Source organism: Salvia splendens, chromosome 14 (genome assembly GCF_004379255.2).
Source record: "Salvia splendens isolate huo1 chromosome 14, SspV2, whole genome shotgun sequence".
Lineage (NCBI taxonomy): Eukaryota > Viridiplantae > Streptophyta > Magnoliopsida > Lamiales > Lamiaceae > Salvia > Salvia splendens.
In genome coordinates, this window is record NC_056045.1 from 23,824,877 (window position 1) to 23,884,937 (window position 60,061).

Consider the following 60,061-nt stretch of genomic DNA (forward strand, 5'->3'; position numbering starts at 1 on the left):
GAAGTTTGCATCACTAGATGATGCATTTGCATTCTACTATCAGTATGCACGTGAAGCAAGTTTTAGTGCAAAGATTAAGCAATAGTAAAAAGAATAAGGGAACAAATGAGGTTGTCTGGAAACAATTTGTTTGCTTTAAAGCAGGTCAAACTGATGAAGTTCGTTCATTTAAAAGAGCACTGAGTGGTGGCCCGATTAAGACGAGAGCTCGTGGTAAAGTTAGAACTGGTTGTCAGGCAAAGATTTCTATTGTCAAACAACAAACTGGATCTGATTGGAGTGTTAGTGTCTTCACAAAAGGTCATAATCATGGACTTTCTACACCTTCAAAGGTGCATTTGCTTCGATCACATCGTAGTGTTTCTGCTGTGAAGAGAGTACTGACTCAACAATTTTCAGAAGCTAATATACCTATGTGTCACCTAATGCAACTACTAGAGATAGAGAATGGAGGCCAGAAAATGTAGGTTGCACAGAAAAAAATATTAGAAATTTTGAGAGGGACCTAAGGGATGAACAAAAGGGTATTGATACAGAAACTGTGATAGAATTCTTTACATCCGAGAAAGAGAAGGATTCAACATATTTCTTTGACTATGAGACATATTCAGACAATAGATTCAAACGATATTTTTGGGCAGATACTAAATCAAGGATGCCCTATACTGCGTTTGGTGATATTGCTGTGTTTGATTCCACTTATAACACCAACAAGTATGGTATGATTTTCACACCTTTCGTAGGGGTTAATCATCATCATCAAACAATTGTTTTTGGCTGTGGATTATTAGGTGATGAGAAGACCGAATCATATATTTGGTTGCTTAATAAGTTTATGGAAGCGATGCTGTTAAGGGATAATTTCCCTTAACAAGATTCCGGCGTCGCGATTGCGATCGTAGGAGGGATAAAATGTTGTCGCGGGAGCTTTGCCCGTCGATCAAACCAAGAACAATACGGAATTGAAATAAAAGCGTGAAAATAAAATAGAAGGATAATTGATATTTCTTGATTGAATGAGAAGAATACAATGCCTCCTATTTATAAGACTACCCTAACTTAGAGAACAAGAAAATAAAGATCCTAATAATATGTGAGAAATATATGCTAAATCAATACTAAACTAAATAATAGAGATATGAGGATATTCGTAGAGATATTCTCGTATCAGATGCCAACAGATGCACCAACAGCAATCATCACCTATGACGAAAGCAATTGCACAAGTTTTTCCAAAAGCAGTGTATCGCTATTGCTTGTGGCATATATTGAACAAATTTCCAGACAAGATTTCTCCAATGACTTTCCGAGATCATTATCAAGTTCAGCTGCGAGGAAGCATAATTTTACCCATAATAGAACTCCTATCAGCTTGTTTTCTTGAAAATTGATGTTGGAAAAAAATTCAAAGAGAGAAGCAAGTTGTTGGAATAAATAAAATGATAGTAAATGACAAAAAGATACAAACCAAAAAGAAATAACTTTATTGTACAAAGAATAGCTGATGTTGTATTGGAGATCCGCAGATAAAGATGTAGAACATATTGATAATCAAATGCAAAATCGTGGGGATTTGAAGATATAAATAAAATAAAATAAAATAAAATAAAATAAAATAAAATAAAATAAAATAAAATAAAATAAAATAAAATAAAATAAAATATAAAACACTAATATGGAATAAATAGATAAAGGAAAAAAAAGAACAGTTGTCAATTTACTAAAATGTAAAATAATACTTATAATTAATTCAAACTTCGAGGAATCATTAATAACTATTACTCCACCTACTATTGGATTATATTGATCATAAAAAATAGAAATATGAAAAAAAAGGAAGAGCAAAAAGCTAAGAACATTACACACAGATCTTATTTATCATTCACTCATTTTAAAAAATATTGCAAACTTGTTTGTTTTATTTAAATACTAAAATAAACATAAAATGAATTAAATTTCTAAATAAAAATTTTCTAAAAAGATTAAAATAGGAATATCTCTATATTAAGCAAAAAAAATTTAATTTTTTTGCAAATTAAAAATCTCCATATTCATCCTTATCAAATAGGAACATCTCCAAGTCAAATTAAAAATCATGCGAGAATCAACATTTAAGAATTAAGTAAATATTTAAAAATAAAATATACAAATATTTATTCCATCATGTTTACAATTTATAACTTATAAGCCTTCTCTAGTATAATCTAATAGTAAGTCGAGTAATAGTTATTAATGATTCCTTGGAGTATTATTTTACATTAACATATACCAACAGATTTGGTTAAGGAAGAGTTCTAATTAAGAAATCTTATGCATATTGGCTCCAACAGTTGACGGAAAGAATTTTTTTTTGAAAAAATCAACTAAAACGGCACCGTTTGTTACCACAGCATGCTGTGCTATGATTATGCCACAACAGAGGATCCAGGTCGACGAATGGAGTGTTTGTTTCAAAATCAAAATGACTACATAGATTCTAATCACGTCCATTAAAACGTAGTAGTAATTTGTAAGTCATTTAATGATATAAATTATATAAAAAACATAACAACCAAATGTTTCGAAATATCAATATTCACCATTAAAAAACATGCACCACTTCTTATTCCATCCGGTATATCTTTGAATTAGATGATGAATACTGTGATTATGCCACAACAGAGGATCCAGGTCGACGAATGGAGTAGTTTGTTTCAAAATCAACTAAAACGGCACCGTTTGTTACCACAGCATGCTGTGCTATGATTATGCCACAGCAGAGGATCCAGGTCGACGAATGGAGTGTTTGTTTCAAAATCAAAATGACTACATATATTCTAATCACGTCCATTAAAACGTAGTAGTAATTTGTAAGTCATTTAATGATATAAATTATATAAAAAACATAATAACCAAATGTTTCGAAATATCAATATTCACCATTAAAAAACATACACCACTTCTTATTCCATCCGGTATATCTTTGAATTAGATGATGAATACTGTGATTATGCCACAACAGAGGATCCAGGTCGACGAATGGAGTAGTTTGTTTCAAAATCAAAATGACTACATAGATTCTAATCACATCCATTAAAACGTAGTAGTAATTTATAAGTCATTTAACGATATAAATTATATAAAAACATAACACCCAAATGTTTCGAAATATCAATATTCACCATTAAAAAACATACACCACTTCTTATTCCATACGGTATATCTTTGAATTAGATGATGAATACTGTGATTATGCCACAATAGAGGATCCAAGTCGACGAATGGAGTAGTTTGTTTCAAAATCAAAATGACTATATAGATTCTAATCACATCCATTAAAACGTAGTAGTAATTTGTAAGTCATTTAACGATATAAATTATATAAAAAACATAACAACCAAATGTTTCGAAATATCAATATTCACCATTAAAAAACATACACCTCTTCTTATTCCATACGGTATACCTTTGAATTAGATGATGAATATTGGTGCTTTGTTAGTTTTTACTATTTGACTTATGTTTATTACTTTTAGATATTAAGTTCATGAATTTTTATATTTTTAGATGTTGGATTATTAATTTTTTTGGGTATAATTATTTAAATTTTTATTCGAGTAATATTTTGAATTAAAATTAGATGACAAACCGGTTCTTCGGTTCCAAGCCGGAACCAGCCAGTTCTTAACCGATCGGTTCCAAACCGGAACCGGTCAGTTCCGATTCCGGTTCCAGTTCTTGAATTTAGAAAATTTTGTAACAGGTTAACCGGTCAACCGGTCCGGTTCTAACCGGAACCGGTCGAATAAGCACCCCTAATTAATACCTTTCTATCACTTTCCATCTTCAAATGTTTCATAATATCAATATTCACAATTAAATTCCTATTTTATTTTTATAAGAGAATATTGTTAATAAATCATAATTTTTGGTTAACTTCTTGTCATTAACTCATTGTCCCACATGTTTAATATTTTTTATAAAATTTATTATTGAACGAAAAGTACAAAAGTCCTGATAAATTTCATGAAAATTATTTGTATGAGACTAACTAAGATAATGTACAAAAGTTACGAATTCGTAATTCACCAAGTAAACACTTTCTTCTTCATCAATTACAATATCTTATCAATAATAGTAATACTTGTAGCGAACATTGTGGAAAACAATTTCATGTATGGAACTATGGAAGCATAGTTAGAAGTATATTTGATCAGTTAACATTTGTAGAACAAACATATATCGAATTAATTAATATATGTGACTCTGCTAATTTTTTTGAAGTAAATTGTGAATTGGCTATATCATTCATAAAATATTCATTCAGTAATAAAAAGAAGAATAAAATTATTCTTATCCATGTTAAAGCATGATAAGTCCCGCCGACATATGACCGAGCTTCAAACTTCCAAAATCACTTATCTTGTTGAATACGAAAGAGCATAACAGATGGCAAACCCCATGCACAAATCTTTAAGGCTACGTGTCACACCCCATGCAACCTGCTGGCACACGTGTCATCGCACGAAGCAACCCAATCACTCCATATATTATCTCCCTCCCTCTCACAAAAATTCCACAGCAAACACCAAATCAGAAGCAATTCTCATTCATTCCTCAAATTTTAAACTCAGAAATTGTTCAAAAACTTTTCCGAGATAATGGAGTCGAAGCAAGCAGCGCGCGAAGAGAGGGCTGAGGCGGCTGCCAGAACCGCCGCCGACGAACTCAGCCAGGTTAACAAGGAGAGGAGGGAGCTGGAGAGTGAAACCGTCATGGTGGATCGGCCGGATTATTACCGGAAAACAGAAGTCCGGCAAGAAGAAAAGTCTCCTGGCGTGATTGGCAGCATTATCAAGACGGTGCAGGGGACCGTCGGCCACGCTAAAGATGCTGTCATGGGGAAGTCCTTCGAAGCACGTGACACTGCAGAGGAGACTGCCGACACTGCTGCCCGCAACGCCGCAGATGCGAAGGATGCGGCGGCGGGGAAGCTCGGCGAGTATAAAGGCTATGCGTCGGAGAAGGCCAAAGATACGACGGTCGAGTACAAAGACTCTGCGGCGGAGAAGGCTAAAAACGCCAAGGATGCGACGCTCGACAAGGCGAACCAGGCCACGAATGTGACGGCGGACAAGGCGAAGAACGTCAAGGACGCGACGGTCGACAAGGCCACACAGGCGAAGAATGCAACCGCAGAAACGGCGAAGGACGCGAAGGACGCGACGGTGGACAAGGCGGCGGAGTACAGAGATTACACCGCTGAGAAAGCGAACCAGGCCAAGAATGCAACGGCGGAAACGGCGAAGAATGCTAAGGACGCGACGGTGAACAAGGCAGCGGAGTACAGGGATTATGCGGCGGACAAGGCGAGTCAGGCGAAGAATGCGACGGTGGAGACGGCTAAGAACGCGAAGGATGCGACGGTCGATAAGGCAAATCAAGCGAAGAATGCGACCATGGAGACGGCTAAGAATGCGAAGGATACGACGGTGGAAAAGGCAGCGGAGTACAGAGACTACGCTGCTGAGAAGGCAAGCCAGGTGAAGGATGATACGGTGGAGACGGCTAAGAACGAGAAGGATACAACAGTGGAGAAGGCGGTGGAGTATAAGGATTATGGCGCTGAGAAGGCTAAAGAAGGGAAGGATACCACAGTGGGGAAGATCACCGAATTGAAGGACTCGGCGGCTGGGGCTGCGAGAAGGGCGGTTGGTTACTTGACGGGGAAGAAAGACGAGACTACGCAGGCAGCTGTGGAAACCGGGGAGGCTGCGAAACAGAAGGCTGGAGAGGCAAAGGAGGCAGCCAAGGTGAGCAGTATAAGACAGCTTGGTTCTTAATTATATTGAAATTGTAATTATGTTAATTGTTGTTCAATGTGTAGGGGAAATATGAGGAGACAAAGGAAGAAGCGACGAGGAAAATGGAGGATATTAAAATTGAAAGCCAGCGAGACACTGGTGACATTAACAGAGGCAGTGGAGGTGGAGGAGGAGGAGTTTTTGGTGCGCTAGGAAGCATGAAGGATGCCATAAAGGATAAGCTAACACCGCATCCAGGAGATAAGGTAGATGAGAAGGGGACGCCGGTGGCCGTGAGGGTGGATGTGGAGACCACAACGGCTGGGCCTCCCGCCTCCCGCCTCAGGGAGGCTGACCAGACGTTCAACGACGTCGGGCCATTGGATGACGAGGGCACCACGGCGCGTTGATCGTCCCGGGAAAATGTGATTCCGAGGATGCTTGGGCTGCTCTGCCGTATTTTGTTTTGTTTTGTTTTGTTTTGTTCTGTTCTGGCTGATTCTGGGTTATCTACGTTTTTCTTTTTGTTGTTTACAAAAATTTGGTCTGCTATGTGCGTAACATCTGTATTTTGGATGCATTACAATGCCAACATAAATTACTGATCCTGATCTTCTGTGTCGCAAGTTCTTTTTATTTATTAGAAAATACATATTGTTTTAACTAAATTTTGCAAAGTTAAAAAGAAAGAATAGATCAATTAGTACTAAATTAATATTTCCTCTGTCACTCAAATTTTATTATAGTTTGATTGGGCACGATTTTTAGGAAATGTAATGGAAAGTGGGTTGAAAAAGAAATTTTGTCAAATTTTGTCATAGTTTGATTGGGCACGATTTTAGGAAATGTAATGGAAAGTGGGTTGAAAATTTTTTTTGTCATAGTTTGATCGGATATGAGTTTTAAGAACTGTAATGGAAGTGGGTTGAAAAAGTTGATATGGCGTGAGTTTATTTTTAAATTAATATTTTTATAATAAAATATGAGTGGGAATAAGTTAGTGGAACGTGAGGTTCACTATAAAAAATAATAAAAAGTGAAATGTGATAAATTTTGTGGGACGGATGGAAATGGAAAGATGTGACAAAATTTCATGGACATGGGGAGTAGCTCTGTATTGGTTTTATAATAAAATGTGAGTGAGAATAAGTTAGTGGGGTGTGGGTTCACTCCTAAAAAAATAATAAGAACTTAAATGTGACAAATTTTGTGGGATGAATGAAAATGGATGGAAATGGGAAAATGTGACAAAATTTCAGGGACGGAGGGAATAATTTTGAAGATTGAGATCAAATACTAAAATTAACTGTAAATAATTCGGATGAATTGGCTTCAGCCTTCAAGCCGTAGTAGTAAGTAACAAATTTCAGGGATGGAGTCAAATAGTTTTGAAGATGAGATCAAATACTAAAATTAATTGTAAATCATTCGGATGAATTGGCTTCAGCCTTCCAGCCGTAGTACGTAACAATTACTCCCTCCGTCCGTTCGTAAAATGTTGTCTATGTTTAACTCGGCTCCGTCTGTAAAATGTTGTCTATGTTTAACTCGGCACGAGTTTTAAGAAATGTAAATAAAAGTGAGTGGAAAAAGTTAGTGGAAGGTAAGTCCCACATTTATATATTAATTTCATAATAGAATGTGAGTGTAATGAGTTAGTGGAATATGAGGACCATTTACCAAAGATGGAAAAAAAGTAAAGTGAACAACGTTTCGCGGACGGGCTAAAATAGAAAAAGTAGACAATATTCCAGTGACGCGACGGAGGGAGTATATAAAATTAGATAGTACTACATCACTTAAAAATGGGTTTAACCGTTGATGATGTAAGCCATATATGAATCAACAGGGGAGCCGAACCTCACAATAAGATTCTGCATCTAAGATTCTAAAGTGTACCTAGCTACAAATCTTTGCAATAAGTGTATCACGATAAATTTTAAAAGAAAGAGCCATACGGATATATGTGCAATAATCAAAGTCCCCTCTCTGAGCAATAAACGATGACAACTAAACGCAAAGCTTCCAAAACTCTAGGGATGGTCTCAAACATGCTTCTTGTTAGTTTCTTATTGTGCAAGTGTCTCTTTTCTCTTGGCTTTACTCAATCCAAGGCAGATCACTCATTCTTTTTTCTTACTAAGATATAAATAATCTATGTGAATAATGTAGTATGCTAATGCATATGGTAAATTTTATTTCTAGAATTCAGAAAATTATTTACTAGCTTCATCTGAAATTCTCTCTAATAAATTTTTGAAAAGTGAAGCACCGGTATTGACATATCTAGATTACTTTCTTCGTCTGCGAATAGAAATCTCATTTCTTTCTGGCACGAAATTTGAAAAATGTTAAGAAAAGTGGGTTGAAAAAAGTTAAGAGCATCCACAACCGTGCTCTTGCCAGCGACACGGTTGTGGGCCCGGCCCCACTTTTTCTGTCCGCTCTCTGGCAAGAGCACAACACCCACAGCTGTGCTCTTCCGCAAGGACAAGCACAATTAATTTAAAATTCAATTAAACAATAACATTTCCATAATAATAAAATTCATTAAAAAAACCTAAATAAAATCACAAATGACAAATAAAATAAAAACGACATAATTAAAAGCCTAAAAATTAAAAATTACATAATTAAAATACTAAAAATTAAAAAAATCACTACTCGTTGCCGAATTTCATCCACATGTGGTTGATTAGGTCTTCTTGTAACTGAATGTGGGTTCGGGTATCGCGCATTGTGTGCCTTGTCTCGATCCTCTGGCCAACCGTCGTATGCTCACCTCGGTGTGGGGGAGACCTCGCTGTTGAGCTTCCGGCTTCATCCTCGTCGTAGAAGCTAGCCGCCCTCGGCCCTTCGTCGGCTATAATCATGTTGTGTAAGATAATACACGTGAACATGATGTCTGCGATATTATTCACGTACCACAGCCGAGCCGGGGCCTTCACAATGTTGAATCGGGCTTGAAGGACCCCGAAGGCTCTTTCGACGTCTTTCCGCGCGGATTCTTGACGCTGCGCAAAAAGAACTCGTCTCGGGTCGTGCGGGTTGTGGAGCGTCTTCACGAACGTCGACCACCTTGGGTAGATACCATCGGAGAGATAGTAACTCATGTGGTATGTATTTTCGTTGATGGTGAAGTCGATCGCCGGTGCTACAACATTCATCACATCATTGAAGAGTGGTGAAGAATAGAGCACGTTCAAGTCGTTGTTGGCTCCGGCAATGCCGAAATATGCATGCCAAATCCATAGGCGGTAGTCGGCGACCGCCTCAAGGATAAGTGTTGGGCCGCCGCCTTTGTGACCGCTTAAGTGTTGCCCCCTCCAAGCATTCGGGCAATTCTTCCACCTCCAATGCATGCAGTCAATGCTGCCAAGCATTCTGGGAAAGCCATGGACTGATTCGTGAAGACGAAGCAACCGTTGGCAATCATCAGTGCTGGGTGCCCGAAGGAATTCATCCCCGAAAGCTGAACGAACGCCCTCGCAAAAATTCTTTAGACAAAGGATTCCAGTGGACTCACCGATATGCAAATACTCGTCGAAGATGTCGGCCGTTTGCCCAGTAGCGAGTTGTCGGATGGCACACGTACACTTCTGCAACGGCGTGATACTTTGCCGGTCGGCTGCATCTGGACCTGTTTGGAAGAATTCAACACGTGCGGACAATGTGTTGACAATTCGCATGAACAAGCGCTTTGACATGCGAAAACGGCGCCTGAAGTAATCTGCCGGAAACCGCGGCTGGTCGGCAAAGTAGTCGGCAACGAGCCTTTCGTGGGATCCCTCCCGGTCACGATGGATGTAGCGGCGATTTGATCTAGTTCGTTGAGGAGGAGAAGCGGGGGTATTCGCCGCGACATATGCTTCGTAAGCGGCACGCTGTTGTTCGTAGTATTCTTGTTCTTCGCGCTCCACTTCCGCCATAATATGGGTGAAATCCATTTGAGGTTTTGAGTGAGGGATGAATGTGTTGATAGTTTGTATGAGAATTATGAATGAGAGATGAATGAGAGATGATTTGATGTGATAAATGGATGATGAATGTGTGTATTTATAGATGATTTTGGGGAAAAAATAAAAAAAATCAAAAAAATTCAGAAAAACAGGCAAAAAAATGGCCATATTTTTTGGGTTTTGGAAAATAATTTTTTTTTTTTTTTATCATTATTTAAAAGTAATTAACGAATTTTAAAAAAAAATTATTCAAAGGCAACGGCTATGCCGTTGCCCAATCGTGTGTCGCCACGTCGACTGCTCGCTGGCACGGCGCTGCTAAATGCATCGAGCAGCGCCGTGCCAGCGCCGCGAGCGCAGCGGCGGCGAGCCTCGTCCTCGCCGCTGGCACGGACGGCGGCCTTCTTCCCCACCACCGTTGCGGATGCTCTAATGGTTAATTAAAAGGTGAGTGGAATAAGTTAGTAGAATGTGGAACCTATTATCATTTATAGTAAAAAAGAACTGCGACTCGTTCGCAGACGGACCGAAATGGAAAAACATGACTCCTATTCACGGTCAGAGAGAGTAACCCCTATGATTTCTAATCTCAATGTCTATATCTATACTATCCAAACATTTTGAAATACAGTTTTCATCGTATTGCAAGAAAGAGATGGAAGAAATGACTAAGAAAGTCTATTCATGTTAAATAATTTGCTTAACTTTATTTTTGGTGGCTTACTGGTATAGTGGTATTGATGCTTCTTCTTATATGATCTTTATGCAACATCCTACATTAGAAAGATTTGCAAATCTTTATATGCTAACTAGTATTATAATGGAAGAAATTGTGTTCACTTCAAATTAAAATTTAATTTTTTAAAAATATTTATATAAATATCGAGTATATCGGGACTAACGGGTATACCCGATACCTGCAAAATCCAAAATAAGAATACCCAATCCCGTCCCGTTTCCCGATTCCGTCGAGTAGCAGGTACCCGATACCATATGGATATTGGGTCCGGTTGGGAATTATCTGTTTCGACATCCTTACTCAAGGCCAAGAGTGAAGTCACTATTGATGGAAAGCTATTTCATTGTCTAATTAGAGCTCTTCAATATACAATTATAACGAGACCCTAACTTAGTTTCTCGTAAATAAAGTAAATCAGAAGCAAAATTTTGTATTAGGATTATATCAGGTGATTCAGGTCAAGTCCAATATTGAAGTTGTGTATAGAGATATAGTTCATGTTGTATCAGAAGTTACTTGGATCTAGTCCCTTCTTCATTAGTGAGCATTTCTAGGTACCCCTTATTATATGGGTTGACAATTCAAGTAATATTGCTCAAATCTGCGTGCACTCTCGAGCAAACATATTCAGTTACGTAGACATATCATCTAACAAAGTGTAACTAAAGAATCAGATTGTGGTATGTGCCCTTGTTTGATTAAGTTGATGATGTTTTCATTAATATACTCCCTCATTCCCGAGATTGATGTCACACTTGGGTAATAATACGAGATTTAGGAGATATTGCTTATGTGTTAAGTGGAGAAAAGAAAATATATTTATATAATGATGTTGAGAGAACTTTGTCCAAAAAAATATAACATCCTACAAATAAAAATTAATTGTAGCTTTAACCCTAGAACGGCGGGATAAGGGATATACGTGAGAATTAATGTAGTGCGGCCTATGAAATAGGATTTTGGAGATTTTGTGACTTTGAAACACAACCCTATATAGTCTATAGACATTCTTTTTATATTCTAGAATTTTTTATTCTATGTAATTCGATATCTATATAATTTTACTGCAAACTATCTAGATATTCACGTAGATAATTCTACTATAAATTATTTAGATAATTTTAGTAAGAATAATCTACAAAAACCTCTATAAATTATGTAGATTATTCTTACTAAAATTATCTAAATAATTCTATGATATGTTTATTACAAAAATTAGTTTTTTATTTTCTTTTATACCGACAGTATTGACCAAACCTCTATGCCTGCAATTCGGCGCAAGGCTGTGGAATAAATTGGGAGTTTGCTCACTCGCCTCGCTTGAATTGGGAGAAATTCTTAACCTTTGTCGAATCATTGTGAGTGCTTTTTCTTAGAAAGGATCATATATGAAGAACTAAAGAGTGAAAGGCCTGCACATGCACACACTACGTTTGATCAACAATTGAAGAATGTTGAGCGAGAGAATCTAGCTGCACTACAGAAAAAGCGCCCATTTGCTATCAATTTTTTTCTAGCACACCATGGTGCTCGCAAATCTACTAGTAGAAATCAAGCAAAAATGCAAACAACGGCCCATTTCTGGAGGGGGAATAAATCGAGGGGCTTTGCGAGCACAGATTTAATGATCACAAATTTTCGAGTAAACAGTGCTAGCAAACGGTGCAAAATATTCATGTGCTAGCAATTTAGCGAGCAGGAATAGGTACTAGCAAATTAACGAGCAGAAATAGGTGCTAGCAAAACTTTAATTCTTATTCAGGTCTACTTTCTTCTTTCTCATTTGTAACCTTTTCCCCATATTTGTAAATTGTAATCACCGTATAATTCCATCCCTTCCCCATATTTTAAAAATGATAACTATAGTTAATTAATGTTAATCAAATTATTAAATGTAAAATATAGACTTAATTTTATTGGGAGAAGCAATTGTGAAGCCCAATTGTATTGAAAAATGAATTAGACTTAAATTCCTTGAAGCCGTCCAATTGTATTCTCCGTCCAATTGTATTCTCATGAATTAGAGCTGTAGTGTTCTCCCCTCAATTTTAGACTGGCTTTTGAGTGTTTGATTTTGATTAGGAAATGAATATTTTTAGGAATGAAATCAGATTCAGGTGATTACTTGTATATAATGTTGATTATAGCGTTGATTGAATTAGTAATAAGAGAAAATGAGAGTTTTGCAGATTCGATTTTGCCCTAATTCAATTAAAAATTATGAACAGATGTAGAACACATTCGTGGCATCTTCCATGTGTTAGTTAAAATGTTCAAACAGATCTTCTATGATTAGGATTCAATAATGGCCAAACTTAATTAACAGTGTTTGATTACCAGAATGTTATTAATCAAACAATTTCTGGACAAATGTACTTATCTATAGATCATCATTATTTTAGTATTGGAGTATAATTGAAAAGAAATACTCATTTCTATGGTACAATAGAAATATTGTAATGACTAACCTCATCTTCCTCTTCTTTGTCTTTTGCTATTTTATCTGGTTAATTTGCATCTTGTGCTGGTATGGGCAAAGGTCTTGGAAGAGATTTCTCAGTATCCAGATACTGTGGCTGCTAATTAAAGGGAACTGCAGGAGGTATAATATTTCTTTCAAATTGATGAATCAATTTGCCTGATTTTGTATTTATTCTAGGCAAATAGTGTTAGTGATTATCTTCTGATAGGATTTGAAAGGTGGTTGTGAGTTTGGTTATTTTGAATTTTGTATAGTAGAATGGAGAAGTGACATGGGAAGACGCACAAAAGTGATACATTGGTTTCTGAATTCTAATGGATTGCGTATATGCTATCTAGTTACTGATATCTAGTAGAGTGGAGTCATTCTTGTTGTTTAATTTCAATGTACTTTGATCCTCAGTATAGTCTTATTAGATTAATTTCTGGCTTTAGTCTTCCAGAAGATTGGAATTTCGAATGGAGTCTTGAAAACAAACCTCTCTTGAATGACCTCTCCAAGCATTAAGCTAATTAGTACTTGAGAGGATTAAATTCGTGCATGGATTGTATACAAGAACTTTCAAGTAAAGATGAGATTCATGACTAAATCATGTTCTAGGGTGAAACGTACAGTGTCTAACTAATCATGTTGATTAAATGAAGGTTGAACTAAATGAAGGGTGAACTAAATGAAGGTTAACTAAATGAGATTACCATGCTAAGTTACTAACAAACATATATTCCTCTAGAGTGAAACGTATAGTGTCTGATGCTCTAGCTTGATGTTTTGCGCCCATCTTCTTAGTTTTCTAGCTATGATTTTGATGAGTCATTTAATCAAGTTGATTATGGTTCTTATGTCATATATATTACTGTTTCCTTTTTTATGTCCTGGCTTTTCAATATTTCACCCCAGATGGCCCTTGTCTGTGGGGGCTTTTCCGCCAACTCATAAAGGAGGAAATAATATCTAATTTTTATACAAGGCAAAACACGCTGTAAATCTTGAAAACTGAACATCCGTTTTAAATTTTATTTTTGTGGGGTCCACGGCCACATATCAACCATGTTTCATTTCTCATCTTCCCACGTCAAACAAAGTGAACAAGCCCTTAGTAAATTCAAATGGGGGGACATCAGAATTTGATAACATGGTTTTTCTGTCAGTACCTAATTAATTAACCTCATTTAGTGGATGTGTGAAATGAAGGTTAAAATAAACTTCCTGGCATTATATTATATATCTACATCTTCTTCATATATTGTACTCATATTTTTGAATAATTTGCACTTGACTTGTGAACTATTTATGCTGAAGAATGCACATTTGAAGCTCTAACTAATCTGGTTATTCTTCTGTAGTTTATGTTGATCTGCTGCTACTGGCCCTAGATTGAAAGGCCTATCTGAAGCTTCATCATCTTATTGGTGAGTTAGAGCTTGGTTTATATTAATCTATCATGATGTTACTGACAAGTTGATAGAATATTGTTTAAAATTGTATGCATTAACATATAGCTTATGTACTTAAATCTTTCTATTTTTGGTCACATGTGGGTCTTTAGAGTTCGTTCAAGGTGTTCTGCTACCGAACAGTTTCAGAGGTAAATAATTTAATCTGCTACCTATATATCTGATGTAGTTATGCTGAAATAGAGAGGTGTTTTGTGGCTCTATTTTAAATTTGTTGATACTGAACAGTTTCATTCACAGCACATTTTGACTGTACCCATAGTTTCTGAAAACCAAAAATTTGCTCATTCAATCTGCTCTTATAGTATTGCCTGGTTACAATATTCTATAGTATAATACTCTGAATGGAAATCTGAGGAAATTGCATTTTTAGGCTTGACACGGCAGCAATAAGCTCGCAAATTGGATAATAGTTATTATTATTCTCGATGCGTCAGTAGTTAAATGCAATGCGAGATTGGCTCTTATCGTCAGTAGTAGGTTGGATAGAAAAATGCGAGGAGGATTTACAAGATGAGGACGCAGATTGGCTCTTCTCGATGTTGATGAAGAAAATGCTCTTGAGGAAGAAAATAATGTCGAAGAGGAAGAAGTTAAATGCAATGCGAGAGTAAATCACTATTGAGGTGCGCGAGGAGTTGGAGCAGCAAAATGAGGCGTTGCGCTCGGAGTTGGAGAGGCAAAATGCAGCGTTGCCCGCAGAGCTGGAGAGGCAAAATGCAGCGTCACACGCAGATTTAGTGAGGCAAAGTGTGGAGTTACGCGCGGAATTTGCGAAAGAAAATGAGAGGGTATTAGAACAATTTTTTACCCTTAGTGAAAAGGTTGGTTAATTGTTTACCCTTAGTAATCAAGTGTAAAACAATCTTATTTTATGTAAGTTTTGAATTTTGGTAACTTTTCATTATTATTTTTATTTAATAAATTATCCAGATAATAATTTGAAAAAAATAATATTAGAATTTGCAAACAAAAAATTTATTCTGAATACTAATTGACCATTGTGCTCGCAAAAAGAGCTGAAATTAAATAGTCTAAAATTTGCGAGTACAAGGGAGGTGCTAGAAAACTTACTAGCACAATGGAGGTGCTAGAAAATTTACGAGCAAAATGGAGGTGCTAGCAATTTTGCGAGCACATATATAGCTTGGTCGACATCGCTCATTTGCAAGCGAAAAGGTTGTCGGAAAAGAACTTCTAGCAAAACTGCTATCAAATTTGCTACAGGCGCTATAGCTAGCAGAGTTAGTTTGCGAGCACTTTAATACAATTTTGCTAGCACCATTGTGCTAGCAAATGACCGCTTTTTTTGTAGTAGCTGGATTAATTGTGCATAATATTCAAGTTTAACCGAAGTGATACAATCTTTTTTTCCATTTATGTCTTTCGATGCAAATCCTTAATTACTTGCAATTGATCTATAAAATTCTCCCCTTTCGGAAAAAAGTGAGATTCAATAATGGACTTGTAACTGGTAGTTTTAATTAAATCCATTGACGGCTCAATTTCTTATTTTAACGAATGAGTTATTATTTGAAACAGAAATGATTGTATACTCGTCTGTCATGTTTCATGTATTATGATATACCCACATTGATTACCAGTTGCAAATAATAAAAGCAAACCAAAATTAAAATGAAGTTATATACTGTTTGAAATTAACAACATTAAGTTCCCATGATATGAAATAGATTAATTTGTTCACAACAATTAAAAGCACCATGTGTGATAGTGAATGCCCTTGACAGTGTTTAATTATTTCGACAGTAAATTATTTTATGCAGTTTTCACATTTATGTGTTTCGTGAAAAATACTCCAGTTTTGTAGAAAAGAGTCATAATTGCATAGAAGAAAAGTAATGATCTTGAAGATGATTCTCGAGCACGGAGCACATATATATCTTCTAACCCTAAATTATAAGTAAGAAAGTTAACTCAAGCCATTAGCCAGATCAGAAAAAAAAAACAAAACAAAACACTAACACTGCATCATATATAGTTGAAGCTAACAAATTAATACTTAAAATCCCCCTAAATTATTCAATATTACCGCTTGTATTATTTCATTTCAACGATACACAGTAATGAAATTAAATACGAGAAGTAATACCAAATATGAAATACCACACGAGAATAAATCTGAAGAGCCTCAACTACCAACTAAACAGATAAACAAACTAGTTAACTCTGCTAGTGGAGCTAAACCTCACCCTAAAAAGCACCTAGGTCGACCTAGTCTTAGCATTAGCATAACATGTTAAGTTTGAAAAGGGAGAATTAAATTAAGATATACAAACAACAAGTCATTAAGGTGCAGCAGTAATTGAGTTTATTCAAGGACAAGAGGGCATAGAGGTAGCCCAGTAGGGAGGTATCATCACTGTATTATTGTACTCCTCCATGTAGTTGCACTCTGCCATCTGGTGGAGGCTAGTCCCCGCCGTCATCCCCTCCCCCTCCACCACCACCGGATTTTGCTTCTCTAAGCTTGGAATTGACGTGCTTTCCACCGTTTCTTCTCCAGAAACGTCTGTGTAGCCGGTTGATACTTGTTTTTTTGCCACTTGTTCCTTGAGAATGGCCCTTAGTGCCATAACCTAATTTATTGAATGCCATAAATCAATTTGTAACTTTTTTAGAAATCTGTAAAGTGTCAATTGAACTACTAATATAAACCTCAGTAGTTGATTGGAATTTATACAAGGAATGATACATCACATAAAACAACTAGAAATCAACTTAGACCATTTGTTTTTGTGCTGTTATGATTGTCAAAATACTAAAAATCATTAATAATCATATGGAAACATTATTGTCTATATAAAGAAGCATGGCTAATAATTTCTTTGGAGCATAATGTTTTTACATATATACATATATCTAGACAGCTGCCAGAGTACATGGTTTAATGTTTGATTTGTTTTATATAAAAAGAAAAAAATAAAATCAGACATGCAGTGAGTAAGTTCTACCACTCCTTAAATAAGAAACATGAAAAATCAGATAATGAGTTATGCTCATTATCCACAGTTCCACACACAATAAATACTGAAGGTGAAAAAAGCAATAATAGAACAAACATGCAGAAGCGGTTGAATAACTTAATGCAATTATAGGTAAGAATGAAGAAGAATATGTGAGTAAGTACCTCCTGTTGCAGCTTGTGCTTATCCCTAGAAACAGCGTCGTACTCCTGTTTAAGCGCGTCGTACAAGCGCTCGAGCTGCTTGCCCTTCCAGCGAGCCCTGCGGTTCTGGAACCAGACCGCGATCTGGCGCGGCTGCAGCCCTAGCTCCTTGGCGAGCTTCATCTTCCGGTCCGGATCCAGCTTAATCTCCTCTTGGAAGCTGTTTTCCAGCAACTCCAGCTGCTCGTTGCTCAACCGCTTCTTCTTCGGATCCACCATCAACTGATTCATGTTCTTCTCCATCATCGCATGTTGCTTCATTTCTACCCCCACTATACAATAAATATGTTGGAGAATGAATTAGATAACACTACAATTAAGGCTCATAATATTATAATTAAGCTTATCAAGTAATCCTTATTTAGGGTTTTTCAATCATAGATTGCAGAAGTGTGGAGTTGGATTTTGATTAGAAACATTAGCTACTACTTAATTTGTGATAATTAATAAATGAAAAGTATACCAGGGAAGTGGTCGAAGGTGCAATTGTAGAGAAAGTTGAAGTTGGAGGTATCTGGAGGTCGAGGAACAAAAGGCATTCGAAGGTTACCATTCCAATCCATGCTATGGTGTATCTTCTTTTCTATAGATTCAACACACAAAAATTAAGGAGGTATTTTATCTCACTTGATTTGTGGGAGCACAAATTTATAGTATGCTACTACAAGGCAAGCACCGCCAACAGTGTGTAGTCCAGCAATGCGTGTGCTGTGTGTGAAGGAGACACAGAGAGTTAAGAAGATCGGTTTGGTGAGAGGGATTCATATAGAAATATAATAGTAATGGCTCGGCCGTATTGGTCAACCCTCTCTAATTAAATTACTACAACTTTGGAAGGAATACATTCATTGATACTATGTTAATAAGGCCTTGTTTTATAAAGTACTTACTAATATTGTATTGAATACGTAATCATATGAATTATAGTATAGTAATATGCACCAAAACAATATACAGCTCCTAACAAAAAAAGATATGGGGTATATATATATATCTAAACATTTCACTCTTGGAGATGTTATAGTAGTGGACTTGAAATAATACAAAATTCAGCAAGATTACAAATTTCAAAAGCTTTAATCAAGAAATTCAGGGATCCATATAATAGTTGTGAGTCATGCTAATACTCTATTGAGATTTTGGTATGACAACTGGTGCGGACGAAAGTCTCAATAATCTCTTTCCGAGATATTTCATGTTGTCTTCTCAAAAGAATTTTTATCTTAAATGAAATGTGAGTATGAGAGAATAATAGATGGAGATGGACACTGCAACAAAGGGAAAATCTTTTTTTAGAGAATATATCTAGTGTGTGTTTTTTGCTTCCAAACTTTATTTTGCAGGTTAATAAACGTCTTGACAATGGTACGTTAACGTAGCACTCCGACAAAGCAAAGATGCCTCTTTCGGAAAGAACCTCATTATGTCACTAGCAATCATATACTACTATGTAGTTTATTCTGCATAGCAAGACTCAACACGAAAGATAGACTAATCAGAATTGGCATCCTTATGATTGAAGATGCATATTGTGTTTTCTGTAAAGACGATGGAACACATTTTCTTGATTCGGTTGAAGAATCCCTACTGGTATTGTGTTTTCTAGAAAATCCCCATTTTAGTACCCAATGAATTGACCAAGTGTTTCCTTTCGGACTTTGGAGCGTTCTCTTTTGCAAATTTGATAAGAAGTTGTGGATATTTATGTTCTACGTCATCTCATGATCAATTTGGAATATTAAGTATAAAATGACATTTAAAGGTTGTGACTGGACCTTTTGTTGCTTTATTATTGTGCGACTTACATTTTTGTGTGTTGTAAAGATTTTTTTGCTTTGTTTTTTACTCCTACTTTGCAAATTGGCTTGTTCAGTGGTTGTTAACGTTTGGTTCGCCTATAGTACTAACTTGATAACTTGTTTACTCGTGGAAAATGATTGAAGGTAAAAGTAATGATATTTATATAATTTGAAAATCATTTCATCGGTTTTTTTAGATGCTTAACAGATTAAGTATATAAATAATATTCCAATTTACTTGTTTGAACTTTAAAAAGAGTTTTTACATTCATTATTCTCTTTTGAAACACGAACCTATATTAATATGAGATGGATCTCGAATTTAATCTTATTATATTATTCTGCTCCTTTTCTAAAAGAAAGAAAGAAAGGGCATTTTAACATGATATTTGGATTCACTGAATGATGGACCATGTATTCTAATCAGTAATCACATTGTTTCCCTCGTAAAAAAAATACCAACTCAGAGCCGTAAATTGCATTTAAAACACCCTCCATTATTGAAACTAACTTCAAAGCCAAAATCCTTCATCCGTGTGAAATTAATTACTGGCAAACTATTAGTTAATGCGACAAATAAAAAAAGGCATAGTTAATTACACATACCAATTTGATCCGGTTCATTGGCATTAAATTCTAGGTATTAAACTAATTTCGAAAAGACAATTTTAACCTTCTCCTTTTACATTTTCAAACTCCAAATCATATAAAGTGGTAATGATCCATTAAAGTTAATTAATTTTTGCGCTTTTTTATATAATCAACACCACTTATAACAAGACACAGTGAGTATAACGTTTATTTATTTATGTTTTATCCTATATAATTAAATATAATTATTCGCTCTTTAAATATTTTAATTCGGAGTGAACTATAAAAATTGCCTCTGGACTTTGTCGTTTGTGGTCCTTGAACTTTAAAAATATCATTTTGGGGTTCGTGGACTTTGATGTTTTGCTTGTTTTTTGTTCTTTTGCACATTTTTTTGGACTGAAATGCCCCCAAGGCCGTACAGGATATTTTTATACTCCAGTCGTCTCATAATAGATGTTACACTTCCCTTTTGGTTTGTCCCACAAAATATGTCACATTTTTTTATAAAAAAAATTCTATCTTATATTAGTATAAATATAATATTTTCTCTCGCCCGCTCTAAAACATCTCCTAAAATCTTATCATTGTTTAAGTGTGACATTTTTTACTGAATATAGAGTATTTTTCTTTGTCAACTCATTTTTTTATAAAAAATATTATCAAATCATATATGTTGACGCACTTTCATTTTTGTCTCCCTCTTTTGATTTTGGTTGTGAGTTTTATCCGCAAAAGGGGGGAAATTTTTTTATTTTGTGGCGAATACTTCAAAACATGAATAATTTTTTTGGATCTAAATGAACGAGATGATCGAACTATCACAGTCCCATTAAAGTTGTGGGCAGAATAGAGGCGCCCTTTCCTATCCCTACTCATTCATAACTAAATTATTATTATTTGATTTAAATTTATTTATTAGAATCACCAAATTAATTAAAGGCTTTATTAATTTTCTAGTTTATGTAGCAGATATATATCATTTCATCTCATCGTACAAAAACCAATTATGCCATGGGTGTACACGTATATAGCTGGCTACCTAGCTAACTCTACTCTAAAACTATAGTAATTGATTATTTAATATTGATACATCATAATATTACTCTTGTACATACATGAAATTCTCCTATACTCGAAATACAATGTCCATAAACTTAATCTAGGAATTAAGAGAATGGCTTGGATTCATTATCCTTAGAAAAGAATATTCATCATCGTTTTCTAAATTTGAGTCGTATTATACTCCAGATTCTAATGAAAGATTAAAAATTAAATTTCAAGTATATAATTAGAAATTTTACAATGTGCTTACGAACTTATTTACGTCGTGTGCAAATAAATATTCTAATTCATCAAAACAAACATTAATGTGATATGTTAACTTGACAATTTTTTGTCAACTTAAGATTCTCATATGGTCTGCTCTGGATACAATAAAAAGGAAAATTTATAATTAAAATATAGATATTTTTTTTAAAAGTACTTGTTTACAAAATCTATCATTATTAACTTATTAGTGTATATTATTATTTTTGTTAATAGATTGAATAGCGGTACTCGAATATAATTACTCAAATGGGTAGTATGTACTGATTTCACACTCTGTATTGAATTAATTTAGATTAAATATGAAGAAAGTTATTCAATCATTGGGAAAATGAATTATTATCTACGTGAACAAAAGAGAAAATATTGATCCAAAGGAAAGTCCTTGAGTACCAAATACAGATAAATCAATAAATGGGACGATCACCAATATTAATTTAACGTGAACCACTAAATTAATACTAGTAAATGTTCGACATTATCGATTTGCAACTCTGATTCATACATTTAATGCATATTTTACTATATTTGTTGCTTGCCGATATAGGCGTCATCTATTTGTCGAATCATAAATGAAAGATATATAGTATTAAAAGAAATAACTCAAAATAAAAGAATAATTGGGTAGCGGACACCGGTTGCCTCTCGACGTACAAAAATATTTAAGCTCTCAACTCCCAACCTACAACTAAAACAAAACTAAGATTCGGTATTACGATGTATATGGTCACATTTATTGCTTGTTTACAATACTCCATCCGTTTCGCCATAGTTGAGGCGGAACTTTTCGGCACGAAGTTTTAGAAAGAAATGTTGGGTGTGTTAAATAAATAATAAAAAAGTAAGAGAGAGGAAAATGTAGAGACAATAAAGTATAAAGTGAATAAAGTAAGAGAGATTAAAGTAGGAGAAAGAGAAAAGTTACCATATATGGAAATGACTCAACTATGAAGAAACTTCCTAAAATTGTAAAATGACTCAACTATGGCGAAACGGAGGGAGTATAAGATAAGATCAATTTATTCACATCAATTCCGTCTATATATATATATAGCAAGTGGACCATATAAGTGTATTAGTGTATGACAATGCCCTACATAGTACTTAATTTTTTATTTTAATAGTTTCCTTTATAATAACGAAAGAGAGAGAGAGAGAATTTGACAGGTTGAAAAAGTAAAAGTGAAAATGACCATGTCAGACATTCGAGATACAAAAATATCATATTCAGTAATTAGACATGCCTTCATGCAAATACAAGTTCATAAAAGAATTGGATCTTTCTCACTTTTGATACAAAATACAAGCTCATAAAAGAATTGGATCTTTCTTACTTTTGATACAAAATACAAGTTCATAAAAAAAAATTGCATCTTTCTCACTTTTGATACAAAGGCGCAGATTTTATTAAAAAAAGATCTGCTTAAAACATTAGAGACAAAACTGCATGAATTACAAAGGCCCTCAAAATAAAGATTACATGGGCAGAGAGGATCATACCTACAACCAAGCATTAGTGTATGACAAAGCCCTACATAAAACAAAAATAACATACACAGACACCACTCTTCATTGCAAAGTCCGTTCGCTTCTTCGTTCTTTCAGCTCACTGGGCATGATTGACACTGAATCAACGCAGAGGCCGCCTTTCGAATGCGTGCAGTCGATTTGTTTCATTGAGAACCGTACTTCAGTGGGTGGATCCGACTCCTTGACTAGGAACTGACCCACCTTGTACTCAATCCAACAACCCCGTTTGTAACTCCCATTAGCATCATCCTCTGGTATGTTGTCTAAGAAGCACTCACTTGATGCGTGTTGGCCGCCTGAAGTAGATAACACGAACCTTACGGGCTTGACATCCCAGCCATGAGTGTGATCAAAGTGAGAGATACGGCGCCCCAGTCTCCTAGAAAATCTCCCAAGGTGTATCCTAAATGACAGTGTGTATACATCTGGTGGGAAAGGAAACGTCACAGATCCATCAACTTCAAACCACCATATTTGCTGTAAATATGCTACAACGTTAAATCTGCAAACAAAAAAAACATTAGTATAAACATGTGTAAAATGTTTGTACCAGTACCAGTAGCAATACCAACACCAATGATCTAATTGCTAGAGGGGGAATCTCATGTCACACCATCTGCCGTCTTTGCAAATAAAAGGTTTGTATCACAAGGAAAAATCTCAAGTTTTTGAGTACACGCATGCAAGTTTTAGCGTAGAACCAGCGAAATTGAACTGCTGATAACTTTCAACAAGAATACTTTAACTTCAAGGTTTATAATTGTTTTGAAATTCAATTGGTGTGCAGATCACTTGAATCCTACTCCATGGAGCTAAACATTGAAGCAATGTGGAACTGGGTCTGGGGCAACTTTCAATAATGTAGTCTCACAAATGCAACCAAAATGATAATGATGGCGAATGAATATTATTTTGCCATAAATGTTCACCAACTAAGTAGAAGTAAAGCAAAAAATGAATTTACATGTTGAAGGTAAACCATGACCGCAATCCTAGAGCATGACAGACAAATAAAGATGCACATAATCTAGCTTTCATGACGTAAAAGCCAGTAAAGGATGAAACAACTTTTGCTTTAACTGATTTTAGCACCCAAAGATAAAAATTGCATGTACATGAGTAGAACATATCCAGAAGTCATATCAAAAAACAAACTCTATTATTCATACAGACTGTGATACCTCATATCCCATATCCCTATCACATTATAGGAACCTAATGGTTAGCCTAATGGGTTGATCAATAGAGAACATTGAACCCAAACATTAAACACTGCACAATAAGGACCTTAAGAGCCAAAATTCATGGAGCACTTGCTAACCTGATCCCTTGCCATACAGAAAAAGCTGGGCATAGCTATCGGTACTTTTAGTTAAAATGCAATACAACCAGCAATTTGCATATTCCAGAATGGTCTCTATTGCATACGGCACAAGATTTCACTTTTCCCTTTAACTGCTGAAGTGCATCTGTTTAAGTTTTCCACTTTTCCTTACACTAAATAGTAGTAAATTCATTTTCAAATTTAAGAAACTACTGCAGCACACATTATTTTTTATCTTAGATTATTCTAAACACGCAATTCTGCACTATTCTTTGTCTTCTATAGGTTTAACTAACTAACTGCCAATGATGTGTTAATTTCTCATACACATTCAAAATCAATGTCAAGTGAAATTATAAAGCATCTGAACCCTCAGGCATCAACTGGTAAACATCAGCAATATTATCTGAAAAGCAAAATACTTGAGCAAAAGAAAAGCAGTAGAAACGTTATATCAGGGAAGAAACTGAATTCAAAGCTCATCAACTGGAAAGTTTAATAGCTCATCCAGTGTCTTCTTGGGGGTTCTGGCCTTCCTGGGTACCTTTTTTGGGAAGCATTATAATCATGAGTTTTTTTCTTGTTTGATATAAAATCTTAGCCAAACTGAACAGCCCATGCCCCAAACAGTCAGGGATATGTGCGATTAAAATTCAAGTTAAGATTTCCATAGAACACAGCCATATCTGAAATTGTCTCAAACAACTTTGCCAATATGTGACTTTGAGAGTATTAGGTATAGAATGTTGCAAACTAACCTGGATTCTTCGGTAGGAACCCAATTCCAATATCTCCTGTCGTCGATGCCAGTGATGGACATTCCCTTTGCTGATATTGCCATGCAAACTCTCCCAGCATATCTGTCCACCCATACCAACTACAAATTCCCAAGGTGAAATGTGAAGTATATTCAAAGAATTGAAAATGAACAAAATTCAATTAACTAAACATGCTAAAGAGATTCAAATGATGAAACCTCTGATTCCATCAATCAAAAAGAGCAACCCTAGATTAGGAGCTTAATGATTTCAAGAAAACAATGGCCTGACGATTCAGCAAAATATTAAATTTTGAGTAAAATTTATAGTAAGTATAACACATGATAACGAAACAGCATTCAAAAACATCCCTTTGATAAACAATAACTACCAGCAGCACATATCCTAACAGAAAGAAATTGGGAATTGATATGCTGAAAATTGTAAACTTCATTCCAAAAAGAAAGTCAGTTAATAACATTTCAAAAGAAAATAACTCAACTGATCGAAAACTACATTCATTAATCATTCGCACAGAACGAATCCTCCATATCCTAACCATCGCAGCATTTAATAACACAACAAACAAATTAAATGCACAAAAAAGTCAAAATTCAAAATCACTGCAACGGAGACGATCCCAAGCCGCAGAAATATTTATTTGAAGTGGTTGAAAATAATCAGACTGACAGTAATAGAAATCAGCAGAACAAGAAAAAAAATAAGCTGACATTAACAGAAAAATTAGAGTCGAAAAAGCGCAAATACATCGAAAACATGCCTTGTTGGCGTCGTCGAAGAGGTTAGGGCGTGCGAGGAAGGCAAAAATATCCTTTCTGGAGAGGTTTTCACAAAGAGCGGGTTGTGAGAGAAGCTGGAGGAGGTGGTGGTAATTGGAGGGGAGCTTCGCCTCCCATACGGCGTCGGATGAGGCGGCACCGCGGAAGGCGCGATTGAGGCGAGCTAAATTGCATATCTCCGGCGGCGAGAGGTAGAGAAAGACGCACGCCACGCAGCTCTCCGGTATATCCCCTAGACCCGGTCCGCCGCTGCCCGACCCGTTTTCCCCCAAATTCGACAATGATGCCCCCATATACACGCAATTATCGCCTGCGATTGCCGTATGCCGGTGATTCCGGAAGAAAATTCCGGCGATGGTGGTGGAGGGGAGAGGGAATTTTTGTATCGGCGACTGCAACACTACAGCTCCGCCATTACTTTTTCGTTCTCGTGCATTTTTCGGGTCTTTTTAATTTTTTTTAATGGAAATAGAATCAATAAATATCCAGACAACTAAAAATGGCGCATTTCGTTTTCATTAATCCTTTTCATTAGTTTGATATCTCTAAAGTTAGTCAATTTACAATTTAGTTTAGTGAATAATAAATTTACTTATAATTAGCACAGGTAGAGAAGGTTGGAATTCTATATATTCTCGACCAATCAAAGTTTAATTAGGTTTAAATTCGATAATTTTGTTAAAGTTGAAGACTGTTTAAATTTAGGCTTCAAAACTCTGGATAAAAATTAGAAAGTTGAACTTGTCACGAATTGAATTGAAATATTATTGAAATTGTTTGAAAATTAATTGTGCCTACTTTGCTATAAGATCGTGGTTTAAATTATAGTACTAATTATATACATAAATTTTGTTATAAGATCGAGATTTTGAAATTTATATCTCTTTGAGTATTTGGAATTTTTATGGTAAACTTAGCTACTTATATAATTCGAATCATTACTTGAGTACGAATTTCATGTATCCCAGTTCCCAACAATAACAAAAATTGTATAGGATGAACAAAAAGAATTGATATTAGTCAATTTTAGTGACACCAAGTTTATAGTTTGGTCTTCTTGGAAAAAGTCTCGAACATCATGATTTTGTTTATTGGGCCTTTTTCTAACACGTTTTATTGACTTATAGAAAAAGTCGAATCAACTAAAAATTGGTCAAAACGATTGATTGATTCCCATGGTTTTATTAGATTAAGTAAATACTCCCTCCGTCCCGGGCTACTCGCTCATTTCCTTTTCGGCTCGGAGATTAAGGAATGAGTGTATAGGAAAGTCAAAAATGACGGCTGTAGGTGAAATTTTTTACTTAAAATGGAAAGAGTGCAAGTAACTTGGGACGCCCAAAAAGGAAATAAGTGCGAGTAGTGCGGGACGGAGGGAGTACTATAGTAGATATTTGACACTTCACCAAATTAGATCACAGTGGGATTTCTTAAGTTCTAAAACATGCTTTTTTATGTTATTTATAGGCTAGTCTGAGATATGCAATAAGAGTGTATAATGTACATATAATACCTTAATTCTTACTGTTAGTTTCAAAAGACCAGCTTTTTTTAAATAGTTATGAAAATATGTGATGGATTCAGTCATTTGCTAATTAAATTATTGAATCTAATTCTAACTTTGTGAATTCATCATGACAGACTCATAACATTTCATAATAAATTTCATAATGTAATATTTATCACAACTAATTTTAGGGCATCCACAATGGGCGGACGATGGCACGCCCGATGGCGCGCATCGTCCGCGCCATCCATCGCCCGCACCCATTGCGGGTGCGCGCCATAGGGCGCGGACGATAGTCGCGCCCTATACTTCGGTCGCGGAGGATAGCGCGGACGATGGCCATCGTCCGCCCCATTGCGGCTGTCGCGGACGATGGCCATCGTCCGCGACATCGTCCGCCCCATTGTGGAGGTCGCGGACGATCAACCGCGGACGATGGCACGCAGTTTCGTTTTTTTATAAATACCGTTCATTTGTAACATTTCATTTCACTCGATTTCATTTTCGAAACTTACAATTACATAATTACTACGAAATAGATTCAAGCCCCAATAGTCCTACGTTTAGCGCAGGGGCGCATTGGCCGGGTACAGAACCCGGCAATTATCGTTCGTTCGACACCAACGCCCACTACGATCCCGATTTCAGTACGGAATCGTATGGGTTGTCTGACATGGAGCCTTCTCCGCACCGCCCAACCGCAGCGGTCGATCCCGACCCCGCCACGACCGCTTCCGCCCCAGCCAGAAAGAAGCGGAACCGACCCCAACGAAGCCAAATATCTCCGGGCGTTACTCGATGAGCTGCGTCGGAAGTTGGGAATTGGTCCGACTTAGTTTTTTTTTATTAGTTCAATGATGTAACTTTTTTTTATTAAAACTTCGCCGTTTGTTATTTAGACTGTTTTTTATTTACTCGTTACTTGTTATTTGAAAACAGTTAAATTAATTAAACAAAACAATAAAATGATGATGTGGCGCTCCCCACTGCAGGTGGGGAGGTAGGAGGATAAAACTGCTGACGTTGCGCGCCATAGGGCGCGCTTTAGGGCGCCCCATTGCTAATGCTCTTATAGATGGTTGAGATATTTTATTCAAACATGATCACACTTCATATCTTATAGCATAGCATATAAACGTATCTAATATATAGAGCGATCATTGGGTAATGACAATATGGTAATGAAACAAAACATAAAATTAATGTCCAATGCAAAATCGACAAAACTAACAGCTGTATAAATAGTATAGTATGGCAATAGAAATTCCATTAGCTAGGAATAATTGTCTTTATCATCCATTACCTTGATTGGTTGGTGACCAAGACAAAATTATATTTTGATTCATCAATGATTACTTGTCTCATATTTTCTTTTTAACCACTTTTCTTTATATATTTAAAAATCAAGTGAGACAAAACACAAATTGAAAATGTAAAAATTGTGTGTGCGAACATATTTTTTTTATAGACAAATGAATAGAAATTTAAAAGTCGCGTCACGATTGTCGATAGACTTGAATTCGAGACATTTTAATGCTCGACCTGTCACCTGTGCACAGGCGCATATTTTATTGACACGTTATAGGCGCCAAAGTGACCACCACACGGTGCTCATTTAATCATTGTAGTACGTTTATCAACTAAGCAGGGTAATTAAACAGTTAATGTCGGTACTTGTCAAGTAAGAATATTTGTACCCTTGCTTGTAGGAGTGCGATTGGTTAGAGAATTAATATTTAAATCTTTTACTATATCTAAGATGGAGTACTACATAAAAGAAAAAAGTTGATTGCATATAATAACAACTCTTTTACTTTTTTTTAAATTTATAACCAAATCAATTAGCCGTAATCAAAATAATTACTTCTAGATGCTCGATTTATAAGGCATAATGATGAGAGCTTACAAATTGCAAAATCGCCTAAATAGTAAGTATACAGCAGCAATCTTAATATTGTATCGGGAGATTTTAGTCTAACACTCAGAAAATTATGTTAATTTTATGTCGTTTATTGTCAACATGAAAATGAAAGCACGCCTACCCTACGACGAATAAGGCTATCAAATTTAATAAATTTATTAAAAAAAACACGCCCAGTGGGACTCGAACCCACAATCGCCTGATTAGAAGTCAGACGCCTTATCCATTAGGCCATGGGCGCTTCTTGATACGCTCGTGAACTTAGACTTTTATCATCTGTAGTAATCAGTTCTAGACTACTAGCTCAAATTTTGAACATATTATTCTATGGCATTCAAACATTTTGTTACAAGGTTACTTATCCACAGAAATAGAAATAGTGGGTTATCTTGATATTACTCCATATTTCGTTTACAGTTTATCATTTCGTTAGTGAGATCATATTACCATTGTAGCCTTCAACTTGCTAGTGTATTTGATTTTGTTCAGGCTCCGTTTAGTACACGAAATTGGAATTAGAATTGGAATTCTATGGAATTGAATTGGAAGGAAAATTCAATTCTAAATCCTATGTTTGGTAAAGTGGAGTAATTTATATGAAATTGAATTTAAATAATTTATGCACACACATTATACACAAAATACACACTCACGCACACTACACACAAAATACATATACTATAACACACCGCACACACTACACACACCGCATACAATATACACACATTATAAACAAAATACATTCAATGCACACAATATACACACATTATACACAAAATACACACACTGCACACACTATAAAAAAAACTCACTCCACACATTGCACACTATACACACACACGTGCTATACACAAAATAAACACACTACATACACTATACACATACTACACGCATTACACACACGTCACAAATTTTACCCAAAATACACACACTATGTACACTATACCCAAAATACACACAGTATTCACAAACTAAAATTTCAAATTTGGTGCAGTTTAAACTTTTGAAAAATTTCAGTTTTTTTATTCAAATCAGAATAAAAAAATTAAAATTGAAAAAAAAAATCAAAAATCGGATGCTTGAAAGTTGTAAAATGTGTGTAAAGTGTGAAATTTGTGTAGTGTGTAAAATGTGTGTAGTATGTGAAACGTGTGTAGGGTGTGAAGTGTGTGAAATATGTGTAGTGCGGGAAATGTGTGAAATTTGTGTAGTGTGTGAAATGTGTGTACTAAAGGAAATGTGTGGAATTTGTGTAGTGTGAAATGTGTGTAGTGTGTGAAGTGCATGTAGTGTGTGAAACATGTGAAATGTGTGTGAAGTGTGTGTAGTGGGTATATAGTGAAACTATCTAATTTTATGACCATTTGGAATTCCAATTTTCTACTTTTGATATGGAATTCAAATCATGGAATTGAAAAACTTGGAGTTATAGTTCAATTCCAAATTCTATACATTTTTGTGATACCAAAAAATGAAATTGACAATTCCAATTCCATAGCTCCAATTCCATGTTTCCAAACACACCCTCAATGTTTTCTAGTATTTCAAAAATTGCAAACATAACACACAACGGCCCAATCAATGTAATATCCAGACCATGGCCAAAAACCATTCAATAAAATTGATCTACTCCTTTGCACGCATCGAAGGGAAACAACCGAGCATTAAGTCTGTAAAACGAAAAAGAAATCTCTTCGAACTCTGGTTTAAGTTTTTGATCGAATGGAACAAAGCTTAAGCAAAACCCAATAGTACCATAGCTCTATTGAAAACAATCAAAGCAAACAAACTAGACCAAACGCCACAATAATGAGGCTGAATAATTTACTTCATTATTTTGTTTATCACCTCGAATGAGTTAATGTCTTAATGACAGAGACATCAAGGGCTGTCATTTTCTGACAAACACCATCCCTCATGGTTTGCAACCACTAATAAACAGTAATTTTCAAGAATTACATCGTGGTAAATAGTACACCCACCCACCATTCTTTCAATAAAAAAAAGGGTGCCAATGTGTAAATCTACAGCAATCCAAAACCAACATCCAAATTCATGGTGATGCCTACCAGGTTCATGTCCCTCAAACTTGCCCACCAAAAACAAAGAACTAAAATAACAGTTTGATGTTGAGCTTTGGTGTAATGTTTGTCTCCATCATGTGTTTTAATCTTCAAGTTCGATGATCTTCACCACGGAAGCATCTCCGACCTTCTGACACACAACTACTCGATCGTGGGACTTGATAACTCCAGAAGCTTTTCCATGATTAAGTGCAACCTTCAAAACAGACTCATTTGTTGCGTTTGTGGACTCAGCCTGTAAGATGAACAGAGTCAGTTCACAGTTGTCAAGAGCATGTACCAAAATTCAAATAATCAAACTATTATACAAACATGATCAGAATGGGTAGGGGTAGAGCTCTGTGTATATAGTGTGTTTGCAAAGTCATTGTATAGGCAAATTATATGATATGAATTCAAGCAAAAGCACTTGAGACAATATCAAATTGATGTGGCTTTGTGCAAGAATTTGACATTTAAAAGAACTCTCATTCAAATGTGATATGGCCATAGTAGTTTTGCCTCCATAATGCAAATATGATCTAAGGAAAAGACAAGGTACTTACTGGATGCCGAGGATCAGCGAGCAAGGGGAAAAGGCCCCGCACTACAAGTGATTGCCTAGCCTGAACATATGCGGAAACATTATAAGCACCTCACTAGGAAACAAATACAAGAACAGAACTTGAAGAAGTACAATCACAAAAATAGCAGGAGAAAAGCAGTTAGATCTGTGCCAACTAATCTCCTACGCAATATAGGCATAGCTTTTCCTACTGCCTCAATCAGATAACTATAAAAACAATATTGCACGAACGAAAGTGTGTGAAACTGTCTACCCTCAATATTTTATGACAGATATCTTGATGTCATTACATAGCCATAATGGCCTTCCTTGTTAATGTTAATATGAAAATGAACCATCAAATATAATTGTTCTGGAATTGGAGCCATTTAAAGCTTAAGGGGAGGGTGGGGACTGAATGCTGACATATGCCACAGAGAGGTGATGCTATAACCACACTGTAACAGTTGGTAAAGTCGAATCCAGGTTTTATAATAAAAAATATTATCTTGATGTGGAGCTAAAGTTTACCTCAAATGCACCGCTAAAACTCCACTTCAGTTGATTTGTCTTCAGCCGAGGAATGACAACAGATAACACAGGCATCGTTGGCCTGTACTTTGCAATCAATCTGCATAGAAAGGAAGATGTTGAGATGATGCTAAAATGGAGTGCATCTTAGATTCTTAATATCAGTTTATATATATATATATATATATATATATATATGGTTTTAATCTATGCAAAACTAGTTTTAAATACAGAAACGCAGAACAATATCATGCGTAGGGCATGTTTAGGTCATTGTTAGTTTATGTTTAGGTCATACTAACAAAGCATGACCTAAAATGATCTTAAAATTACATTAAACTCAAATCTTATAATATGACCTAAAACTGTTTAATTATGACCTTTCGTGTTTTTGGTTAATTATTGACCATTAGATCATCTAATCCAAGGGTCAAGATTTGGGCTGCATTTCTGGATTTAAACACATACTTGTTTTGATCATCTCCCTATATATATATATATATATATATATATATATATATATATATGTCGAAGAAAACAATACCTTGCAGCTCTTCCAGATGATGTAAAGCATATTATGACAGATGCCTTTACTTTAAGGGCCGCACGGACCTAAGATGAAGTGCAGATAGAGTGACTTAATATGATGATGATCTAAGCAAAAACTGAGAGCACAATTATGGGACAGAAATATCTATTCAGAATTCTTTTGCTATTTAAATTTCGCCTTGTTATTCTTCAGTTGTTCCGCAACATACCGCAGAGGAAGCAATAGATTCCAAGTGAGTCATTGGTTCACCAACAAACTTTACAGTCCTCTTGAAGTATTGATCTTGATTGAAGACCTTCTCTGCCTATGAAGAAAAGGGGAAACTGCAGTTAGATTTGCTCAAAGTGTTTGTCAATAAGGACATTGAGACTAGCCAACAATTCTTCATATAAGGGGTGAACGCCCAGTTAGTATGTTAGTCCAAAGTTTCTGCTATTGATGGGAATGAAATTAGGCTATTTTTTTTATACTAATGACAATTAAAGATACAAACTTTAGTGCTTTGCATAGTTGAAATGAAAAACAGAAGCTTAGAGAGTTTAACTGTACTTGCACAAAGAATAAACATGAATAAGTTGGGAATCTAATTGAGTGAAACGTGAAATACACCTTCAAAGCATTTTATTTTAAAAATGTACTTGGGCCTAGGATTAGTTATTAAGAATGAAAATTCATTGCGAGTAAACATATTGCATTAGACAAAAAACTGAAGCTGTTAAAATCAAGAAACCTCAAATTGAATGTATAGGAAACAGAACACCATATAAAGATATCAACAACAGTTAATATGAAGCCAAGCAAATGCAGAGGTGAAAGACAATATACCTCAGCACAGATTTTCCCAACGGTAGAAATAGTTTCCACAGGATACAATCCACGCAAGGTCTCAGCACCAAGAAGAATAGCATCACATCCTGAAATATACATTATCACCATGGTTCAGCCAGCTGATATAATTTGACCAACAATTAAAGAAGACTGATGATAATTCACATATAATAACCAAATGCCCTTGGACAATTAATAGAGAAGGAATGCCAATTCACAAAAACTGCTTTAAGAAAACAAGGCCAAGCATTTATGTTTTTCCAACAAAGATTTCAGTCAGACGCTTACCATCCAAAACAGCATTAGCAACATCAGTTGCCTCAGCACGAGTGGGCCTCAAATTGTCTGTCATGCTATCGACAACACGAGTCACAACTGCAGGCTTTCCAGCCATGTTACATTTGTAAACAGCAGACTTCTGAAACAAGAACACCTACAGATAGAGAGGAAAGAAATTATTCTAAAAATTATAGAGTAGAGCAAAGAAATTATATTACATGCAAGTAATATGCAAGAACTATAGCATCCCACCCAGAAAGAGGCCAAAATGTGCATATCAGTTTTTCAAAGGTCAAAGTGAGGCCTTCCTGATATATAATGACCAACCAGAACACTTGAAAATTTCAAATGAAAAAAATTTACAGCTATAGAGCATAGCCTTGAAATTTGAGGTACTGACTAGATAAATACATTCGCAAAAAAACTACATAAAGATGTTACTTCTTCATGTACATATAGACATGAGCAATGCAGCTCAAAGTCAGCAAAATAAAAACAAACAGATGGGGAATACAAAGCAAGATTTTGCATGAACAAATAAAACAAACAGCTGACCTTCTCAGGTGGGAGGTCTATGCCAAGATTCCCACGAGAGAGGATGATGCCATCAGCCTCCTGTAGGATCTCGTCAAAATGGGTTAAACCCTGCAGATACCAGTAAGTTAAAGTTTGTGAGCCACTTGCGCATCTCTTGTAAAAACACAACCCACTTTATTAGAGATTGCATTGCAGCCTCAGCATACCTCTACATTTTCAATTTTAGCAAATATCTGAGTCTGACTCAGATCACCATGCTTTGACAGAAAATCACGGGCCTGCAAAGAAAATTTATCAGTTTCAAGGAAACTACATACATGGTATTCACATTAAAAAGAAATCAAAACAATTTTATCCCAGCCACTTTACCTCACGGACATCCTCTGCGTGCCGTGTGTATGATAACGAAAGAAAATCTATTTTATTCTTAACCCCCCAAGTGCTGATGACCTGAAACAGAAGTGATATGTCTTGAATATTAAAATCAAAATTGAACAGATAGGATAAGACTGACATATAAAGGAATAACCAAATATAACTTCTAGTTAATCATCAGCAACTCAAATAAATAGACATGCTTCAGATGCCAAATTAGGCACTAGTTTCATAGGTTTGAATTTCACCATGAGTAATACAGGAAGGTACAAGGAAACTGCATGAAGGTCTAGGTTTGAAGGTGGTGACTTTTCAATTTCCTTCTCGACTTACAAGTATTATGGTTAAAATCATATTTAAAACCCTTGATAAAGTGCGGAAGTGTAAACTATTTACTGCTAATTTCATCATAGAGTCATTCAGAAATATCCTCCCAAATCCCAATATCATGAGAAAGGAACATACAAGTCAAACAGTTAGTGCAAGGTTTGCAGAACTCACCTCCTTGTCCTTTTCAGATAGAGTAGGCAGGTCAATTCGAATTTGTGAAGCATGCAGTGTAAATAGTGATCCTGCCAAGGTTGCTGAGTTCTTGGTAACACAAACCACATCATTACCCTGTACTTCATCAACCTGCCAGCCAAATCACAAATGACAAGTAATAAATCTCACTGAAATAACTAATTATATATCAAGCATAAGGCATAAAATGCAAAAGAAAGTGTACTTAGTGTATACAGGCTCATGTTTGCTTCTATCATAAGAATCTATTTAAAATGGAACCAGGGAGAAATATCCAGAGGAAGATGAACAAACTCAAGAACCAAGTACACATAGGTAATGTAGGAAAAAAAAGAAAAGGAGAAGCAAATCAATAATAGAAAATTGATTTAGACAAGCCCACTGACATTGCAAAGACAGCTAGACATGTGAGAGTGATTAATAGAATGGGACAACACTACTAGGAGAACTTAAAAATGAAAAACACTACATATGTACACCTCCTACCTCCAGCCATACAGAAGTCGTCTCACTTCCCGTGAATAGGTACTGACCGACAAAAATGGTGTCACCCTTCTTCACAGCCTGCAAACATGGACCTTGATTAGGATGTACAACAAGAAAGAGGCCTAAAGGAAATTAATGATGTCCAAAGAATGGAGCAGTACTCTTAGAAGCAACACAGACAGTGATAATAAGAGCTAGAAACATATTAGCAGCTCAGGCAACAATAGCAGCTGAAATAATGCTGATTTAAACATATAAAAAAAATCATAATAGTAAAGCAAATCAACTTTCTCCTTCGAATCGCAAATTGACAAGTGGATGGGTAAAACAGCAAACAAATTGCACTAGGAAAATGGTTAGAGAACCTTAGCCAATCCAGCAAAGTTGATCGGCAAAACTGCAGATGTTGCTTCTTGACCTTGATCAGGAGTCAAAGTAACCTTGTCTTCGGCTTTAAGTGTTATAGATGTCTCACGCTTATTAACAACTTGCATTTCAGCACCTACGGTGTCTAGCATAACCTGAAAACATGTTCAAACCCAGCATCATCAACATTGATACAAAATCTACTTTATTGTTTCCTCTTCAAAAAGTAACACAAAGCATAAAATTGCATGCTTTATTTTACTCTCCAGCTGTAAATAGGAAAAAAAATCGAAATCAAATAAATATAAAATCCAATAGTTCAATAGACTTACAGCACAGAGTTTCGTAGTGCTCTTAATTGCAGTCTTCAGATTCTCCAAAGTCTTCTGGTGAGAGTCCGCATCGCCCCATGAAAAATCAAATCTCGCAACTGCCACGTTAGAAAAATTAACAAACAAAAAACAATAACTAACCAAATAAGATCAAAGTCCGGAAAAAGAAAAGTACAAAAAGATATTTATCTCCAAAAAAAGTTGAATCAATTACCGGACATTCCAGTCTTAAGGCAATCGGAAATGACTTCGACGGATCGAGAGCGCGGGCCGAGCGTCCCGACGATCTTCGTCATAGCAGGGAAGAAACTCTGCATAGACACCACCAGATGAGTCACAGAAATCCAAACCGCAAACGGCTAGTATCGATCCGCTCAAAAATCAAAACAGCGAAAAGTGATACCGGTTTGGATGGCTCAAGGATGGTGGCCATCCGGATTGGCTCCTCGAGCAGCAAATGATTTGAATGCATCTTGATTGTCTTCGATTTCTTGCGAGTAACAGTAGTTGAAGCAGTAAATGATAGAGAATTGATTTGGTGGATAAATAGTGCAACACAATGGTTTGTTTCTCAGTTTCTCTCTCTAAGATTTCTTTTTGCCAACGAAAACATCCCTTCCCCGGTTTTCGCTTTCCACCTCTTCGGTACAACTTACGTTCCACGACGGGCTAATTATACCATATATACAAAATATTTTATCAATCTTTCGTATTAGTATGAAAAGTTTCAAGTTTACCTATATATACAAAAAGTTTAGAGCATTAGCAATGGAGCACCCTATAGGATGCTCTAAAGCCCGCCCTATGCATCGTCACGTCAGCATTTTATTCTCCTGCACTTCCACCTGCAGTGGGGCGCCCTATAAGCCGCCCTATAAGCCGCCCTAAAGGCCACCCTAAGCATTTTCTTTATTTGAATATTTAAATAACTACAAAAATTTGAAAAAAAACCTTCATTTCATTTAAAATTAATACATTACAATACGAATTAAAAAAATACGCATTCTCAATGACGGCGGTTACGGGCTCAAACTTATTCAACCATGTCGTTCATGAGCTGAGCATGGTCTTGTTGGTTACGCATTGAGGCCTGTCTAGACAGAACCTCATTGAAGCCCATCGGTAATCCTCGAGCGTGGGGCACGGTCGCCGTGCTGGAGCTAGATCCACCTCCAGTCGTCGTGGTTCATTTTTGTTTGTGAGAGATTATCGAAATATTCGTATGGAATGTGAGAGATGAGGGAAATGTTCGTATGAAAAATAGAATGACAAACGGGGTTTAAATAGACAAAAATTCATAAAAAAATTAAAATGCGTTGCATCTTCCGCGTCGCTCACAATGGACGGGCGATGGGGCGGACGATACCCTATCGTCCGCATATCGTCCGCGGACGATGCATCGGGCATCGTCCGCGCACCCACAGTGGGCGGACAATGGCGCGCCCGAGACATCGGGCGGCCTATCGTCCGCCCCATTGCGGATGCTCTTATTAGTGTTTTATATCGATACATTTAGTCTAAATTCGATTAACACCGTTAGTTTTCTTATTTCTAAGTATGTTTAATTCATTCTATTCACTATATTTTACTGCGTTCTGTTTGATAATGGAAAATTTATTCCTCTTTATTGAATGTATATATATGTATTAATATGCTCTAGATGTATCATTAAATTATAGTGTCCCCATTTTGAGAGTTCAGTCGGTTCCATGTTCATGAATATATTGCCATGTGTGTTCCCATCGGTGACGTTTATTTGTATGGATTAGGAGAAGTGAGACTCGTTTTTGGAAGTTTAATATGTGACACAAATGTTCATGAGTGTATCTCCATTTCACCATTTGTGTTCCCATGTTATCTGCTGCAATCTGACTGGGCGGAGAGGAGCTGACTCGTGCTCCATAACATCCCAGAATTCCTCCTCCGCTCCTCGTTCGACAACCACATCACCACGGTTTCTGTCAACCTAGCCAGTAGAACCTTTCGTATCTTCTCTTTTCCTAATAGAATGTTACGGACGCACCGGCTACCCCGGCTGAGCCGACTACAGATGCCGCAATAGAAGATACTTACGGGAGCCAGGCGGTGACAGGAGAAGGGGAGACACCGCCCGAGGAAGGGGGTGAGATACCGACCGAAGCAGAACAGCCTAAGGGAGTGGAGTCCGAGGAGAGCACGACAACGAGAAAGTTCCGACCAAGAGAGCAAATCAAGCCACCGAACATGTTCCAGAATTACACCGCCAAATCGTCTCCCGCCACCGCGGCCAGTTGCTGCAGCTTCCCGAATAATGGCTGTGGATATATGTGTAAAACATAGTGAGTCTCGTTCTTGGAAGTTGTCACATTGTCCTAATCCATACAAACAATGCTAAATAGTAAGAAAATTAACAGTGTTAAACTAATTTAGACGGAATGTATCAATATGAAAAACTAATTAAACATTTTTTAAACTTAAAACTTTTTGTATTAATTTGAAATATTAATAAAATATTTTGTATGTGTGGTGTAATTACCTCTACGTTCCACAAGGTACCACTTTTACGATATTATTATTGGTTTCTTGTTGTAAAAAACGTGGGATTTAGCAAAAGTGAGCTCAATGTGACATTTATAAAATCCTATTTATTTTTATGTAAAATTTAAAATAAAGATATTGATGAGGAAGGAGTATTATGGAAAAGAATAAACAAAAATGAACAAACAAAAAATACTTCATCCGTCTCATAAAATTTGTCACATTTTATCATTTTCATCCATCCCACAAAGTTTATCCCACTTAGAATCTATTTAAAACAAAGCATTAAATACACTCCTCACCCTTATTCCACTACACACCTTCATTAATTCAAAATCAAACAAGCTTAGAACTCGCTCTAGGTTAAACCGGAACAAACTTTGCTTTGGAGTATTTAATTCCTAATATATTTATGGACTTGTTTTTAAGGCATCTTCCAAACATGGCACATCTTACCGGCGCTAGAGGCGAATTTGTTCCTTGAGTTCTTGTTCATAAATAATTAAATCGGAACCTTGTCAATTTTTCTATTTATGGTGGCCATTCATGTTGAATATTTATTGGATGAAAATATGAAGTAGAGTGGAAAACGCCACATTGTATATACTAATATTAACACGTATGGGAATGAGAAGTGCTCATTAGTATAAAAATATTTTTATATCTAATAAAATACTTTGAATCAATTACTATTAGTATTAATTTTATTCACTTCTATTAATTCAGTTATTATCTAGTAACTACCATTAAATTGTGAGTAGAAAAAACAGGGACTACAGACAAATTAGATACTCCTATATTAAATTCGCACCAAAATTATATAACGCGAAAATGGGCCCACTCACGTGCCCACCTAACGGACTCGTCACCAATGTAACGCCACTGGGGCACCGCCCCTACCCCTAACCTGCAAAATTTCTCAAATTCCATGATCCTTTAACGGCGCCACGTTTTCACTTCCGTCTCCGTTTCCGTCAGCTGACGCCGTCCATGGCCGCTTGTGACGACGATTTTTCCCTCCTCGACGACCCCCAAAACCCTAACTCTGCCCCGCCCTCCACCGCAACCGCCTCGCCATACCAGATCAACCCGTATGAACACGATTCCGACCCCTTCGATTCCGATCCGAACTCGCTATCGACCAAGCGCCTCACCGATCGGGATGACATCCACAGCGGCACGTCGAAAAGGACCAGATTGCCCTCCTCCGCCGGAGACTACCGCAAGGACAGGGAGGAGTGGAGCGACACGGCCATCTCGTGTCTGCTTGAGGCGTACAGCGATAAATTCGTGCAGCTGAACCGGGGCAATCTGAGGGGCCGGGATTGGGAGGAGGTGGCAGCCATGGTCAGCGAGAGGTGCGAGAATCAGTCCAAGAGCGTGGAGCAGTGTAAGAACAAGGTCGATAACTTGAAGAAGCGGTATAAGCTTGAGAGGCACCGGCTTAGCAACGGCGGCGTCTTGACCAGCCACTGGCCGTGGTTTACGCAGATGGAGCAAATCGTCGGCAATTCTATCGCTGCCAAAGCTGCCGTCGAGGAGGAGAAGTCGTCTGGCGCCGGAGGGGTGTCGTACTCGACTAGGCAGACCAAGAGGTATACAATCGAAAACTTACATACTGATTTCCAGTCGCTACAACGGGCTATTAGCAACCAATAAAAGGGTTTCTGCCATGTTACTTAGGCATATTTTCTCTCTTTTAACCTGTGGTTCTATCATGGATTCACTGCTTTTATTTAGCAATGTAACGTAGAAAAGAGAAATGGATATCTTTTGAAGCTATAGTATGTAAAAACTATGCTTCATTTGGGAAAGACACGAATCTATTGCTCGTTATAGCTTTGTGTGAAGTGTGATATCAGTTGTCGAAGTATATACTACTACTATTACTTTTCAGTCAGCTTTACTCACTGAGAGCTATTATGTTGTTCCATATGCTTTACTCACTGATTCTAGAACTTAGGCTGCGACTGCTTTGTTGGTTCCTTAAAGCACTTGGATCCTTTCTAAGCTGCTTTCTTTCCGTGGTGCTTGGTGGTTTTCGTGGGCTATTTATTTTCTCCTCATGTTGAACTGTTTTTGGGCAGACTAGGAACAATAGTCAATTGTTCTGGTAGTCAGATTAACAGCATGAAGTTGAAACCATCAAATAACCTCAGATGGAGGAGAGTTGTGTTAAAAATTAGTGGAGCTGCTCTAGCTGGAAGCGCTCCTAACAATATTGAGCCGAAGGTTTATTTCTAACTTAATTTCGCTTGACTGTATTTGCCTCCGGAGAGTCCATGCATCTTTAGTTCCATCATATGCCATGGAACTGCTATCTATGGATATGTACCTAATTGATTTAGTGAAAGAGTACCTTTCCGGCTTGCTGCAATTGCAAATGCTATATCTCCTCAAATTTAGTGAATTACCATGTGTTGATGCCTATAAAAGAACAGCCAGTAACTTGATTGTATATGTACTTGATTATACATAAAAGAATTTGCGCAAATGCTATATCTACTCAAATCTGTATTATTTTCGCTTTTGGTTATTGACTTATTTTGCCTGATGATCTCATGGTTTATACTGTCTCCTCTTGGTCTCAAAATATTTTGCCGACCATGAATATTACATTTAAGTATAGACTTACAAAAAATAATATGTGATAGATAGATTTTGACTCCTGTTATTGATTGTGTTTATAAAGTATTTGGACACGTATATAATTTGATATGACTTACTCAATAACCTTGTCCCTCTTTGTTGTTGAAAGTCTTTGATTTTCTGCTGTCTCTGTTCCTGAATCTGGAGTTTGAATTGCTTGATCTCTTTGACATATTATAGGTGGCCATGCTGATTGCAACAGAAGTTTCAATAGCATGCCATGTTGGTGTTCAGGTACTAGTTTAAAGCCTTCTATTTGCAAGGTTGTCTTTTAAATTTCCTGCCATGTAATCTTCATTTCTTTCTCTTTTTTCTTTTACTTTCAACTTCTTTGTCCTTCTTCTAAAAATTTAATCTTAGGTAGCTATAGTTGTTGGTGGTGGCAACTTCTTTTGTGGAGACGCATGGGTTGAGCAAACTGGCTTGGATAGGTGTACTGCATATCAGATTGGGTAAGCTTGCCTTTTACTTTTATGATTGGGTAAGCTTGCCTTTTACTTTTATTGGAGTTAATTTTTCAATCTTGCACTATATTCCTCGGAGCTTGAAGACTCAGTTAGTGCCATGTTATACATTCAGTTTTGCATGTCTCTTATTCAAACTTTGGCTCTCAACTCAACCTTTACATGCCTATTAAAGCATTAAATTCAGTTCCATTTTTTCCCTGCATGAACAATCTTACATTATTTTACAATGGATCGATGTAAAATAGTGGACCTGGTTATATGCACCTGGTATATTACTACTAATCAATCCACAACGTGTTTGTCTGAGCCCATATTAAAATGACTTCTAAGTTAAAGTGTTAAACAACTTATAAGCTTGTCCAAAGTGTCTGCAATTTGTTCCAAAAATAAGATGTCAGAACTTAGCACTCGAAAGTTTCTCTTTATCTCCACTTTCACCCAACAAACAGAAACCCATAAATATTAGTAGTATCTTTCTTCTTTCAGAGTGAGCAAATCGGATGTTTTTAAAGTGATTTAGGTCTTTCCTTGTCAGATTTGCAGATATTAGAGGAGGTTAGAAGTAAGTGACTGTCATTCTATGTTTTAGGAAATGCAAACAACCACTACCCAACTGAGATGTCTTTTGGATTCATATCTTGGACTTTAGTAGCTGACATCTTACAAGTTCAATCATCCAGGCTTTCTGACAATATATTTTTAAATATAAGATCTAATATAAGCTCCTTCAAAATTATTTTAACCACACTGTATTGATAGATTATTAGACTCCATTTTTAGGAGTTAAATGTGTTTGGGTGATCTTATATTAGGCCAAGTTATACGATGTTTTTGACCTTAGAAGCTCCAAACAAAAAAAAGATGTTAAATGTGTTTTTTATCTTACAAGAATGAACATATACTTGTGTGTATGTGTGCTAGAAGCTGTATATGGTTATTATTTTAGTTCTTTCACTGATCCGGTAATGGCATCTACAATCAGAATGATGGCAACTGTGATGAATTCCGTACTGCTGCAGTCTGCTTTGGAGAAACTGGGCGTGCAGACCCGCGTACAGAGTGCATTTTCTATTCCAGAGGTTGCTGAGCCTTACAGTAGGCAACGGGCAATTCGGCATCTTGAAAAAGGAAGAGTTGTAATTTTTGGTGGTATTGGCGCTGGCACAGGGAATCCTCTCTTCTCCACAGATACAGCTGCAGCCCTTCGAGCATCAGAGAGTGTGTCCTCGCTTGACGGCGTCCTTTAGCTAATGGTTTCTTATGTATTCCTTAAATCACAATGTGCCTTAATTCTTTGCAGTTCACGCTGATGCGGTCCTGAAAGGTACAAACATGGAAGGTGTATATGTTTGCGATGCTAGAAATAATAGCATAGCAGCAGAGCATATTTCCTTCAGGGAATTGGCTTCGAGACGGGCGTCTCCAATGGACATGATGGCTGTGACATTCTGCGAGGAAAATGGGATCCCAGGTCCTAAAACATACATATTCTCCATTTTTTTCCATAGATAGGTTAGTTATCTGTCTCTCACGTCGATTTTTATCTGCTCTTCTTTGCAGTTGGCATCTTCAATCTTCACGAGCCTGGAAATATTTCGAGGGCGTTATGTGGGGAAAGGGTTGGTACCCTAATAGATCAAACAGGTCCCGTTACTTAACATTACGTGCTATGTTGAATGTGGCTTCACTCCAATATAGGCACATTAAGAATTTAACTTCTTGTTGTATGTTTAGTTGGTAAGGGTTATCAATGCTACTCTACTTAGCCTAAAAGATGTAGTAGTTGTTTGTGCAATAGTTTAGAATGTCGTCTGTATTTATATGGCTTTGATTGAGCCCCCTTTAGGTTATACCTTGAATTAGTTTTTTCATATATGGCTTGAATTTGATTTGTCGGATGTTCGTTTGATCGTAAGACAAATGACAATTTTTTTAACATATGATTTCATGTCTTAGACTAGCAAGAAGGAAAGTAAATTATGACGTTGTTAGCATCATTAGTATCTCAGAAACTAATTGTTGATTTGTGGTACTGGTATATATCCAACCTCTTCAACTCAATTGTAAATACTGAGAAATAGAGAACTTTTTGCAGCAGAACATGGATTATTAACTAGATCAGAGCCCTTTTCACAACAATCATGGAAATAATAAAACTGAATCACAACATCTGAATTCGGAGTGACTAAAGATCAACACAACATCCCCAATAATAATAAAATTAAACAAACAAATCTGCAACGAGACGCTGCAAGCTCAGTAGCAACGGCAATCAAGCGAATCCATCTTCAGTGGTGGCGAGCGATGGCGAGAGTGAGTTGCGTGACTCGTCATAATCCTCCCCCAACGGCGACTGCTCCACCCTCATCTCCTCTATCATCCTCACCACCTCCCTCATTGCCGGCCTCTTCTCTGGCTGAGCCACCACACACGCCATCGCCACATGCAGCATAGATACCAGTTCCTCCTCAATATTCTTGTACCTCAACAGTTCTTGATCGAACACCTCAGCCGTCCATTCATCCCTCACCACAGATCTCACCCAGTTCGGCAAATCCACCACTGCCAACTCCTCCTCCTGCCCGGCCTTCGTCCCAGCAGGACAAGGGGCTTTCCCTGTGAGCACTTCAAGCAGCAAAACTCCGAAGCTATACACATCAGCCTTTTGTGATAGGAGCTTCATCTCACCCTGCTCCGGAGCTCTGTACCCTCCCAATCTAGCTATGGAATGGACCGGGTTCAGCAGCAACGACAGCCCAAAATCAGCAATGCAAGCATTGCCATTTTTGTCCAACAAAACATTGGATGATCTCACATTGCCATGAGGAATCCTAGAACCTGCATATTCCTCATGGATTTTCGATAGCCCTCGTGCTGCACCGAGGATCAAGCTGATCCTCGTCGTCCAGTCCAGCGGGATCCTTCCCGGCCCTCTCATCCCTACTCCGATAAACAAACATGGTTAGAAACAGAGCTATCTCACATTACCGGAAACAGACAAGTTTGATTTCATAATTTTCATTACATACCATGAAGAAGTGAATGAAGGCTGGCATTAGGCAGATAATCATAAACAAGCAACTTCTCTTCTCTCGCATAGTAATAAGCTCTTAATCTCACTACATTTGGATGCCGAAGCTTTCCAATCACATCCATGTATTGCTCGAATTCTTTTCTAGTGCAAGGATTCGAATCCTTGAGCCGCTTCACGGCGACGGCGCTGCCGTCGTCGAGAACAGCTCGGTACACCGTACCTAAGCTCCCTTTTCCGAGCATCTCCGCAGATGCTCGGAGAAGCTCATCCAGCTCGAACTGCCTCTTCCTGTCAAAAAACACGAGCTTGCTCTTGTCGGTGCCGTCGCTGTCACCGTTCGCTCTCGAGCAGCTGCTGCTCCGCTTCCTTCCGTCGCTGCCGGCCGCGGTCGAGCTCGCGTCGGTGGAGGCCTTGCAGCAGCAGCAGAGCATCCCAAACGACGCGATCACCAATAGCAGGAGCAAATTCGCCGCCACCAAAGCTATGATCTCGCCTCTGCTCAGCCGGCGGTGATGCTTCTTCGGCGGCGGAGGGAGAGAGGTCGGATTCGACGGCACGGTTGTTTTGGGAAGGGATGAGGGCTTATCGGCGATGGTTGAGCAGTCGGGAAGAGGGGTCTTCCCGCAGAGGGCTTGATTGCCAGAGAAGCTGCTGTTGCCGTATCGCGAAAGCAGGGTCTCCGGCAGCACGCCGGAGAGCTCGTTGTTTGAGAGGTTTAACTGTGTGAGGTGTGGAAGGGAATCGATGAAGTTTGGGATTTGGCCGGAGAGTTTGTTTTCTTGGAGATTGAGGGTGAGGAGGCGGGATAGGTTGGAGAGTTGAGCGGGAATGTGGCCGCGGAGGTTGTTGTTGGAGAGGTCGAGGCGGAGGAGGCGGTGGAGGGATGAGAATTGCGGCGGTATATCGCCGGAGAAGTCGTTGCCGGAGAGGTAGAGGAGCTTGAGGTTGAGGCATTTGGAGAGGGGGGAGAGGGAGTCGTTGAGGCGGTTGCCGCGGAGGTCGAGGAAGCGGAGCTGGTCGAGGGAGGAGAGGGCGGCGATGGGGCCGCGGAGGTTGAGGAAGGGGAGGGACACGGCGGCGACGCGGCCGTTGGTGCATGTTACGCCGAGCCAATTGGCAGTGCATGGGGTGGTTGTGGGGGTCCAGTTTGAGAGAAGGGCGCCGTGGAGGTCGGTTTGAGAGCGGAAGGAGGCCAGCGCCGCCGTGTCATTGGCGGCGGCGGAGGAGGAGTGAAGGAGGGAAGTGGAGAGGAGGAGGAGGAGGAATGAGAGGAGGAGGTCCATTTGTGAGAGTGTAGAGCGGGAAGAGTGTCAAAGTTGGGATTAGTTTTATTTGGTTTTGAGTTTTGAATAGTGAGGAGTAACAAATTAAATCACAAAAAGAGGGGAAACAAACAAAAGAGGGTGGAAATTTGGTTGGGAGAGATGAAACTTTTTTACAAGTCAATCAGATCTTTTCTTTTCTAATTATTACTTGATGTTCGGTAACAGAATTTACTATTCTACATCTTTTATGCACGTAGTAGTATATGATAAATAAGCATATATACAGAACATGAGATTTGTCAATATCAAGTTGTGAATATTTGTACAAGGAAGAATTGATTAATTTTTTGAATTTATATTTGCAAAATAAGTACAAATTTTCAATAATTCCTTCGATTTATGTCTATTTAATTCTATCTAATTTCAGTGATTACCATAAAAGGCAGCATGGAATCAAATTTATTGAATTTCAATTCAGAATTGATGAATGATTCGGGAAGTGAGAAAAAGTGAGAGTATGACGAAAGAAGGGGAAAGTGAGAAAGAGTGAGTTAGTTGGATGAATGATTGATGTTTTCCATATCGGAATTCAGAGGAAGCAAAGTTATTATTACAATTAGAAAAAGTGAAGATATATTCAGAAGATACCTTTTCTGCTTTTCTTTTTCTAATTGATGATACTTCATACAAAAGGGGGCACAATTTTCTGCTTTTTTAGAACTACGATATTTCATTTTTCGATTTTTCTAAAAATAAATTTGACTCGATAAAAATAAAATAAGGAATACACTAATAAGTAGAGCATACGATTGTAGAATTGGGCCCGTTTGCGACATGTACAGACTATGTTTAATCACAATTCTATATTTATAAAAAAATGTACATGGATCATATCAAACAAAATGTAAAATCAAATTACATCACAATGAAACATAGAACTGGAATTGTTTTGCACAAGTATATAAATGTACAAACTTTGGTTGTCTTCTCTGTCGCCCACTGCAATAAAAAGCTGTTATCTGAAGTGATAAAGAAGCAAACTTGTTTTCCCATATCTGATAAATTTCACTTTCCAAATTCACATGCATTTATCCCCCACACCACCGTACTAATCCACATCATCTTTTTCCAACAAATCATTTGAAATTTCAATCGATAAATCAGAAAACAAAAACAGTTTTGATCGAAAACTTCTTACTCGAAATTATATTCGAATTAGTCCGAAATGAATAACTTGGCGGCCTGATAACTGATATGAAATCGAGTGACTTGGCTCAACGGACATCCTTATTTGATAAGATGACGTTAGGTTCGTTGGATAAGTTAATAGTGAGATATAAAATGGGATAAGATAAAATGAAGTTTATCTAGGATTAAACTAGTCATATGGGTGAAAATGAGATAAATATCATGAAATACAAATACTAATGTAATCTTGACATTGTAGATACAAGCCAAAATATATTTTTACAGACCAAGCTTTGGAGAAAAAGACGACTAAACAAAAGATAAAAATTAGACATTGCCTTTAGTTACAAATAAACTGATGGTCACTGACCAATAAGTATACACTCTTTCTGTTCGACAAAAAGTATTACCTGTATTATTATTTTGGTATCTCTCACTAAATTTGTCTTTTTTACTTCATTCTCATTTTACACGCTTATTTATAAAAGAAACAAACATGACCTACCATTATTTATAATATCTTCGTGCATAAAAAAAAGATCTTATTTTTTCTGTCCATAAAAATTAATATCTTTCTATTTATATAGAATTTGACATCATTTTTTTTTCTTTTTCTTTCTCCTACATTATTCATTTTTCTCCTATATTATTCATTTTTTTTCTTTTTTCATACGATCTCCCACTTTATCAATTATGCACAAAACTTGCGTTATTCACATTTGAAAATATTAGAATATATAACAAACTGAAACTATTTTTTCACCGGAAAAACACAATATATAAATTTTATTAATTAAAACTAACATATTAAGGTGAGTACTATTTACTTCATTTTAGAAACTAACGAAGCGTAAATTAAGTTTAAATAGTGTCAATGTAATCCATTAGAATTGGAGTTCGCCGTACTGGAAGCTCGATTGATTGCATCACCGTGCACTCTCTGAATGTGAACGATTTTTGAAGTAAATTGAATTCGAGTAAACTGGCAAGAATTGTTGTAAAAGTTGTTCAGTTATGCAATAATGACGACGTACATTTTGTTGGGATTAGAAGTGAGGAATTGGATTACAGCTTTTGATGAGTAGCAATGATGGCCTTTTGGTGAGAATTCAAGGCGGGATTGACGTTCAAAAGAGACTAAATTCTATATCCATCAATAATTATATATTCTTTTTTAACAAGATTTTTACTACTAGTTGGTGGCCATGCTCCAAAGTTGGACTTACTTTTGCGCGATCATTCATTCATGTCCCACTTTCTTTACAAATTGGCCCGATCCCGATGGTCGGACTGGACTAGGTTGGGTCGGGTTTGGTCGGATCAATCCAACTGTTCAAACTTTGGGTCAAAAATCTCACAACTTATAAGACAAATATGCCTGAAAATTTTTTGTTTTAACTTATAGAGTACCAAATGTTTTATTGTCGTATAACAGTTTCATATATCTACCTTATCTGTTTAAAGTAAAATATTATTTTGATCCTAAACATATAATCAAAATGCGAAGTAGATCAAGAACATTCACTTTATTAAAATCGACTACTAGACAAATGAAAATATCCAAAGTAATTTTTTTTACAGTTCCGTTTAAAAACTAAATGTGGATACTAATTAATCAAATTTTAACCTAATTAATATTCTAATTCATTACTAATTATAATAAATAAATAAATAAATAAATTAGCGACGGGGACGGCGATGTTCATGTGGCGGAAGAGGAGACCGAGGATGGCGAGAGAGCATAGGAGCACGATCAAGACGTCGGCCTTGAGCTAGATTGGCGGTAGGCGCAGTGGTAGTAGACGAGCGTGCCGCCCCAACCAACCCCATCTTCTTCTGATTGAATTGCGAATTTGCGAGACGGAGGAAAACTACTGTGTCAAATGCTGCTGCTTTGTTTCTTTCCCCATTTCCAAAAAGGTCTACTTTGTCTCTGCCTGAATGCTGCGGCACTCACGGATCGATATCAGCTGCCGGGGAAAAAATCAGAAATTCGCCTACATTTTGGTGGGGAACTCGGAGACTCAATGCGCCAGCTACTGTGCGTGGTCATGGTTATGCCGGCGATTTTGCCGGTGGAGAACACCAGTGGTGCCTTCGGATTTTTTGACGAAGTAGAAGGGGAATTTTGATGGAGTACGGACTAAACAAGCCCAACAGCAGTGACGGCCCATCAGCCCAAAGCCCAAGGAAGAGTATCAGATCGGCATTACCAAAGAGTTCGGCCCCAGCCTACAGCTCGGTAAAAGCCAACCAATCAGTTCGGCATTACCAAAGAGTTCGGCCCCAGCCTACAGCTCGGTAAAAGCCGACCAATCAAGCTCTACTCTCAGACCGGCAAAAGCTGCTCGGCAATAGTTCAGCAGTTCGGTCTCAGTATTTGACCGAACTGGGAGATAGTCAACTCATGTCAGAACCTCCACGATCTCCACTACACCCACGATCTATTTAGTGGTGTCAAGCAGTCATTAACTCATGCAGGATAGTGGGCCCATGCAGGATCGCATGACCTCCACGACATCCACAACCATCATTAGTGGTGATGCAAGCCACGATCTTAGTTCAATGTATAAATAGAACTTAGATCAGATAGATTAGGGGGACTCTCTCTCTCAAGCTCTCTAGAGATAAAACATCATATAGCAAGTCTGTGTTGTAAGCTGTAATCCCAGATCAAGCAATACAATCTTGCCCTCCCTTCTTCCCGTGGACGTAGATTTACTTCAGTAAATCGAACCACGTAAAATCTCTGTGTCGTGATCTGTATTCTCTACCAGCATTTATCACCATCGAAAATTCGCGGATTCATCACTGGCGCCGTCTGTGGGAAACAGAGAACCAAATTTGTGATAAAGCGAGTTTTTGATCCTCTTCTACCAAAAAAATGCATACCAGATCACATAACACCCGTGCCTCCGTCCGTGATAACCATGAGGAAGCTAATCCAGCAGCCCATAGGCCTGGAAAGCAGCCTCGTGAAAAATCTACTTCCAGTTCTCACGGAGAAGGAACAAGCCGCTCAAAAGGTCCACACACCGAGTCTTCCCAGCAGCCTGATTTGAATGAGGCTGTCAAGCTGTTCTTGGCTGAGAAGCAGGATGAGTTCTTAGCCTTCCTGCAAAAGAGCCAAGAGCCGAAGACGAAAAGGGTGGATTCTCCTTCCTCCTCCAGACATGAAAGTCACTACCGCAGTAGTGCCGTGTCTTCCGGAAAGAAGAATCCTCAACCCCGACATGTTCCTGTTCCTCCTCGGTACCGGAACCACAGGAGAACTCCATCTCCTCCGTACCGAAGAGATGTCAGTTCGTCTGAAACGAACTGCAATAAGCCAACGATTGTGAGTCCAAGCTTCTAAGGAGGATACAAGACCACAATTCAGCTTAACAAGCAGTCCGTCTGAAACGAACTGCAACAAGCTAACGACTGTGAGTCCAAGCTTCCAAGGAGGATACAAGACCACAATTCAGCTTAACAAGCACTTCGTCTGAAACGAACTGCAATAAGCCAACGATTGTGAGTCCAAGCTTCTAAGGAGGATACAAGACCACAATTCAGCTTAACAAGCAGTCCGTCTGAAACGAACTGCAACAAGCTAACGACTGTGAGTCCAAGCTTCCAAGGAGGATACAAGACCACAATTCAGCTTAACAAGCAGTCCGTCTGAAACGAACTGCGACAAGCTAACGACTGTGAGTCCAAGCTTCCAAGGAGGATACAAGACCACAATTCAGCTTAAACAAGCAGTTCGTCTGAAACGAACTGCAATAAGCCAACGATTGTGAGTCCAAGCTTCTAAGGAGGATACAAGACCACAATTCAGCTTAACAAGCAGTCCGTCTGAAACGAACTGCAACAAGCTAACGACTGTGAGTCCAAGCTTCCAAGGAGGATACAAGACCACAATTCAGCTTAACAAGCACTTCGTCTGAAACGAACTGCAATAAGCCAACGATTGTGAGTCCAAGCTTCTAAGGAGGATACAAGACCACAATTCAGCTTAACAAGCAGTCCGTCTGAAACGAACTGCAACAAGCTAACGACTGTGAGTCCAAGCTTCCAAGGAGGATACAAGACCACAATTCAGCTTAACAAGCACTTCGTCTGAAACGAACTGCAATAAGCCAACGATTGTGAGTCCAAGCTTCTAAGGAGGATACAAGACCACAATTCAGCTTAACAAGCAGTCCGTCTGAAACGAACTGCAACAAGCTAACGACTGTGAGTCCAAGCTTCCAAGGAGGATACAAGACCACAATTCAGCTTAACAAGCAGTCCGTCTGAAACGAACTGCAACAAGCTAACGACTGTGAGTCCAAGCTTCCAAGGAGGATACAAGACCACAATTCAGCTTAAACAAGCAGTTCGTCTGAAACGAACTGCAATAAGCCAACGATTGTGAGTCCAAGCTTCTAAGGAGGATACAAGACCACAATTCAGCTTAAACAAGCAGTTCGTCTGAAACGAGCTGCAATAAGCCAACGATTGTGAGTCAAAGCTTCTAAAGAGGATATAAGGCCACAATTCAGCTTAAACAAGCAGTTCGTCTGAAACGAGCTGCAATAAGCCAACGATTGTGAGTCAAAGCTTCTAAAGAGGATACAAGACCGCAATTCGGCTTAAGAATCAAGCACTTCGTCTGAAACGAACTGCAACGAAAGTCCGATTCTCGCGATAAAACTTGCCTGAATTAGGACAAGGGAAAGTCCGATCCCCAAATTAGGACAACGGAAAGTCCGATCCGAGCGATAAAACTCGCCAAATTAGGACACAAGACGAGTCCGGTCAAAGATGTTTATTTCATCAGACCAAAGACGAGTCCGGTCAAAGATGTTTATTTCATCAGACCAAAGACGAGTCCGGTCAAAGATGTTTATTTCATCAGACCCAAGACGAGTCCGGTCAAAGATGTTTATTTCATCCGACCAAAGACGAGTCCGGTCAAAGATGTTTATTTCATCCGACCAAAGACGAGTCCGGTCAAAGATGTTTATTTCATCCGACCAAAGACGAGTCCGGTCAAAGATGTTTATTTCATCAGACCAAAGACGAGTCCGGTCAAAGATGTTTATTTCATCAGACCAAAGACGAGTCCGGTCAAAGATGTTTATTTCATCAGACCAAAGACGAGTCCGGTCAAAGATGTTTATTTCATCAGACCAAAGACGAGTCCGGTCAAAGATGTTTATTTCATCAGACCAAAGACGAGTCCGGTCAAAGATGTTTATTTCATCAGACCAAAGACGAGTCCGGTCAAAGATGTTTATTTCATCAGACCAAAGACGAGTCCGGTCAAAGATGTTTATTTCATCAGACCAAAGACGAGTCCGGTCAAAGATGTTTATTTCATCCGACCAAAGACGAGTCCGGTCAAAGATGTTTATTTCATCCGACCAAAGACGAGTCCGGTCAAAGATGTTTATTTCATCCGACCAAAGACGAGTCCGGTCAAAGATGTTTATTTCATCCGACCAAAGACGAGTCCGGTCAAAGATGTTTATTTCATCAGACCAAAGACGAGTCCGGTCAAAGATGTTTATTTCATCAGACCAAAGACGAGTCCGGTCAAAGATGTTTATTTCATCAGACCAAAGACAAACATCAACTTACCCCGTACCTTTATCCAGAATGCCGAAGTGACTCGCTTCGCCGAAGTAATTCACTTCGCTTTTCGGGGGGGGTAGTGATGGAGTACGGACTAAACAAGCCCAACAGCAGTGACGGCCCATCAGCCCAAAGCCCAAGGAAGAGTATCAGATCGGCATTACCAAAGAGTTCGGCCCCAGCCTACAGCTCGGTAAAAGCCAACCAATCAGTTCGGCATTACCAAAGAGTTCGGCCCCAGCCTACAGCTCGGTAAAAGCCGACCAATCAAGCTCTACTCTCAGACCGGCAAAAGCTGCTCGGCAATAGTTCAGCAGTTCGGTCTCAGTATTTGACCGAACTGGGAGATAGTCAACTCATGTCAGAACCTCCACGATCTCCACTACACCCACGATCTATTTAGTGGTGTCAAGCAGTCATTAACTCATGCAGGATAGTGGGCCCATGCAGGATCGCATGACCTCCACGACATCCACAACCATCATTAGTGGTGATGCAAGCCACGATCTTAGTTCAATGTATAAATAGAACTTAGATCAGATAGATTAGGGGGACTCTCTCTCTCAAGCTCTCTAGAGATAAAACATCATATAGCAAGTCTGTGTTGTAAGCTGTAATCCCAGATCAAGCAATACAATCTTGCCCTCCCTTCTTCCCGTGGACGTAGATTTACTTCAGTAAATCGAACCACGTAAAATCTCTGTGTCGTGATCTGTATTCTCTACCAGCATTTATCACCATCGAAAATTCGCGGATTCATCAAATTTCATTTTTATTTTTTATTTTTATTTTAATTAATTATGGATTAATATTCTAATTAGGTCATAATTTGGTTAATTAGCGTTAGCCGTTAGTTTTTTGACGTAACCATAAAAAAAAGGACTATTTCGACGACGTTTTCATTTGTTTAGCAGCTGATTTTTAAAAATTGAATCATTTCCTAGAGGAAAAATGGAGGGTGTTAATTTCGAGCGGTACTTGTAAATCAGATCATATATTCAGTAACTTGACCGTAGTATCTTTCTAATTCATATAGCTATTGATCATATATTCACTAACTTGATCTAAGTACCTTTTTAATTCATATAGCTATTGTTTGCATTATTATAGTACCTCCTCCGTCCTACAAGAATATGTACTCTTTCTTTTTTATTTAGTTCCATAAGAATATGCACTTTTTAATTTTAGAAAGTATTTTCTCTCTAATGAGACTTATTCTCCATTAAAAATACTTTAATTATTTTATCTTTCTACCTCTCTCTTACTTTACCAATTTTATATTAAAACTCGTACTAAACACAAAGTGTATATTTTTTAAAGACGGAGGGAGTATAAAATTAAATGGTAGTATCTAATTATAGAGTATCATTTTCAATTTTAATTGAAAATTAAAATTTAAACTCATTAAAAACTAACATTATTTCTTTTGTTGACAAATTTCTTCATGTACATAATCCGACGTGCCCTGTCAAATTTAATTTAGGAAATAATTGAATTTGTGGGAAATTTGCTACAGAGTGTAAGCTCGTGGTTCAACGATTAAGTTTTAAGCTTGTAGAAAACACCAAGTTTTGCAAAAAATAAAAATATAAAAAAATAATAAAAACACCAAGTTTTGGTCAAACTTCTATAAGTGGATAAATATATATTGATGAATGTTAAGATCGGATGGTCACAGAATTGCTCTCTGCATGGAGTTATGTGTACTAACGGCTAGTTTCAGATTTCAGTTGGAGTTGGTTATAGAGTGAACGGCCGAGATCATGAGCTGATGATGAAGTGATCCTAGCCGCTCGTTTAGTGTATAAAGAGGCTGCTGCTCTGTTGCGTGAAGAGATATAGAAAGCAGTGAAAAACAAGAGAAAAAGGAGAAGAAACGAAAGATACAAGAGAAGAGAGAGGTTATTCACCACGTCAAGATCCTTGAGAGTTCTTTGAGTGTGTGAGATTCACATCGAGTTTTGTGAGAGTCATCTTCTTTGTATTCCTAGTTGTACACACTCTGTTTTTCTTGATGTTGTGAACCCGTGGGGAAGGAATAAGATTGAGAGCTCTTCCCGTGGATGTAGACTTTTACGTCGAACCACGTAAACCTTGGTGTCTTCATTGTTTTTCATTGTTGTTTAATCGATCGCACATTGCTCATTCAAAACCGACAATTGGCGCCGTATGTGGGAATGGCGATGGCGCGATATGAGACTGAGAAGTTCAATGGAAAAAATGACTTCTCGTTGTGGAAAATAAAGATGAAGGCCCTGCTCACCGCTCAAGGGTTGGATGAAGCTCTGGAACCGCTGCAACCGGACGAGAAAGCGACTGATAAGCAGGTTGAAGCGTTCAAGAAGGCAAGGAGCATTTTGATCTTGAATCTGGACGATAAAGTCATCAGAGAAGTGGCGAAGGAAGAATTGGCCACCGGCATTTGGAAGAAGTTGGAAGAGCTTTACATGACTAAGTCCCTTGCCAACAGATTGTATCTAAAGCAAAGGCTATACTCCTTCAGATTCACTGATGAAAAAAGTATTTCTGATCAGCTCGACCTTTTCAATAAAATTGTTGATGATCTTGAGAATGTGGACGCGAAGTTGGAGGAAGAGGACAAGGCCATAGCCTTGCTGAATGCCTTGCCAAAATCCTTCGAGCATTTTAGAGATACCATGTTATATGGGAGAGAGAAGGCAATCACTCTCATGGAAGTTCAGTCGGCTTTGAGATCCAAGGAATTGCAGAGAGCTTATGGGGTTCAAGAAAGTCCAGGAGATGTTTTGAATATCAAGAAATTCAAGACAAAATTCAAGAACAAATCTGGAAAACCCCAATTCCAGAAGCAGAAAGATAAGGATGATAAGAAGGAGACCAGATCTTGCCACTATTGCAGGAAGCCCGGGCACTTGAAGAAAAATTGCTATTCATGGAAAAGGAAGCAAGAGGAAGAAGCCCAGGCTCAAGGGTTTTCGGATGTCACCCAAGAAAAGGAGGATATGCATGTCCTGAATGTTTCAGATTCTGATATTGAGGGAAGTTGGATTATTGACTCAGGCTGTAGCTATCATATCTGCTCACATGAAGAATGGTTTGCAGAAATCCAACCGGCTCAGGGATCAGTAATCTTGGGCAATGACCAAACCTGTGGAGTGCAGGGAATAGGAAAGATCAAACTAAAATTGAAGGATGGGGGGATAAGGATTCTCACTGATGTGAGATTGATCCCAGACATCAAGAGAAACCTGATCTCTCTTGGGGTGTTGCAGTCAAAGGGATGTGACTTTAGATCACATGGAGAGAGCCTTGAAGTTTACAAGGGCTCTTAAATCATTCTGACAGCAGTAAGGCTCAGGAGCCTGTATTATCTGGATGCAGTGGCAGTCACTGGAATGAGTCACTCAGTTCAAAGAGTGGAGACAGATTTATGGCACAAAAGGCTGGGTCATGTTGGCTTGAAGAGTATGAAAATCCTTGAAAGGGAGGGCTTGATACGATGTTCAGACATGGAGAGTTTCAAGAACTGTGAAGACTGCATAATGGGTAAAGGCAAGAAGTTGCCATTCCCAAAAGCCAAGCACACTTCCAAGGCACCATTGGACTATGCCCATAGTGATCTTTGGGGCCCGGCCCAACCTCAAACAGTAGGTGGAGGAAGGTACTACATGTCTATAATTGATGATTTTTCAAGAAAGCTATGGATATATGTGCTTAAAGAAAAATCAGAAGCTTTCAAGAATTTCAAGTTTTGGCATGCTTTGGTGGAAAGGCAGAAAGGAGTGTCTCTCGGGTGCTTGAGGACTGATAATGGCCTTGAATACCTCTCAACTGAGTTTGACATCTTCTGCAAAGAAAGGGGAATTCAGAGACACAAAACTGTTGCAAGGAATCCTCAACAAAACGGTATTGCAGAGAGGATGAATAGGACAATAATGGAGAGAGTGAGGTGCATGTTTCTGACTTCTTCTGCTCCTAAGAAGTTCTGGGGAGAGGCTGTGATGACAGCCTCGAAAACTATAAACAAATGCCCATCATCAGCAATAGGTTTTGAGATTCCAGACAAAAGATGGTATGGAGAGACTCCAGATTTCTGCAGGCTTAGGCCATTTGGCTGCAGAGCTTATGCTCATGTTAAGGGTAGCAAGCTTGACACCAGGGCAGTAAGATGTGTTTTTCTTGGCTATCAGGATGGAGTTAAGGGATATAGGTTGTGGGATCAAGAATCTCAGAAGCTGCTGATTAGTAGGGATGTAATTTTTTGATGAGCTCAAAATGCCATATACTCTAGCAGCCTCTGATCTAGAAGCTGATGGTTCTGGACTCAAGGTGGAGCCTCCTGATAAAGTTGCAGGCGAACCAGAAACCAACATACCTAAGAATGGGGCTACTGACAGTAATGATGCATCAAGAGATTGTGAGAGATCATATAAACTGGCTAGAGACCGGCCTAGAAGAACAACAAAACTGCCAGAAAGATACAATGACTATGAGATGCTCTTCTATGCCTTGACTGTGGCAGAGGCAGTCCTATATGATGAACCAGCAAATTATCAAGAAGCTATGAGAAGCTCTGAGAAGACACAGTGGATGAAAGCTATGAGAGATGAGATAGACTCATTGTTGAAGAATCAGACCTGGGTTTTGGTTGACAGATCAGTTTTGCAGAGAGCTGTTGGATCAAAATGGATTTTCAAGAAGAAAGTTGAAATGTCTCAAAAAGGGGAAATCAGATTCTAGGCAAGGCTTGTTGCAAAGGGGTATACTCAGGAAGAGGGTGTTGACTACAATGAGGTGTTATCCCCGGTTGTCAAACATTGTTCTATAAGGATCATGCTAGCTGTAGTCACTCCACTCAACTGGGAATTGCATCAATTGGATGTGAAAACGGCTTTCCTAAATGGGGACTTGGAGGAGACTATTTTCATGGAGCAACCAGAGGGTTTTGTGGTTGAAGGAAAGGAAGACAAGGTCTGCTTGTTGAAGAGAAGTATATACGGCCTCAAACAAAGCAGCAGACAATGGTACAAGAAATTTGACTCCCATTTGGCAGATATTGGTTTCCACAAATCAGGATATGATGATTGTGTCTATGTGAAAAGCAGAGAAGGAAAGAAGGCCGCTTATCTGGTACTCTATGTAGATGATATGCTTGTGGCAGCTGAGAACTTAACAGAGGTTCAACAGATTAAAGGTGAACTTATGCAGAGTTTTGAGATGAAGGATCTTGGTGAAGCCAAAAGGATCTTGGGGATGGATATATGCAGAGATAGAAAGGCTGGTGAACTCTGGCTGAATCAGAAGGATTATGCTCAGAGGGTGATTAGCAGATTCAAAATGCAAGACTCAGATGAAAAGACAATCCCTATGCCTCAACATTTCAAACTATCAAAGGAGCAAGCACCCAAGTCTACTGAAGAAAAGGCTGAGATGGATGCTATACCATATGCCAACATTGTGGGTAGTATAATGTACAGCATGATCTGTACAAGGCCTGATCTATCTCATGCTATCAGTGTTACTAGTAGATTTATGAAGGAGCATGGAAGGGAACATTGGTTGGCTCTGAAATGGATACTAAAGTACATGAAAGGATCAAGAAACTCAGGGATCTTATTCAGAAGAAAGGAGATAAAGATGGAAGAGCCATTAATGGGATATGTTGATTCAGACTATGCTTCAAATGTGGATACCAGAAAATCTCAAACCGGATATATTTTCACACTATATGGGAGTGCAGTGAGCTGGAGATCGTCTCTACAATCAGTGGTAGCCTTATCAACCACCGAGGCTGAGTATATAGCCTTAACCGAGGCTATAAAGGAGTCAATTTGGTTGAAAGGCATAATTGAAGATTTTGGTGTGGAGCAGAGGTCAGTAGCTATTCTCTGTGACAGCAATAGTGCTATCTGCCTAGCTAAGCATCAAATTCATCATGAAAGAACGAAACACATTGACATCAGACTTCACTTCATCAGAGATATCATTGATAGAGGGGAAGTCAGAGTGGAGAAGGTGAGAACTGAGGACAATGCAGCAGATGTTCTAACTAAACCGCTACCAGTAGCAAAATTCAGACATTGTCTGAAGCTGGTGAGCGTGGTTTCTGTTTAAGGTGGAGTTGGGAGAAATGGAAGTAACTCTTGATCAATTCTATGCCCAAGGTGGAGATTGTTAAGATCGGATGGTCACAGAATTGCTCTCTGCATGGAGTTATGTGTACTAACGGCTAGTTTCAGATTTTAGTTGGAGTTGGTTATAGAGTGAACGGCCGAGATCATGAGCTGATGATGAAGTGATCCTAGCCGCTCGTTTAGTGTATAAAGAGGCTGCTGCTCTGTTGCGTGAAGAGATATAGAAAGCAGTGAAAAACAAGAGAAAAAGGAGAAGAAACGAAAGATACAAGAGAAGAGAGAGGTTATTCACCACGTCAAGATCCTTGAGAGTTCTTTGAGTGTGTGAGATTCACATCGAGTTTTGTGAGAGTCATCTTCTTTGTATTCCTAGTTGTACACACTCTGTTTTTCTTGATGTTGTGAACCCGTGGGGAAGGAATAAGATTGAGAGCTCTTCCCGTGGATGTAGACTTTTACGTCGAACCACGTAAACCTTGGTGTCTTCATTGTTTTTCATTGTTGTTTAATCGATCGCACATTGCTCATTCAAAACCGACAATGAATTTAAGTATAAAGTGAAACTTTTATCTTTATTAATGGAATATGATAAAATGGCCATAGGTTATTTCTTATAGAAAAATTGCCTCT

The 60,061-nt window shown here is 37.9% G+C and overlaps 6 protein-coding genes and 1 non-coding gene across 7 annotated transcripts; 2 read left to right on the forward strand and 5 right to left on the reverse strand.

Annotated features, from left to right (window-relative positions):
- The first annotated feature begins 4,580 nt into the window (after positions 1–4,580).
- Positions 4,581–6,328, forward strand: LOC121764749 (embryonic protein DC-8-like). The gene is made up of 2 exons (XM_042160768.1): positions 4,581–5,792; positions 5,867–6,328. The coding sequence occupies exons 1-2, from the start codon at positions 4,641–4,643 to the stop codon at positions 6,191–6,193; spliced, it is 1,479 nt and encodes a 492-aa protein (XP_042016702.1). The 5' UTR covers positions 4,581–4,640; the 3' UTR covers positions 6,194–6,328.
- Positions 6,329–16,473: 10,145 nt separating this feature from the next.
- Positions 16,474–18,318, reverse strand: LOC121764799 (putative homeobox-leucine zipper protein ATHB-51). The gene is made up of 3 exons (XM_042160822.1): positions 18,068–18,318; positions 17,566–17,876; positions 16,474–17,014 (listed from the first exon to the last, which is right to left on the reverse strand). The coding sequence occupies exons 1-3, from the start codon at positions 18,165–18,167 to the stop codon at positions 16,751–16,753; spliced, it is 675 nt and encodes a 224-aa protein (XP_042016756.1). The 5' UTR covers positions 18,168–18,318; the 3' UTR covers positions 16,474–16,750.
- A 4,316-nt stretch (positions 18,319–22,634) lies between these two features.
- Positions 22,635–26,204, reverse strand: LOC121763274 (F-box protein PP2-A15-like). Its single transcript, XM_042159257.1, has 3 exons — positions 25,717–26,204; positions 24,936–25,054; positions 22,635–23,355 (listed from the first exon to the last, which is right to left on the reverse strand). Exons 1-3 carry the CDS (start codon positions 26,026–26,028, stop codon positions 22,893–22,895), a joined length of 894 nt encoding a protein of 297 aa, XP_042015191.1. The 5' UTR covers positions 26,029–26,204; the 3' UTR covers positions 22,635–22,892.
- A 3,127-nt stretch (positions 26,205–29,331) lies between these two features.
- Positions 29,332–29,404, reverse strand: TRNAR-UCU. The gene has a single exon. It is a non-coding gene; the product is annotated as a tRNA-Arg (tRNA).
- Positions 29,405–30,953: 1,549 nt separating this feature from the next.
- LOC121766026 (pyruvate kinase 1, cytosolic-like) lies at positions 30,954–37,255 on the reverse strand. The gene is made up of 16 exons (XM_042162355.1): positions 37,001–37,255; positions 36,812–36,908; positions 36,598–36,695; positions 36,265–36,420; positions 35,900–35,977; positions 35,393–35,524; positions 34,886–34,966; positions 34,723–34,794; positions 34,535–34,624; positions 33,989–34,133; positions 33,698–33,786; positions 33,081–33,176; positions 32,867–32,934; positions 32,323–32,422; positions 31,793–31,852; positions 30,954–31,482 (listed from the first exon to the last, which is right to left on the reverse strand). The coding sequence occupies exons 1-16, from the start codon at positions 37,067–37,069 to the stop codon at positions 31,330–31,332; spliced, it is 1,584 nt and encodes a 527-aa protein (XP_042018289.1). The 5' UTR covers positions 37,070–37,255; the 3' UTR covers positions 30,954–31,329.
- Positions 37,256–39,981: 2,726 nt separating this feature from the next.
- LOC121763233 (uridylate kinase-like) lies at positions 39,982–44,166 on the forward strand. Its single transcript, XM_042159188.1, has 7 exons — positions 39,982–40,709; positions 41,202–41,346; positions 41,944–41,997; positions 42,124–42,215; positions 43,213–43,448; positions 43,531–43,701; positions 43,791–44,166. The coding sequence occupies exons 1-7, from the start codon at positions 40,105–40,107 to the stop codon at positions 43,886–43,888; spliced, it is 1,401 nt and encodes a 466-aa protein (XP_042015122.1). The 5' UTR covers positions 39,982–40,104; the 3' UTR covers positions 43,889–44,166.
- A 150-nt stretch (positions 44,167–44,316) lies between these two features.
- LOC121765742 (leucine-rich repeat receptor-like protein kinase PXC1) lies at positions 44,317–46,612 on the reverse strand. The gene is made up of 2 exons (XM_042161953.1): positions 45,260–46,612; positions 44,317–45,170 (listed from the first exon to the last, which is right to left on the reverse strand). The coding sequence occupies exons 1-2, from the start codon at positions 46,545–46,547 to the stop codon at positions 44,503–44,505; spliced, it is 1,956 nt and encodes a 651-aa protein (XP_042017887.1). The 5' UTR covers positions 46,548–46,612; the 3' UTR covers positions 44,317–44,502.
- Between the last annotated feature and the right edge of the window lie 13,449 nt (positions 46,613–60,061).

Coding starts and splice junctions, on each gene's coding strand:
- LOC121764749 (XM_042160768.1), top strand. CDS start 4,641: ATGGAGTCGAAGCAAGCAGCGCGCGAAGAGAGGGCTGAGGCGGCTGCC. Junction 5,793..5,866: donor AGGCAAAGGAGGCAGCCAAG/GTGAGCAGTATA, acceptor TTCAATGTGTAG/GGGAAATATGAGGAGACAAA.
- LOC121764799 (XM_042160822.1), bottom strand. CDS start 18,167: ATGGATTGGAATGGTAACCTTCGAATGCCTTTTGTTCCTCGACCTCCA. Junction 17,877..18,067: donor CACCTTCGACCACTTCCCTG/GTATACTTTTCA, acceptor TTTATTGTATAG/TGGGGGTAGAAATGAAGCAA. Junction 17,015..17,565: donor AGCACAAGCTGCAACAGGAG/GTACTTACTCAC, acceptor TCAATAAATTAG/GTTATGGCACTAAGGGCCAT.
- LOC121763274 (XM_042159257.1), bottom strand. CDS start 26,028: ATGGGGGCATCATTGTCGAATTTGGGGGAAAACGGGTCGGGCAGCGGC. Junction 25,055..25,716: donor TCTTCGACGACGCCAACAAG/GCATGTTTTCGA, acceptor GGGAATTTGTAG/TTGGTATGGGTGGACAGATA. Junction 23,356..24,935: donor GTTCCTACCGAAGAATCCAG/GTTAGTTTGCAA, acceptor TTTTGTTTGCAG/ATTTAACGTTGTAGCATATT.
- LOC121766026 (XM_042162355.1), bottom strand. CDS start 37,069: ATGCATTCAAATCATTTGCTGCTCGAGGAGCCAATCCGGATGGCCACC. Junction 36,696..36,811: donor CCTTAAGACTGGAATGTCCG/GTAATTGATTCA, acceptor CTAACGTGGCAG/TTGCGAGATTTGATTTTTCA. Junction 32,935..33,080: donor AATCTATTGCTTCCTCTGCG/GTATGTTGCGGA, acceptor ACTTCATCTTAG/GTCCGTGCGGCCCTTAAAGT.
- LOC121763233 (XM_042159188.1), top strand. CDS start 40,105: ATGGCCGCTTGTGACGACGATTTTTCCCTCCTCGACGACCCCCAAAAC. Junction 41,347..41,943: donor CTAACAATATTGAGCCGAAG/GTTTATTTCTAA, acceptor GACATATTATAG/GTGGCCATGCTGATTGCAAC. Junction 42,216..43,212: donor TGTACTGCATATCAGATTGG/GTAAGCTTGCCT, acceptor ATCTACAATCAG/AATGATGGCAACTGTGATGA.
- LOC121765742 (XM_042161953.1), bottom strand. CDS start 46,547: ATGGACCTCCTCCTCTCATTCCTCCTCCTCCTCCTCTCCACTTCCCTC. Junction 45,171..45,259: donor CCTTCATTCACTTCTTCATG/GTATGTAATGAA, acceptor TTATCGGAGTAG/GGATGAGAGGGCCGGGAAGG.